The sequence below is a fragment of the Tamandua tetradactyla genome, chromosome 17 (genome assembly GCF_023851605.1).
Source record: "Tamandua tetradactyla isolate mTamTet1 chromosome 17, mTamTet1.pri, whole genome shotgun sequence".
Lineage (NCBI taxonomy): Eukaryota > Metazoa > Chordata > Mammalia > Pilosa > Myrmecophagidae > Tamandua > Tamandua tetradactyla.
Window position 1 is genome coordinate 50436836 of NC_135343.1, and position 72089 is coordinate 50508924.

The window sequence follows — 72089 nt, forward strand, 5'->3', positions numbered from 1 at the left end:
CTCTAAACTAATATAAATCATACTTTAATTTATCATCAATTCTGTTGATTTTATCTTTCCTTCTCACCACAAAGCCAGAACGTCAATAATTTAATTGAAATAATTAGCTGCAGGTATGCTACTGCTGGAGAAACAAATGTCGTGTAATCCAGAATAAACAAACCAGTATACCATTCGCAATGGTATTTATCAGATTAGATTTCCAGGTAAGGTAAAATGAGGTGCCTTGCTTCAAATAAAAAATATGGTTTTGTCTCCTCTTGTCCTATTTTTAATCAGCATTGCTTTCTGTGATGAGTCAGTTAATGTTGAACCTATTATAACTTTTATTTTTATCAGGTCCTTAGAATAAAACAAAAGCCTCAAGCAGCAAAGATTCTATTTTCATGCAAATATTCTTAGTAATAAAAGATGAGCAGATAAAAATTAAAGGAGAATATCTGTAAGGGGCTGCCTCCAAATTAAATAGCGTTTCAACAATTGTCATCACCTCTGAATTCTTTTTTGCATTTTTTTCTGAATTATTGGAAACAAGGGATTTACTGAAAATTATGTGGGTGTTTTCTTTCAGCTGCTCATCCTTGTGGGGTTTTATTTCATATTTGAAGTCAAAGTAATATATTAAAATTGCAAACCAAGTTGGTTTTTAATTAGAGTGTTGGCAATTAACTGACTCATTTATATCTCATTTCCTATTTTAGCTGGTTTTAAGTTACATATGTCTTCAAATTACCTTTCTAGGGTAAAATTGAATCATTTCCAACTCCCTTGTACTATTATCTTTCATGTAATTATGTTAGTACAGTGAAATAATTTTCATTATAGTCAAAAAGAAATCTTAGTCACATCACAGAAGGAGAACTAAATATTTAGTTGTGACGATTACTAAATAAATCATCACCATAGACTGATTTTCTGTGCTTGGTTGGCATAAATTAATATACGTATTTCTTGCCTTAGTTTTTGGAGTAGTAGAACATCTTTGTGATTGCTTGAACCTACTATAATAAGTAAAGTGGGTAAGATAACTTAAGTATTTAAATGAGAAAGATGAGTGTACAATTATACTCCTAAGAATAGTTTTCTCTTCCATTCCTGTCACTAAAGCAGGCTTTAGTGCATCATCACAGAAGTGGACCGACCTGGAACTATGACAGGTGCCTGAATCCTTGGCACTGGTCTCTGACAGATTCACTTCTCTCCATAGAAAATAGACAATTCCATCTTTGTAGAGGAAACATCAGAATGGATTTGGGACAGCCTGACAATGCTAGAAGCAAGAACAATTTCAAAGTTTTTCTGGATAGTGCTGAAGCACAAAGAAATCAGCTAGGGAGCAGTCCCATGGCCATGTTCTGACAATTTTAGCAACATATTGAAGGTGTGAACAACTTTTATCTTTGACAGGCCCCAACTATAGTCCAAAAAGAAGAGTTGCATTGAAGTCTATAAAATCATCAGTCGCATCGCTGGGGCATCCCCTATCTAAATGTCTACCATGTCAAACACAAAGGAGCTTTTGTTTGTTTTTACCCTGCTGGTCACATTTCCAGTGATCATTTGGCTCCCTGGACACATATCAATGTGTCTTATAGAAAGACCAATGGAGAGATATGTTGCTGGCTTTTTCTTCCATTGCATTTTGACTGTGAAGTAATATTTTACATAAGCTGAATATTAAGTGAAATTTTAATCAAGGTGCATGCATTGAGCACACACCGCTTAAATCTTACACATGACCAACGCAGTCAAAGGCCCACATCATCACATGGGATAGCACAGAGATGTCCCTCAACATTATCATTTTCATGGCACGTCATAGTTTACAAAGAAGATTCACATACATGATAGCATTTGGCTTTGCCACACTCTGGCAAAGAGGGTAGAAATTATATTCTAATTATCACTATTTATAGCTGAGTAAAATAAGAATGAAAAGGTTTAAACACTTAATCTTGGGAATTTAAGAGCAAGGAGCATTAAACGTGTGAGTATTAGAGCAGGGATTTGAATTCAGACGCTGATGCCAAAAGTCTGTGCTGTTTCCACTAAACAAATGCAAAACACTAATTGATTTTTCAACAAATACATTTTCTGGAGTCCGGGTGAGATCTGGATTTTTTTCAAAATCCCAGGACTCCTTAATCCAAAAGAAATTGGCAGTGTGTTCACTAGACAGCAGCCTGGTACCAAATTACTCAGCGACTTTGACCTAATCTATCTCTCTCTGGACTCCTCTCCTAGCCTATCACCTGAGTAGAATGGACTACAGGATTCTGAATGCTTAATCTAGCTCTAAAACAAATTCTAGCCCTCTGGAGAGCTTATGCACCCGCCCAGTGGTTCTCAAGGCCATTTATGCACTGAGGCCATGTTGAACAGGGTGGCGACTGGAAGAACAGATTATAAAATATGTTTTCCAATACAGAGAGCATTTTATTCAAAGACCATGTACTATTGAATTTTATCTGACTTTAATTTATGTAGTAATGATGCTATTGCTAAATAGCTTTTGGAACAATATATCTTTACACAAAAAAAAAGTGATGAAAATTTATTTCTAGCCCCCCATTAGAAATATTAATAGTGCATGAATCCCAAAGTGCACAAACTTCTCTCCTGTGCCACACTAGCTCTCAGACGTCTGAATGAGGTAATGAGTTTAAAAGTGACTAGACTCTTTTCACAAAAAAGAAAAAAAAAAGTTGATTCTGATGATAAAAAAATATATTTATGACTTCTAGCCACCTATATTCTGGAGCAAGTAGAACAAAAAATCTGAGAGTTTGCCCCGTGACAAACTCTGGTATCTGTCCTTTCACCATTTGTTGCAGAGCGCTTTGAAAACTATTGCTTTTTTCTTTCTTTGTTTTGTATATATTTGTATTATAAAAGAAAAAAGTTTAAAAAAATAAATGATAGCAAATAAAAACAAAACAAACAAGCAAAAAAAAGTGATTAGACTCTGGAAAAGTGGCATGGAGACAACAAGTACTCTTATAGTCCAGAATAATTTTCATATGAACAATAACAGGTAGTTGCTCAAAAAGGAGTTAATGGAGAAGCTTCCTTCTCATGAGAGTGTCCCACTTCCCACACATACCAAGAGTCAAAGCATATCTTCTTTATTAACTCCTAAAACATATTTTCCCTGGTTGTTTTCTTAGTCAACATACATTCCCTCAAAGATCTTCGTGATTAAGTTTTTAACTCTAAGAAAATAATCTCCAATTCTTTCTTTCCAATTCTGACTTATCTGTAGAAGGTTAGAGCATAAGTAGGACTGTTTTCTGGACAGTTGGCCTGTGTCCAGGCATCCTAAACTCATTGGGTCCCAACTGGAATCATCATGCTGCCCCCACCCCCAGCCCCACGCAAACAAATGATTTTACTTATATTCGCTGTTACAGGTTATGGTACTTCTATGAGTAGAGTTGCCCAGCTCAGAAGTCTGGGTTTTTTGCATGTTTGCTTTTACTCCTTTGTACTCTGAACTCCACACATGACAAATGTCCCAATTTCTGTTTGGAGTCGCTAGCTTTAAACTCTGTTATACATCATCTGCTTCTCCCATTCTACCCTTCCCCACTGTGCAGACTTTTGTCTCTTTCTTCTTAAGTATTTCAGTTCCTCCTATGTAATCTTCTGACTTCTATTATCATGTTTTTAAAAATGTATCTTCTACATTCTGCCATAACATTTCATCCCAAAGAAACAATTTGGATCATGCCATTCTGTCTCTTAAAATACAGTTAATTCCAAGTGTACCCACCTCTCCCTCACAGCCTAGAGTATGTGCAAAGCATATAAGAGCCTCCAAGAACTTCCCCTTATCTACCTTTCAAAATTCAACTTTAACTTCCTATCTGGCAATGATTACTTCAGACATGATGAATTGCTTAAGCTTATCTGTTTTGTTTTAATTTTCTTCTTGACACTCTTCATACAATTCCCTTTGTTATTTATACAGCATTCAATGAGTTGAAAATATTAGTAGTGTTTTACCGGAGCTAAAGTAAAAGAAAGTATTCCACGCAAATGTTGGCTGATTTACCACCTCCAAGACAACAAATTTTAAAATTGCCAAATAAATTAAAAATTGAACTTCAGATCACAATGTTTTTTATTTATTTACTTATTTATTTTTGTATGCAGTATAGCAGGGTCACATTTCATTCTTTTTCCTGTGAATATCCCTTTATTGCAGCACCATTTGTTGAATGTTTGTTTGGTTGGATTTTTTGTTTGTTTGTTTGGGAAGGGCATGGGCCAGGAATTGAAGCTGGGTCTCCTGCAAGGCAGGTGAGAATTCTATTCTACCACTGAACTGCACTTGCACTCCATAGTGTTTATTTTTTAGTATAGTTTGTTGCTTACCTGGAAAATGTAACTGGACATCTTGTTTTTGGGGGGGGAACCCTAGAATGTTCTAAATTCCCAGGTATGTTTCTGGTAACTCTTCTGCAATTGAGACAAGAAATGCAATAGAAAGAGAAAAGAAATTCAGCTATGTAATAGAAAAGAAGACAATAAAATTCAAGATGCAAAAAGAAGAGCGTAATCATGATGAGAAATTGGGGTGAGTGCAGCAAGCAGCAGACAGAGTGGCAAAAGTAAAGCATTAAGGCTGTGAGAAAGAAGCCTAAGATAGACCTAGCCTTGAAATCTGTGTTAAGAGAAAAGCAAACAGTTACCTTCAGCTCAGTATTGTCACTACTATTAACACAGACAGTGGGCACCTCTTTTATGAAACTATGGGGGCAGCTGGAACAACTAAATGAGTCACTTCTGACATCTCAGTAAATCCTCCTTCCTCTCTCTTACGTACAAGTCTTTTAGTTTTTAAAGCTGCCAGAAAGCAATATACCAGTAAGGAAATGGCTTTTAAAAAGAGAATTTTTTAAGTTGCAAGTTTATAGTTCTAAGGTCATAAAATGTCCAAATTAAAGTACCAAGAAGAGGTTGCCTTCAATCAAGAAAAGGTGACACCATCTGGAACACCTTTGCCAGCTAAGAAGCCATGTGGCTGGCATCTGCTGGGGTCTCTGGCTTCTGGACAACTTTCTTATCTGGAAAGGCACATGGGGACATCTGCTAGCTTTTTCTCCTCATTTCATAAAACTTCCTGGGGTGTTTTCCTTCTGTTTCTCCAAAGATCTATGGCTGTGTGGACTCTGCTGGCACAGAAGCTTTTTCCAAAATGTTTTTCTCCTAAAGGATTCCAGTAAGCAATCCCACCTTGAATGGGTGGAGACACATCTCCACAGAAACCGTCTAAAAAAGCTGCCACCCACAACTGGGTGGGTCATGTCTGCATGGAAACAATAAAAAAAAGGCCTTATTCAGAAATACCGAATGACAATTAATGAGCCTGGCTTTTTTGAGGTACATGACAGTATCAAATGGGCACAGCACATTAGTCCCTAGCTAGTATCTAGACCCAATATTGGTCATGAGGAATTTAAGGAGCTCTAGGGTAGCACGGCGGAAGTTGTCACTTAAACCTCAGTCATGGTTCATAATTGGTTATATTCAGACTCATGCAGTGGTGCCAGTCTCATGTTCTATCAGCCTGACTCTGCTCTCAGCACAGTTGAGGGGGAAATTCCGAAAATTCCCCAACTTCCCTCTCACTCCCTACTGCTACCCTCAGGGATCATTTTCTGACCCAAGTGTTTCCCTAATATACACCAGGGAGCGCCTGTCAAGCAAACAGACAGACCTGGGGTATGGAATCCTGAGAATCATAGTAAGGAAGCAATCCTCACACTACAGGACACGGGATCCAATGTGGAAAGTATATTCACCAGTGGATCCTGAAGGGAGAGAGCCACATTGTACGTTCTTCAAAAGGTCCCAGACAAGATTGTGCCTCTGATGCCTTTAGAAATGATGTCTACAATGTGCTTTATTTTGACATTTTCTCCCTCTTTTATTCTCTTCTGTCCCTCAATACTGCTTTGACTGCATAATTGCCCAGGTCTTGGCCTCTTGGTTTTGGGATAACCTAAACTAAACATCCTGGCCCTGACTTTGTAGGCTAATTGTGAAAGCCTAATGTTGGTCCTATAGCTAAGGCCACACTTAATATAACTTTATAAAATAGAATTCCCTATCTTACTCCTTATAAGTAACCCCCTATGAATTAGCAAATTATTTATACTTCAGTTTCTCTAGGGCCTCTTTTGCTCTTACTATCCATCTTCCAAAGGACTAGGTTTCTTCCTCCGAACTCCAGGCATTTGGCTGCAGTCCTGCTGGCCACTGCCTGTGGATCTATGTTGTTTTTTTGAAATTTGGCATGGTCCTGAATTCCTTGTTTCTGTGTCAATTTGAGGCATATCTACCACTTCAGATTAGGTCCTTTGTCTCTAATGTATGTTTATGTCAAATTATGGTTGGAAGATCACTAGACAAGTAAGCTCTGATGCCAACTTGAAGTTTCTCTAAGTACCCTTAGCAGAGTCTGTCTCTTGGGCATTATCTACAACCGTGAGACTGTCTAGTTACAAGTTCTAGCCTCTCCTTGTTTATTCTATTCGAGTGGAGTGATCGTGAAAACACAACCACATAAGGTTGGATCTCAAGGAATAACAAGGCAAGTAAGGATATGGACAGAGGTGAATGATTCCTTCAACAGTTATAGAACTGCTGCCTCAAACTTCCATCATTTTGGAAGAGGAAGTTATTTGAGGTTGTTTAGGCAAGAAATGAAAGAATAAATGTTCTGTTGTATTGGGCAGACCCTTTTATTGGGCATAGCTTCTACTTACTTGTAAAACTACTCGCTTCTGGACCAGCATCACACCTTCAATGGACAGACTATTTCAAGAACTTCAAGACATTTCTTGCTGTTGAATTGAGGTGATATACATTCAGGAGGCCTGTAATTTCTTATATAAGGAGTAATTTCTGAAGTTGGTCTAGAAATGTAATTAGACAATATCAAAGTAGACTTTCTTTTCTCTATCAAAAAAGGCCAAACAGATACAATTTTGAAGCATGGAAATATACCCAGTATGCTATACAAACCACAGACAATACAGCCACCAATCATCGCAGCTACCTATACCACCCCGTACCTGCCTATGGAGAATAATACCTTTTCCTTGTCCTCTACCTTCCAAATCCCTTGGAAACAACTTTCCCAGGGTTAGTGTAGCCCAGAACCATAAGTTGAATGGGCTTCTGGGAAATGATTACTAAAGTCTTCTCCTGACATTTAGAAGAAAATGTAAATAGAAGCAGGAGTGATGCTGAGTTGAAAATCAAAAATCCTGCATACATGGATTTTTGGATATAGCCAGTAATTTTCTTTTAAATCCTACAAAGATCGTTCTCAAATCTTTACTATGCAGAAACACCAACTGTCCATTACTAATTTGTTCCCATTGTGATTTTTTCTTCTCTTCTGGGAGTTTGGCTTTAAATGTTGCATATAACTTCCCTTCTACAAGAGCATAAATTTCATTGGTGTGTCTCTGATGGGGCTCTCTGATGCTATAGGATCTTCCTGTGGGGAGTGAGGGAGGTAGAAGCCCTATTACCTGTCTACAAAATATCACTGATCTTCCGTTATTGGTCAGAAAGGACACTTCCACTTTCTCTTTTAGTTGTCTCTCTGCTCCTGGTTTTTCTAATTTTCCTGTAGGCTATAGACTACATGATACATTTAAAAGACATGATCATATAATATGCATCGTAATGATACTTGAATAAAATAAAAGCTCTTCAGACTTATTTGGGATACAGATCACTACCTGTATGAGAAATACTCTTATCCAAAATGATTCATTCTCTGATGAATCTAGACAATAGAAGATGTGCCTGTCGTATTAACAACTTCTTTGCAGAAGGAATAATTGAGTATTCACAGGATATGTGGTATGGATTTATACGGTGTCTGTGTCTGAGAAATGAGGATGAAGTGCTAAACATCACCAAGGTCACTGTCCACAACTCAGAGCCTTATGAATCCCATAATGACACCACAACTCTTCTTATTTCTTATTTTTAAAATAAAAGTGAACTATATTGGCTTACATCCACATACAATTTATTGAACACGTAACTGTGCTAGGCACTGGGCTATAATCCTCACATTCTGCCAGTTGCACATTTGATTATCTCATTTTATGCATGAGGGATCTAAGTGTATGGGAAGTCAGGGAAATTGCCCAGCATCCCCATTTTGCAAGTTGCTACCAAAACCCAAATGTGGATCTGACTCAGTTTATGTACATGTTTTCTTCTACACAAATTTTTGTCTCTAAAGGAAATCCTCTCCCATATCTAACTCCTCTCTACTTCCAAGGTTGGACTACAGCCAGTTCAAACGCATATTGGGCTTGCATTTATGATGGCTTCTTGATGTTTGCCTACAAAGCTGATATGATAAAGACAGACCAAGCGCTCACATCTTCTTGAGCACCACATTACCATAGGGAGGCTATGAATAGGTGCTTTAGTCTACTTGTGCTCTGAGCTTTATGGAGGACTTTTTTTGCATGTTGATTTTAAATTTAGCTTTTCTCATTAACAAAGACAACCTTTAGAGCTCTGTTGCCCTAAACAGTAGCCACTAGCCACAGGTGGCCATTAAGCACTGGAAGTATGGCTATTCCGAAATCAGATGTCATGTGAGTGTAAAATATACATCAGATTCCAAAAACTTTGTGCAAAAAAAAACTAAAGTACATCTTTAATAATTCCCTATTGAAATATTTTGGATGCATTGTGCTAAAATAAACAATAAAATTAATTTCACTATTGAAAAGTCCTGCTCTACAGGTCAAGAGCAAGTCACCATCTTAGGACAAAAGGCACAGCCAGTTTTTATTTTAGGCATTAGTCTCACTATTAGATTATAAAATGAATCTTTTTATTTCAAAGTTAACTAAACAGGAACTTGCTTAGGGTTGTGGAGTCCACTAATAAAATAATAAAATAATTCCTGACCCTGGGGACTCTTTCATAAGTATCCCACATGAGCAGCAGAAAATCTAAGCAACAGATGCCATATCTCATGGGGGGGAGGTAAAGTCCCATGTACGTTGTGAGCAGCCTCTGGTACTTTCCTGTCAATTTTAAGTATCACTTTTGACCTACTGAGCTATGTATCCTATAGAGAGAAAATGGGAAATTAATATTATAAAAAATAGCCTTCTTTTTTATGGCCACGGGACTTTTCCTAGGAAAACTCAAACTGCTAATTGGGCAATAAATTTTCACAAGTCTTCCCCAGATCAGGGAATTCACTTCTAGATTCCAAGTGGGTGTCCATCAAAACAGACAGGGTCCCAGTATATTGGATAATTTGGCCGTTGGCACAAATTCTTCTTTCCAATTCATCTTATATTGCACATGGGACTGAACAACTGACAAGAGACTGCATATTTATAAATGTCATGAATTTTGAGAATTCAGAATATTGTTTTAACTCTAATTGGTTAGTTAATGGAAAGATAAAGAAGGAATAAGACTACTTTTCTCATGACAGAGTAAAGAAGAGAAGCTGGGAGTATTCTTTTCTTGGATTGATTTCCCCAAAGCTAAGGGAGAAATAACAAAAACTTCTAGGAATTTGAGAACTCTTCGGGTAAGAGGAAGAAAAAACTTTCAATGAGAAGATAAGAAAGTTTCAGAACTGGGGAAACAATTGACCATTTGGCTTTGAACATGAGACACTCAGAAAGAGAAAGGATTGAATCAAAATCCTTTGTTCTGATGCTGTGATTTAAACAAAACTATGAAAAATAGAAAGAAAAGGAATGGAAAATAATTCAGTTGAGCAAAGTGAATATCTACCTACGGTAGTAAAGGAATGGGATCAATTTGAACTAGTTTACAAGGGATTGAAGGACATTAAAGCTGAATGGAACTGGGCTCCAGAGAAATGAAGAGCAGAAGGAGAATTTTCATGGCCTCAGGAATTCTAAGGGTGGAAAAATATAGAGTTTAGGAAAGAAGCAGATGGCAAAGGAGGCAGTGCTTCCTAAATGAATCTTCAAAGATGCACTGTCATTCCCGTCTGGCTATTTTCACTGAGAGTGATTTTCTAATGGGAGCAAATAGGAGAAAAATGAAACAATCCTCCCTGAAGCAGGATTCTTAAACTGAAGGAATTCCAGAGTAGGAAACAGAAACAGTAGGCTCCAAGATAGAAACAGCAGCACAGAGCTCAGAAAGCCTTGGGATATTTCTGGAGATTGAACAATAACAAAACAAGGACAGACACCAGGAACTACGGGATATTTAATACCATGACATTTATTTGGAGCATCATCTGTGATTAGCCTGAGGAATGCTGTGCACCTACAGCTTGGATATTGTCCCTCTAGCAAAAGTACGTTATTCTTCCTTGAAGTTCAAAACATGGGGGCCAGTTGAGAGTAAAGACGCAGCCATTATAAATATTTGGTCCACACAGTGAAAGGAAGGAGGTGATCTCCATAAAGATGTAAAGGGTAGAAGATAAATCCATTTTACTTTCTAAATTTCACAGACACAAAAAGGCAGATGTCTCTTTCACATGCTTCCTTAGACAGCAGAGAAAGTCTAAGTAGTGCATGCTTCCTCTTAGGATTTTGGAAGCATCCTGTCAAATTAGTCTTTTGATAGAAGGCATTTTCCAACTGAGTGTTATATTCACAGACTCTGGCCTCTCTGGCTAAGTCAGTATAGATTGACTTACCCCTGGTCAAGCCAAAAATAGAAAATCTTCGTTTTACTTCTCTTCTGTGTTCTCACTATACGCTCTTTTTCCCAAATAAGACTAAATTTCTGCTCTAGTCCGGTAATGTTAGTGGGCCTCTAGGCTCAATAGGATCGGTTTCTGGGAGCACAAATTTGTTCGGAAAATGCTGTTTAATAGCTGGGTACTTGTAATGCTTCCTGTTATTCGAATGGAACTTTCACAGACTGAGGCACATGTGAAATTGGCTTGATTCCTTGATTCTTAAAGATCTCCTTCAGTTGCTGAACAGGATGTCCTCCAGAACAGGTCCCCTCCCCTCTGCAATATGAGTGGGATTAACTCTAATTAGAAAATGACAAGGGGCATGGGATGCTTTGTCAATATTTTGTTCCTAAATTTATCTCAGGGAAGAAAGGAGGAAGATTAAGGTTATTTTGCAATTAACTGATCTGTGGGAACTGAATGGACTTGTTGAAGAAGGAGTTGACACATTAGAATTTTATAGGGTGCAGGTAAATTAGAAGTATTTTATGTTTTCAGCACTTTATCGTCTAGGTTTATGCTATCATACAGTGTACTTTGAATAACCCTGTCTACACAGGTTCATTCAACAGGACAACTGGTCACAATTTGAGAAAGAAGGAATTTTCTGTAGAGTAGAATGTGTGCTTTGGGGGTAAATAATAATTTATCTTGATAGATTTCAGAGGGTTTAGAGGCAATAAAAAGGATATTTATGAAAGGCCTTAAAGAATTGTATTTCCTGAATTCTCAGAGCAGTTGAAAGTGGACCCACAAAGAGTTAACATAATTTTTTTTCTTTTCTTTTTTTTTTTTTTTTTGCTTGGTGGGCAGGCACCAGGAATCAAACCTGGGTCTCTAGCATGGCGGGCAAGAATTCTCCACTGAGCCACCATCACACTACCCCTACATAACTGTTTAAAATATGCTTTTCTGGTTTCTCCTTGCTGATGAAAACCACACCACTAGTTAGCTAAAATATATACTTGCACTGCTCTTGTTCTAAGGTGAACTCAGTGGTTTTCTATCTCATCCATCACTCTTAAAGGTAGATTTGGATCTAGGATGAGGATGTATATTTGGTCAAAATGTTAGAGTGACTTCTCGACATTCATGCACTTTTTTTTGCCTGTCTCCCGGTTCTTCTAGGCAGGTAGTTTGGCTATAATGGGTCCATAGCTGTTTCTTATCTAAGAGGCAAGGTCTGTGATGGACAGTTTCGATTGGCTCTTCCCTGTAAAGTTGCTAGATTTAACAAGGAAAAATTCAACATACAAGACTTCTGCCTCCAGGAAGGTAGAGTTGACCTATTTTCCCCAACTCCTTCTCTTAAAATAAAACCACAAATCCTGAAGATCATATATTAAAAGCAAAAACAAAACATATGAAGACTCTAAAAGATGGAGAAAAAGGATCTCAGAACCAATGAATGAAATGACAGTTAATTCCCTGAATTTTCTTTTTTGCTTTATATATCTCTGGATATAGTTGAAGAATCTGGCAACCAGGAAATGCTAAGGGGTCATAGTAGTTAGATTCAGGTGTCAATTGGTTAGGTGAAGGTGCCTAGTTCTATTGCTATGGGCATGAACCAATGGCATGTGAACCTCATCTGTTGTTAATTACATCTACAGTCAGCTAGGAGGCGTGCCTGCTGCAATGAATGATTTTGATTTAATTGGCTAATGCTTAAATTAGAAACTCAACATAGCACAGCCAGCTCAAGCAGCTCAGCCTACCTCATCTCAGCACTTGCAGCTCAGCCCAGGCCTTTGTCAATGCAGAAAGAAATCACCCGGGGAAAGTTGTTGGAACTCAGACACCTGGAGAGAAGGCCAGCAGAGATCACACTGTGCCTTCTAATGTAAGCAAGAACCTCAGTTGAAAGTGAGCTGCCTTTTCTCTGAAGAACTAACAAAATAAATCCCCTTTTATTAAAAGCCAATCTATCTCTGGTGTGTTACATTCCAGCAGCTAGAAAACTAGAACAGGGGTGCAGAGAAAAGAAAAATATCCTAAACAAAAGCCTATTATCTCTAGCCAAAGGACCAGGAGAAGTTTGGCAAGAGAGAAAACATTCAGATAATAACCCCTTCTACTCCAGCCAAGTACCATAGAAAAAACTTTCTCCTCCATGCTCCTTCATAGCAGTGAAGTCTGGGTGGTGAACATGGATTTCCATTCCCACAAGGCTGTATCAAAATGCCTAATACTCAGGATGGACAGTGTCAGAAAAGGCGAAATATGAAGCTAGGACTTTCATTCCTCCCGGTCATTAAGAAGTCTCCCCACCCCAGTGGTGCCAGTGAAGATCAGGTGGGGTCCTAGGCTTCCATCTTTTCCCAATAGGCAGTTCTCCCTTTTCACACCTATGTGGTAGCAGAGGATGCCTAGTGGAAAGTCAAGTTTTTCACCATTGCCCAGGGACAGCAAGGCCACCCACATCAGTATCACATGGGCATCTACAGCGATCACTTGGGAAATTGGAACTCCCAGTCTCAACCGACACTAATGTACATCCATTCACAGTAATGAGGAACCTCTCCATCCAGGGTGTCAAAGAGGCCAAGTAGGGAATGTGGAATTCTACCCCTAGTTGGAAATAGTAGAGTGCTCCTTGTCCACTGTCAGAGATGTGCCAGGAAAAAAACAAAAGCAAAAACAATTAAAATAGAAGGTTTAAATAATATACAGAGTTTCATAACAAAATATAAAAAAAAATCCATGTTTCAATAAAAAATCACTCCTATCAAGACCTTCCAAAAGCTTCAGCTTAATGAAGAGATGCCAAGATTGCAGTGACAGAGAGATAGGAATTATTTAACATATTTTAAAGCAGCCATGATAAAAATGTTTCAATGGCCAATAATGAACAGGTCTGAAACAAATGGAACATAAAAGACTTAGTAATGAAATAGATACATGCAGTGAAGAAAAGGAAGGCATAAAGAAGAAAGAAATGGTAATTTTAGACCTAAAAATACATAAACTGAAATGAAAAACTCAGCACATGGGCTCAAAAGCAGAATGGAGCAGAAGAGGTAAAGTAAAGAATTTGTAAACTGGGAGACAGGACAATAGAAGTTACCTAATCCTAAATAAGAGAGGGGGGAAAAAAGTCTAAAAGAAAAGGAGCAAATTCTCACAGACCTGTGGAATTATAACAAAAGATATAACATTCATGTTTTGAGGAGTCAAAAGGAGAGGGGAAAGCAGGTGGGACTGAAAAAATAATCAAGAGATAATGGCTGGGAAATTCCAAAATTTGACAATTTACATAAATGTAAGGATGAAAGAAACCGAGTACTCCATAAACAGGATAAGTTTGAAGAAATAGATGCCAAGACATAAGTAAACTTTGTAAAAAAAATAATGACAGAGAAAAATGTTAAAAAGCAGCAGAGAAAAATTGCATCTTACTTATTCGGAAAAGAACAATTCAAATTGTAGTGAATTTTTCATCAGAAACTGTGGCCCTCAGAAAGAAGTGGCACAGTATTTTTCAGGAGCTGAAAGAAAAGAAGTATCAACTCAGAATCTTATTCTCAGTGAAAATATCCTTCAGGAATGATGGAGAATTAAAACATTCTCAGATGAAGTAAAACTAAAAGAATTTATAACCAGCTTATCTGTAATAAATGAATTGCTAAAGGAAATTCTCTAAACAGAAAGGAAGCAATGGAAGAATAAACCTGGGGATGTTGAGAAGGAAGAACTTGGTGTATAAAAACATGGGTAAATGCAATAGACTTTCCTTTTCCTCTAGTGTTTCTAAGTTATGGTTGATGCTTGAAGTAAAAATTACAACATTGTTTTATGTAGACAGAAACTATTTAGAGCATATATATTATAAACAGAGAAAGGTAAAGGGAAATGGAAGGTGGTGATTTTTCTATACTTCACTCAAATTGGTAAAATAATATCACCACTAAACCATAAATTATGTAACAAATATAGTAACAACTAAAAGGATGTTAAAAGAATATACTCGAAAACACTGCAGATAAATCAAAATGGGATTTAGAAAATTTTCAAGTAACTCAAAGAAAGGCAGGAAAAAGAAAATAAAGAGGTAAAAACAGAGAACAAACAAAAAAGAAAAATAAAATATTGGACTTAAATCTGAAGATATGTATATATATAATTGCACTAAATTTAAATCATGTAAATACACCAGCTAAAGAGCAAATATTGACAAAGCGGATTTAAAAACATGACGTAACTATATGCTGTGCATAAGAAACTCATTTCAGATATAATAATAAAGGCAGACTGTAAATAGAGGATGCAAAAATATATATTATGCAAGTGATAATTAAAAGAAAGTTGGAGTGATTATAGTGATACCTACAAATTGAACATCAGAACACAGCATGTTGCTAGGGAAAGCAAAATACATTATACACTGGCATAAGAGTTAATCCACCAATAAGACAGCCATCGTAAATATGTATATGCCAGACTACCAACTACAGAATATGTGAAGTGAAAAATGATAGAACTGAAAGGAGAAATAAACAAGTCCACAATTTTAGTTGGAAAATTCAACACAATAGCTCTCTCACAAAAATTTATAGAACAGCTAAACAAAAAAGCTTCACAAATTTAGAACTCAACAACACTATCACAAAACATGATTGAATCAACTTTTATAGGACACTCCGGTTAGCCAAAGCAGTATGCCTGCTTTTCATGCCCTTATAGAACATATACTGAGATAGAGACTTAAAAGCAAGCATTAACATAATTTAAGGAATTGAAACCAATAAAACAAAGGCAAAGGGAAATTTGCCAAACATTTTGGAACTAAGCAAAACACTTCTAAATACAAAATGGGCCAACAATGAAATATGAAGGGAGATTTAAAAATGCATTGAAATGAATGAAAAGGGAAAAAAAACTGTTTCAGTTTGCTAAAGCTGACAAACTGAAATATACCAGAAATGGACAGGCTTTTAACAGTGGAGATTTATGAACTTATAAGTTTACATTTGTAAGGCCATGAAAATGTCCAAATTAAGGCATCAATTGGATGATAGCTTAACCCTGAAGACTGCTACCAGAGATCCTCAGCTCCCCTCTCACATGGCCAGGCACTTGGCAATATCTACTGGTCTCTCCTTATCTCACAATTTTTGTTGCTTCCAGCTTCTGGCCTTCAGTGACTTCCTATATTTCTGTGGCTTTCCTTCTGAGTTTCTGCCCTTTCTGTTTTCTCTCTCAACTTTGCTCAGGCTTTCTTCTCTGAACTTCTCTATGTGTTTTATCCTCTTTTAAAGGACTTCAGTAAGAGAATTAAGATCCACCTAGGCTGTAAATCAACTGAAATAATCCAAAGTCCCCCTCCATAATAGGACACTTTTAATACAGGAATATATTAAAAGAGTATGATCTTCTCTGGGGTGCATATAACTTCAAACCATCACAACAACATCAAAATTTGCATGTTACAATTAAAGCAGTGCTTACAGGGAAATTTATATCACTAAATAGATATATTAGAAAAGAAGAAAAGTTAAAATCAATTATATTAGTTGCTACAGAAAGGACATAGGAAAAGAGGAGCAAAATAGAAGCAAAACAAGCAGAAGGAAGGAAATAAAGATAAAAACAGAAATACCTGAAGTTACAAGCAGTAAACAATAGAGCAAATCAATGAAGCAAGCAACTTGTTCTTTGAAATGATCAATAAAATATACCAATCTCTAGTAAGACTGACAAAGGAAAAAAGAGAGGATACAAATTACCAATATTAGGACTGAATCAGAGAATATCACTGCAGACCCTTTAGACATCACAAAAATAATAAGAGAATACTAAAAGAAACTCTGTAGATATGCACTTTAAAACTTAGATGAAACGAACCAATTCCACAAAACCACAAACTGCTAAAACTCATCCCATATGAAATATGTAATTTGAATAGCTTCATAACTATTAAGAAAATTGAATTTGCAATTTGAAAATTCCACAAAAAGACATCTTCAGGCAAGATGGTGGTACAAGGAGGTGTGGGATTTAGTTCATCCTCTAGTGCAGCTAGTAAATGGCCAAAAATTACCTGGGGCAACTGTTCTGTGGACTTCTGTGACCAAACACACATCATACATCAGCTTGGAATGGGTGGAAGGACTGAGATCACAGCACAGAACTCTAAGTAAATTCTTCCGATGCCCCTCCCTCACTGGCATGGCAGCCTATCTCAGAGTCTCGCCCAGGCGGGAAACAGAAGCCCTCTCTACTAGGAGCAAGGAAAGGGAAGCTCAATGAAGCTCTCCCGAATTTATTAACAAATTCAGACTCCTGAATACAATATCCAAGCACAGATAAAACCAGAAGGCAAACAAATAGACAACGCTTGGAAGGTCTTACTCCAGCATTGGGGAGGCAGGGCTAATGAAAAAAGCAGAGGCTTTTGGAGTTGGGTAAACTCCAAATACTGGAAAAGGGCTGTGTCCCTAGAAAAGGGATGCATAGAGCTGGGTACCTACTCTGGCTCTTGATTGGTGTGCTGGTTTGAAAGGAAGTATGCCCCTTCAAAAAGCCATGTTTTGATCAAAATTCCATTTCATAAAGGTAGAATAATCCTTATTCAATACTGTAAATTTAAACTGTAATCAAATCATCTCCCTGGATGATATGATTTAGTCAAGAGTGGTTGTTAAGCTGGATTAGGTGATGACATGTCTCCACCCATTTGAGTGCATCTTGATTGGTTTATTGGAGTCCTATAAAAGAGGAAACATTTTGAAGAATGAAAGAGATTCAGAGAGAGTAGCACCATGAAGCAGAGAGTCCATGAGCCAGTGACCTTTAGAGATGAAGAAGGAAAATGCCTCCCAGGGAACTTCATGAGACTGGAAGCCAGGAGAAGAAGCTAGCAGATGACGCCGTGTTTGCCATGTGCCCTTCCAGCCAAGAGAGAAGCCCTGACTGTGTTTGCAATGTGCCTTCTCACTTGAGAGAGAAGCTCTGAACTTTATCAACCTTCTTGAACCAAGGTACCTTTCCCTGGATGCCTTAGATTGGACATTTCCATAGACTTGTTTTATTGGGACATTTTCTTGGCCTTAGAACTGTAAACTAGGAACTCATTAAATTCCCCTTTTTAAAAGCCATTCCATTTCTGGTATATTGCATTCCAGCAGCTAGCAAACTAGAACAATTGGCAAAGCTGGGGTTCTGGGGACTGGCTCTGAAAGGAATTTTTTCTTTCCTTTCCTTTTTGTTTACTTTTTAGCATCCTATTGAAGAAAGTAGCAGACATTTTCAGTTTTCATCACTGCTCCAGGCAATAACGGAATTAAGGAATGAATGAGAGTGAAAGAAACTGGTCAGGTGGAGGAAATAGTTCCCTAAAGATTCTATCTTCCCCAAGAAAATGTATGCAGCAGATCCCAGCACAAGCAATGGCTCTCAGCCAGAGAATTTAGACCAAAGGGGCTGGGATATAGGCAGCACTTTCAATGTACAAAGAGCAAAGACCAGCCTGTCTCAAACACACAACAGTCTCATCATACAAAATGTGGAATCCAGCCTGTCTTAAATGCATTCTTGGCAGGAGGGGAAAGGGTGCTGTTAATTTCTAATTTCTACAAATTTTTCTAGCCTGCAATGAAGAGGGAGCTGAAGAGTGGGTCATCAACGCCCCCTAAAAAAAGAAGGCAGGGTAGGCCCAGCACAGGTGGTGACTGTCATTTAGAAAATTCAGACCAAAGGATCTGGAAAACAGAAACAGTTTAAGCCCTCCTTCAGCTTCAGCCTCTGTCTCAACCATGCATCTGGCAGTGACAGATTCTGCAGAGAATTAAAGGCATAGGACCACTTTATGCTGGTGGGGAGTAGTGGGCTGACAAGCATCATTTGCTGGACAGGACAAGAAAAGTGCAAAATTAAGAGGCTTCAAAGGAAAGACTGGCATCCTACTGGGTTTCATTTCCAAGGAAACTTGGTATTCATTATACCATCTTTATGAGTCCTGAGCCTGTCTTGTTCTGGAAAATATGACTGTGGCCAAACCAATCTGGGCATATTCTCCTTCCCCAGTGAGACCTCCAAGTAAGTAAAGAGTTTAAGAGTGTACTTACTAGAGGCAAGTGAAGAGTGCTAAAAACATATAGATGCAAATAAGTAAAACAAAGGAAACAGCAGATCAACTTTGTGTGAAGAGGAAAAGGGAAGAGAAAGATTTATCTGGGGGTGATCAGCTACACTCACACAAAAAAGGCCTTCTCAAAAAGATTCCATTTGAGCAGGGCAATAACCTGAAAAACAAGAGCTGAAATATTCTGACCAGTTAAATAGAAGCAATGCTAGAGGTCTAGAATACATTGAAACAATTGTCAATGAACAGATATATAAGAAAGCCAGCCAACAAAAAACCCTAGGCAAAATAGAGAAAATGACCTCCACAATACACTAATCAAGAAAATTGGATGCCTAAACACCATTGAAAAAAAACACAAGTCATACTAGGAAACATAAAGATATGGTCCAGTCAAAGGAATAAGCTCACACTTCAAATGAGATACAGATGTTGGAACAATTAATTAAAGATGTTCAAACAAATTTTCTAAGTCAATTCAACAAGTTGAAGGACAATGTGGCGAAAGAGATGAAGGATATAAAGAAGATACTGGGTGATCGTACAGAAAAAACTGAAAGCTTGAAAAAACAAACGGCAGAAATTATGGAAATGAAAGGCATATCAGAAGAAATGGAAAACACAGTGGAGATATGCAACAGCAGATTTGAAGGGGCAGAAGAAAGGATTAGTGAACTAGAGGGTAGAATATTTGAGATCATATACACAAAAATCAGATAAGGAAAAGGATGGAAAATATGAGCTAGGTCTCAGGGAACTGAATGACAACATGAAGCATATGGATATATGTGTTATGAGTGTTCCAGAAATAGAAGAGAAGGAACAAGGGGCAGAAAGAAAACACAGTGGAGATATGCAACAGCAGATTTGAAGGGGCAGAAGAAAGGATTAGTGAACTAGAGGGTAGAATATTTGAGATCATATACACAAAAATCAGATAAGGAAAAGGATGGAAAATATGAGCTGGGTCTCAGGGAACTGAATGACAACATGAAGCATATGGATATATGTGTTATGAGTGTTCCAGAAATAGAAGAGAAGGGACAAGGGGCAGAAAGAACAATAAAGGAAATAATCATGGAAAATTTTCCAATTCTTATGAAAGACATAAGATTACAGGTCCAAGAAGTGCAATGTTCCCCAAACAGAAAAGATCCAAATAAACCTATTCCAAGACACTTGCTAATCAGATTATTAAATGTGAGAGACAGAGAGAATTCTGAAAGGAACAAGAGAAAAGCAACCTATTACATACAAGGGAAGCTCAATAAGACTAAATGCAGACCTCTTAGCAGAAATAATGGAAGGGAGAACAGTGGTATAATATATTTAAGATGCTGAAAGAGAAAAACTGCCAACCAAGAATTCTATATCTGGAAAAACTGTCCTTTAGAAATGAGTGAGAATTTAAACATTTAACAGTAAACAAACACTGAGTAAGTTTTTGAACAACAGACTTGCTTTACAAGAAACACTAAAAGGAACACTATAGGTAGATAGAAAAAGCAGGGAGAGAGAGGTTTGGAGAAGGATGTAGAAATGAAGATTGTCAGTAAGGTAATTAAAAGGGTAAAAAGAGAGAGGAATAAATCAGATATGGCACATAAAATCCAAAGGATGAAACAGTTGAATAAAATATTCTCTTTACAGTAATAACATTAAATGTTTATGGATTAAACTCCCCAATCAAAAGACACAGGCTGAGGGGGTGCAAGAGTAGTTCAGTGGTAGAATTCTCACCTATCATGTGGTAGACCCAGATTCAAATCCAGGCCCATGCACTTCCCCCAAAACAAACAAACAAAAAAACAACCAAACAAGCAAAAATTCAACAAATGGTGTTGCAATAAAGGGATACTCACATGGAAAAACAATGAAATGTAGCCCTGGCCATACAGCATATAAAATAAGTAAATAAATAAGGAAAGAAAAGAAGAGAGGGAGGGACGGAGGGAGGGAGGAAGGAAGGAAGGAAGGGAGGGAGGAAGGGAGGGAGGGAAAGAAAGAAAGGAAGGCATAGGCTGACAGAATAAATGAAAAAGAAAAAAAAAAAACAAAACAGGATCCATCTGTATGCTGTTTACCAGAGATTTATTTTAGACCCAAGGACAAAATAGATTGAAAGTGAAAGGTTGGAAGAAAGATATTCCACACAAACAACAGCTAGAAAAAAAAAAAGGAATAGCTCTACTAATATCAGGCAAATTGGACTTCAAATGTTAAAACAATTAAAACAGACATAGAAGGACATTATGCATTAATAAACTAGGCAATTCATCAAGAAGAAATAACAATCATAATGTTTATGCACCAAAAGAGTGTCCCAAAATACATGAGACAAACACCGACAACACTGAAGTGAGAAGTAGACATCTCTACAAGAACAGTTGGATGCTCATCGGTAAATAGAACATGTAGACAGAAGATCAATACAGAAACAGAGATCTTGAATAAGATGATAAATGAACTAAACTTAATAGACATCTACTGAGGACTGCACTTCATAACAGCAAGATAAACATTTTCTCATATGCTCATGGATCATTCTCCAAAATAAACCAAATGTTGGATGACAAGGCAAGTCTCAATAAATTTAAAAAGATCAAAATTATACAAAACACTTTCTCAGATCATAATGGAATGAAGTTGGAAATCAATAGCAGGTGGAAGGATGGAAAATTCACAAATATATGGAGGCTAAACAACACACTCTTAAATAGCCAATGTGTCAAGGAAGAAATTACAAAAGAAATCACAAATATTTGAAACAAATGAAAATGAGAGCATAACATGTCAAAACTTATAGGATGCAGCAAATGTAGTGTTGAGAGGGAAATTTATTGCTCTAAACACATATCTAAAAAAGAAGAAAGAACAAAAATCAAGGAATTAATTGCTCACCTGGATGAACTAGAGAAAGAACATCAAACTAAATCAAAAGCAAAGAGAAAAAAAGATACAACAAAGATTAGAGAAGAAACAAATGAAATTGAGAACATGAAAATAGTAGAAAAACTCAACCAAACCAGAAATTGGTTCTTAGAGAAAATCAATTAAATAGATGAACCCTAAGCTAGGATGACAAAGAAAAAAAAAGAGAGAGAGGATGTAAATATATAAAATCAGAAATGGGAGGGGAGCATAAATATTGACCCCTCACAAATAAAGGAGATAGTGAGACAATATAATGAAAAATTATATACTATCAAACTAGACAACGGAGATGAAATTGACAACTACCTAGGAAAGCAGGAACATCCACCACTGATTAAAGAAGAAATAGAAGACCTCAACAAACCAAAAGCAAATAAAGAGATTGAATCAGGTAAAAAATATCTCCTGAAATAAAAAAGTCCAAGACCAGATGGCTTCATATGTGAATTCTACCAAACATTCAAGAAAGAATTCACACCAATTCTGAACAAACTCAAAAAAAAATTGAGGAGCGAAAGCTTCCTAACTCATTCTATGAAGCCTGCATCATCCTAACCCATTCTGAGAAGCCCACATCACCCTAATACCAAAGCCAGACAAAGATACTAAAAGAAAAGAAAATTATAGCCCAATTTCTCTATTGAAAAATATATGCAAAAATCCTCAACAAAATACTTGCAAATAGAATCTAGCAGCACATTAAAACAATTATACGCCATAATCAAGTGGATTTTATTCCAGGTATGCAAGGCTGGTTCAACACAAGAAAATCAATTAATGTAGTATACCACATCAATGAATCAAAGGAGAAAAACCACATGATCATTTCAACTGAGGTAGAAAAGGAATTTGACAAAATTCCTTTTTAATGAAAAGGAATTTCAGCATCCTTTCTTAATGAAAATAATTCGAAGTATAGGAATAGAAGGAAACTGCCTTAACATAATAAAGGGACTATATGAATCACCCACAGCTAGCATAATACTCAGTGGGGAAAGACAATATTTTTGGATACTCTTCTAAGATCAAAAACAAGAAAAGGATGCCTGCTGTCACCACAGTCATACAAAATTATGCTGGAAGTTCTAGCAAGAGCAATTAGACAAGAAAAAGAAATAAAATGCATTCAAGTTGGAAAGGAAGAAGTTAAACTTTCACTATTTGCAGGTGACATGATCCTATATGTAGAAAATCTTGAAAAAATCTATAGCAAAGCTACTACAGCTAATAAATGTATACAGCAAATTGGTAGAATACAAGATCAACACTTAAAAAGCATTAGTGTTTCTATACCCTAGTAATGATCTATCTGAGGAGGAAATCAAGAAAAAATTCCATTTACAATAGCAGCCAAAAGAGTCAAAGATTTAAGAATAGGCCTATTCCAGAGACCTGGGTTTGCTTCCTGCTGCCTGTTCATGTAAAAAAAAAAAAAAAGAATAAACCTATACACAGCAAACTACAAAATTTTCTTATAAGAAATCAAGGAAGATCTAAATAAATGGAAGGACGTACCTTGTTCATGAATTAGAAGACTAAATTTAGTTAAGATATCAATTCTGCCAAAATTGATCTATAGATTCAATGCAATACTAATTAAAATCCCAACAACTTATTTTACAGAAATAGAAAAATCAATAAGCAAATTTATTTGAAAGGGGAGGTGCCCCAAGTAGCTAAAAATACCTTGAGAAAAAAAATGAAATGGGAAGTCTTGCATTACCTGACTTTCAAGCATATTACAAAGTTATAGTCATCAAAGAAGCATGCTGCTGTCATAAAGATAGACACTGATGAATGTTCAGAAATAGAGTCTCTCATCTACCAGCAATTAATTTTTGCTAAGGCAGTCACATTGACTTAACTGGGATAGAGCAGCCTTTTCAACAAATGGTGCTTGGAGAACTGGATATCCATATGCAAAAGAATGAAAGAGGACACCTATCTTGTACCTTATACAAAAATTAACTCAAAATGGATCAAAGACCTAAATATTAAAGTTAAGATCATAAAACTTTAAGAATAAAATGTAGGGAAATATCTTAAAGATCTTCTGGTAAGAAGCAGTTTCCTAGACCAAGCAATGAAAAAAGAAATAGCCATTTGGGATCTCCTCAAAATTAAACACTTTGTACATCAAAGGACTTTGTCAGGAAAGGTAAAAGCAGCAGTGGGAGGCAATATTTGAAACCATATATTGGATATGGGTTCATATCCAGAATTTATAAAGTGATCCTACAACTCAACAACAAAAAGGCAAACGGTCCAATTAAAAAAAACGGGCAAAAGACATGGATAAACACTTTTCCAAGGAGGAAATACAAATGACTCAAAAGCATTTGAAAAGATGCTCAACTTCACTAGCTTTTAGAGAAATACAAAACCATAATGAGATATCTCATACACTACTATAATGGCTATTATAAAAGAAAATTGAAAACTTACAACTACTGGAGAGGTTGTGGCAAAATAGATAGACTTATTCACTGTTGGTGAGCATGTAGAATGGTGCAGCCACTATGGAAAGCACTTTGGGAATTTCTTAGGAAGATAAGTATAGAATTGCCATATGATCCAGCAATCCCATTAGGAGGTATATACTCAGAAGAACTGAAAGCAGGGGCACAAATGGACATTTGTACACCAATGTTTATAGCGACATTATTCATGATTTTCAAGAGATGGAAACCGTCCAAATGTCCATCAACAGAATAGTGGATAGATAAACTGTAGTATATCACTATGATGGAATATTATGCAGCTGTGAATCAGAATATAGTCATGATGCATGCAATAATGTAGATGAACCTTGAGGACTTTATGCTGTGCAAAATAAGCCAGAAACAAAAGGACAAATATTGTATGGTCTCACTAATATGAGTTAACTATTCTGAACAAACTTTCAGAGTTACACTTGTGAACACAGGTTATCAGGAGATAGAAAGAGGGTAGAGAATGGACATTTGATGTCATTAAAGGAGTATAGAATGTTCAGCAAAGATTGCAAAGATTCAAAAATGGATAGCACAATACTTTCTGATGGTAGCACAATATTGCAAGTATAATAAACAAAACTGAGTATGAGTATGGTTGAAAGTGGAAGGTTAGGGGCATATATGACACTAGAAGGACAGATAGATGATAAATCTGAGTCTCCATAACTTAGCAAAACCTAGAGTGGACAATGATGTTGATTAAATGGACAAATATATGAAAGCTTTTTCATGAGGGAGAACAAATGAATGTCACTATTGCAAGGTGTTAAAAATGAGTAGTATATGGAAAAATACAATCTATGCAAGCTAGGATCTGTAGTTAACAGTAACATTTTCATGTCTTTCATGATTGTAACGAAAGCAATGTATCAAAGCTAAATGTCAATAAAAGGGGGATATAGGGAGGGTAGTGAGATTCGTGTTGCTGTTTCTCCTTTTTCTCCTCTTCTCCTTTCTTTGCAGAAGTATTTTCATATAGATTTTGGTGGTGTTTACATGAATATGTGATTATGCTGGGAGCCATTGATTGTACACTTAGGATGGATTGTACAGCGTGAGAATAAAACTATTTAAAAAATAAACAGAAAGATACAAGTTCTGGAGAAAATGTAGAGAGAGATATATACCAATTTATTTTTTGAAAGGAAGTAAAATGGTGCAGCCCCTCTGGAGGACAGTGTGGTGGTTCTACAGGGGGCTAAGTATTGAGTTGCCGTATGATCTCGCCATCCCGTTATTAAGTATATACTTGGAAGAGCTGAAAGCAGGAACACAAGTAGGTATTTTCACACTGGTGTCTATGGCAGCATATTCACAATTTTCCATGGATGGAGGTAGCCTAAGGGCACATTGACTGATAAATGTAAGGGCAAACTGTGTTGTATACATATGATGAAATATTGAGTGGCTGCAGGAAAACATGAAGTTGTGAAGCATGCAACTAGGTGAATGAACCTTGAGGACATACTATTAAGTGAAGCAAGAGAAACAAAAGGAAAAATATTTTATGGTTTCACTAGTATTAACTATAATGAGAAAAATCTGTGAAGTTATTCAAGAGCATAGATTTTCAGGAAATAGAGAGTAGGCAGAGATTGGGCAATCTATGATTAAGGAGTACAAAATTGTTTAATAAGGCTCATTGAAAGGTTCCTAGATTATAAACTTTTCAGCAGTCAAATCTATTCCTGAGTTTTACCTATTATTTCTAAATTTCTGAGATGCTCTGCTCTTTGTGTATTACCTGGTACTTCCCTGGAACTTTGGGTATCTACATGACACCTGAGACTCAAAGTTAGGATTCTGCAGCTCTAAAAGTCAGCTTTGCCCCTCACAGCAACGGCTAACTAAACTGAAAAACAGATCAGGCTTCAATTAGAGATATTAGTGAAATGGACCTGGTTAGGACTAAGGTTAACCAGAACATAAGGTAAAGGATGATAACCTGTATATCAAACATACAATACTGAATTGGGATTAGAAGAAATGACTGCCTTTACAAAATGGGATTAGGATTAAAACATGGCTATTTTAGGATACATACATCATTTCAAACCAGCACAAAAGGGTATCAGGAGATTGCCTTGTTGTGATAAAATGAGCTGCATTTTTACTCTCTCAATGTTAATATCCTGGTTGTAATATTATAGTATAGTTTTGTAAGCTATTACCATAAGGGAGAATTGGATAAAGGGCACATGGGATCTCTCCATATTGCTTCATAAGACTGCATGTGAATCTGAAATAATCTCAAATAAATTTAATTTAAAAATTCAGGATGCCCAATTAAATGTGAATTTCAGATGAATAGTAAATAGTTTTTAGTATTAACATGCCCATGAAATACTTGGGAAAAACTTATATTAAAAAATATGTTATTTATCTGAAAATTCAAATTTAACTAGACGTCTTGCATTTCATCTATCAATTCTACTTGGGTCCAACCTCAGGATAACAATGTCCCTTTTAACAATGTAACATTAATCTTTTTTTTTTCCTTTTATTGCCTCAGAGTTTGATGGATGGATCACATTCCCAAAATAAGAAGAGATTACTATGACATTCTTTTTTGATTCTGGGTGCATGAGGCATATCTTTTGGTGAGTGGTTATGAAAATTTACTCATATATGGATGTGCATGTATGTTGGAGCAGGGTACAGTTAGGCAAATGTGTGTGCGTCTGCTTTGTATGGGTCAGTAAAGCACTCTAGAGAATCACATCAACCTTTAGGAATGGTATGCCCTATCATATTTGAGAAAAGTTTATCTAGAAGGCCATATTTACAGGGCAATCTTTGGGAAAGGAGTTGCCCAGCCTCTGCGCCTGAATTTTTTCTAGATCTTCATAGTTTAGCCTAAACCATTAGGAAACTATTTTGTGGCTATATCATGCATTTTCAATGATGGTGATATCACCCCCAGAGGGGCAAAAATTGGTTCTTGGGGTTCAAAAAATCTTGTTTTATGTATAAAGCGTAGATATACATATAATACATAAACAGGTATACAGTCTATCGATAGTATTAAAATTTAATGAGGATCCATTAGGGAAAAAGTTTCCTTGAGGAGTATGATAAAAATAAAATCGAGAAACACTGCTCTATAGTGATCAACAGAATTTATTTCCCTGCATATTTTTCTTTGAATCTATTTTGGTAATAAATGGCTGCTTGAGGATTTGTGAATAGATCATACAGACCTAATAAAAATTCATGTAATCCTAGCTAACGAATGATCCAATGTTTGCAAAGCATACAGTGAGTAATGGTGAACATAAGGCCAAGTAATGAATGAGCGAAAGAAAAATAAGGAGAATGAAGGAAACAGAGAGAGACAAAGACAGAGAGAGTAAGTGACAGAAAGAAATAACTTGGCATTCCAAACAGGAAATGCCAATAAGTTACAGAAGTATAAATGAAATCTTGAGCTTTTAATACCACCACTGTCAACCATCAAAAAGACTTTTTAACAATTACACATACAACAACAAGAAACCAAAAATCTTTGTGACTGGCATGCACAAAGGAGACAACAAATTTAAAAGCCTTGGTGGTGAGCTGGGGTTGTGGGAGATGAGAGTGGGAGGGATAAGTGATTTTCTTAAATATTCTGTTTTACCACCATCATCCATTTGCTGAAGTTTCCTCCCCAGAAGGTATTGTTTGTTTGTTTGTTTGTTTTGCTTTGTTTTTGTGGCTCCGCTATCAGCTATCGCAATTCTCTGTTAATGGAGCGCTCCAAACAGATAAGAGGGATCTGAGAAAACGAATCCTGGGGCAAGCTCAGTATGAAGGAATACTCTTTAATGACAAGAATGAGCTAATGATAACAAGTAGATGTGAGCACTTGGTTTATACAAGTAAGGTCTTTGAACTCAGCCGACATCATTCCAGAATGATTTGTTATAGAATCTTGCCACCTTTTGCTCCTTGGCCAGCCCACAAGGAATCCTATATGTAACTCATTAGTTTAGAATAATAGCTTCACAGAATCTAATTACTTTAAATGCTCACACAAAAGAAGGTGAAAAGGAGATGGCCGCAAAACGAATGGGTCTTGAGGCCCTAGAATGCAAACAATTGTCTCTCATGTAAATATAACTGGGCACACCAACTAAGTGACCTGTAACCCAGTACAAATGGTAGCCTATTTCACATAAGGTATTTATATACCAGCCTAATAACCATCAGGACTTTGAGAGAAATAGAGATCAATGCGTGGTGGGACAAATTCAAGGAACCTAATTACATTTTCATAAAACAACCAAGTGATCAATGCCACTAGGAATGCAAAAACACAGGGACAGCCTAATAGATAGAGAGACTAGTTATTAGTCAAATTATTTCAAAATGTAAGGAAGACACTCCTCTCTCAAAATAATCTCTAAAGTCTTAAAATTAGGAAGTTGTAAATTATGCAGCTTTCATAGAAGACAATATGGTATATATGCCAAAACACAGTAAATTAGATAGAGGATATAATTATAATCTACTTTTCAGAATTAGAATGAAAAGTCTCAAGATTAGCAGGAAAGGTTATGTGTTGTTAAGTTGCAGAATATTCAGCTAGAGTTCAGTTTAACAAAAGTTTTTGGCTGTTGGACTCTATAGTAGAGAGAATGAGAAATATGAATGTACTGCCAACGCAATTATAGCTAAGATAATAAAGTATTGTGTACTCATCAACTGCATGCATCTTGCAGTCAAAAAGACTTGGCTTCAAAGTTCAGGACAATTCTTTAAAAGCTTTGGGATCTAAGTCAGGATCTACAAACTTTTACTACAAAGTGCCAGATGGTAAGTATATTAGGCTTTGAGGATCACATATAGTCTCTGACACATAATCTATGTGTCTGTGTGTCTCTTTATAACAATTTAAAAATGTAAAAGTCATAGATTATACAATAGCAGGCTGTGTGGTATATTGGGTTTGAGAGCCCTAGTTTGGCAACCAGTGGCTTAAGGGAAATTACTTGTCATCACTTTGTCTCAGTTTTCTCATCTTTAAAATGGAGATAAAGTCTCCTTTACAAAACTGTACTCATTGTTAAATAAGGTAAGGCCTGCAAGGCAGTGAAAATGTGGAATCTGCTCAATAGATGGTGGTACCTGGAGTCCCGATAGTAGTTATAGTTGGGGGATTTTAGTGTTTACATCATCATTATTATAAAATTGCCATACCTTATATTTGATTTTATGTTGATTATAATATTACCATTATTTTTATCCAGAGTGTTGATATTCCACAGAGAAACACCATTTTCAAGGAAAGAGAAATATTTGAGAAGAGAATGCTTCAGTTATGCTCAGTAGGTTAATAAGCAGACCCATGGACCCACGAAAAAAAAAAAGGCAAGGTCATTTCAGGAAATGTGACAGTGAGAGTAAAGGTATTGAATAGAGTGGATGTAGGGTTGAGGTTGGCATGCAGCACGGTGCTGCCATGCACACGTGCAGGAGGTATGGGGAGGGTGGGTCCCAGAGCACGTACAAGCACAGTTGACCAGTAATGGTCATCAAGAGCAGGGGAGCAGGCCAAGGCTCTGGGGTATAGAAGCGACAAGCCCTGATAGAAGTTACTTTGGCTGGAAAACAGAGAAGGCATCAGATTACCAGGGCCTGGATGGGAGGAGGACTGAAGAGACTAGCATTGTGGAGATGTCTTTAAGAAATAAGGCTTGGTTTTATCTAAATTGTGGTGGAAGGGTACCTAGGATGGGACGTGAGTTTCTGGCTTCGTACTGCTTTGCTGGGAACACACTGATAGGGATTATGATGACAAGAGTTACAGGTTTAGCACTCAGTTTTGGACAAGTTGAGTTTGACACCTACTTCAATGACCCTACAATGACTATGTAGGCATATCCAGCAAGTTTAAAGATCAGGATTGCAGATATGTATTCTACATTATTTCACGTGCATGGATTCCTAAACCATGGAAGTGAATGAATTTGATAAGGAGAATAGGTAGAGTGAAAAGAAAACGAGGCAGAAAATACAATCCTGCAGAACATTTAAGGGGTAGATAAAGTATAACAAAGCAGACTGGGAAGGCAGAATAAGAGGAAAAACAGAAGTAGGACGATTAGGAAGAATTATATCTATGTCTATATCTACACACACGCATATAGCAAAAAAAATAAATAAATAAGAGAGAGGGAGAGCAAATTCTGTCTTAAAGCTTAAACAAAAGACTGATTTTTCAGTTGTGGTTCAAAAGGACCATGCTAGGAAATAAAGGATGGTTCATAAAGAAGGACTCAGGCAGAAACTAGTAGATTAACTTAGTAACAGTCTCTTAAATTATTACGAATTCTTATCAGTATACAGCTGAATATTCCAAAATGTAATTTCGAAAACTGTCAAAATCAATCCAATACAACTCTTGCCACTATACCTGGCATCAAAACATGTCCTACAAAATTAGGCAGGGTTGGTATGGTAGGTGAAAGTTCTCTTCTACATGGTGCTGAGGAAGGTGTTCTTCCTTTTTATCTACTCATTTTTTTCACTTTGTTTAAAAATGATCAGACCCATTAAAACTGATGTTTCTAATAAAACAAACTGAAAGACAAGTATTGCCTTTTTTGGGTGATTACATAATCTTATCAGTCTTTTAGTTGGCATGGAAAAAAGAGACTGTTTACCAGCATTAACACCAAAAAACTTCAAAATCAGAAGGATTGTATTCACCATCAGTAATTGACCCTTTTCAAATAATTCTTCACGGCAGGTCAATACACTGAGCAAATGAAGATGCTGTAGGAACACAAGCAGCTTCTTGTTAAGGATACAGTAGGCTGCTAGCATCATTCCTAAATATCTTGCCGACCAATAATATTCACATATCACAAAACCTTGTGGTTATAGATAATAAATAATGAGGTCAAACTGACGGAGTTTTTTTTTTTTTTTTTGTCTCAATTGTTCTAGAGTACAGCAGTAATAAAGTGCTAGCCAGTATGCCAGCTACTTCAAAATAGTGTCTGTTTACCTACTTTGATGCTTGGTGACTCTTGCTACATTTGGTATAAATGACCCTGACCAAGAGAAAAGCATTATCATTATCATCAACACTTATTAGGAACTTATAACAGCCAAGCAGCCTCCTTGAATCTTCACATATTTACTCAGTTAATCCTTGCAACACTCTAGGTTTTGGATGAAATTGTTGCCATCATTTTGAAGATGAAGATGCTGGAAAGTAAAAGTGATCTGCCCAGTTATTTGCTTAATGTTAAATAGCTAATATATAACAAAGGTGGGCTTTATGCATAAATGACCATGTTCTAGCATCTGGATTTTTAACCACTGCCTTTCACTTCATTATACAGACTTCCTAAAGTAACAGAAACAGGAACAGGGATATCAGAGCAAGGGTACACCAAGGGCAGGAGAGGTTGTTAGACTAGCAAGGGTTGAGTTGGAATACTTTAAGTCTTTGTGCACTAGAAGAAAAGAATGAAATGTCTTCTCCTTCTTGAGAGTACTGATCACAGGAAGATTGAGGCAGTTCATTTAATCCTTGTCTCTGGGTTAGAAGGCAAAATTCAATGGAATTTCAAGAAGATTTCAACCTTGGCCATTTCAAAATTCATGGAATAGCCTTGACGTCCATTGTCACGGTTAATTTTAAGTGTCGATTTGGCTAGACTATACTCTCATTATCTAATTAAACCCTAATCCAAGTGTTCCCTGAAGACTTTCTTAGAAATGGTCAAAGTCCATTTATAATCAGTTGACTTTGAATATTGAGACTGTTTCCCATAAGGTGAGGGGAACTTGACTGTCTAATCAGTTGAAGGCATTAAAAGCCAAAACTGAAGTATCCTGAAAAAAATATTCGGCCTGAAGACTTCAGCAGCAACTCCTGTCTGAGTTTCCAGTCTGCTGGCCTGCCCTATAAATTTTGAACTCATCAGCCCTGCAATGGCATACACCATTTGCTTTAAACAAACATCTTTGCACAGTTTACTTTGAAAAATGGAGACAAAACCCCACTCAAAGAAATTTGGTGTTGACAGAAGGAATGAGGTATATAATGAATAGTTGCAATATAGTGTGAGTGCCACAATGAGGGTAACACACAATGTGTGCCATGGGGAAATGGAGAAGGAAGTCACGACTAGGGACACTAGCACTGAGGTTGGGATATCCCACCAGTGCAATTGCACAAATGTTAAAATCACAAGGTTGCTTTCCTTTACAATATAAGCATCCCAGATGGCAACTTATTAAACTTGACCTGAGTGAACTTTCAAAAGGATTAATTCTGGCATAAGAGATGAGTGAAGGATTTGCTTTTTAAAACTTCTAACTTAGACGCTCTTTAATTTCACACTAATTTCAGTTAAACTACTTTAAATTGAGACATATCTCCGTAGGGCCAGTCTGTAGTAATTGAATATTTGCATATGCAGCTCATATTTTAAGGTTATTTATCTCAGTCATCATGCCTGCAGATGAAGTTCAGGGAAAACAGAGCATATCTTTATTTATTAATCAAATACACTGGTTTATTCTCAAAATACTCACCATAAAGTCATTATTAACTCTATTTTGCATAAGAAGAAATTTTATATCATGGAGTTAAATATTTTCCCCAAAAGATCTGTCAATAATTTACATAAATCTAAATATGAGTAAGTTTGAAGACAAAACCTAGCATTATTTTAAAAACAATGCAAGGGGGAAGGTATTATTACAAAACCTCAAATCAAAAAGCAAGCTTAACTTATCATCTCGATGCTCTCAATAAAGTTAAATGCCAACTTGAGATAAAAATAAAAGTAGGGTAAGAGAACAGAACTTCCTTTGTCTGATTAAAAGATATTTAACAAAACCTGTAGCAAATAGCTTATATAAAAAAAGTATTCAGATCATAAAGAATGAAACAGGAATGCTGCTATCATTGCTTCTATTAAACATTTTACTGGAGATTTAGTAGATATTAATTTATGACTTATTGTGATTAAGATTTTTTAAAGGTTACACGATAAAGAATAAAAAATAATCAATAATGTAAATATATTTACATTATTATATATATTACATTATTAGAATATATTTGTATATATTTACATTATATACAAATTCATGTATGTAATCAATGCGAATGTTACCAAAATTCAAACATTTTTCATGAAACCTGACAAACTACTTCTAAATTTATACTGGTAAGCACAATTTATATAGATTTGTATGGAGGCAAAGTTAGGGAAACAGCCGATCAGATGGCAAGATGTTCTAGATCTTTAGTAATGAAAGACAGTGCAGTATTTAGTACAGGATGGAAAAAAAAATAGACCAGGAGAATAGAAAAGAGTCCCAAGAAATATGCCCATGCATAATTGGCAATATGATATATGAAGGAGACAGTGACACATAGTGTTAAAAAAAAATAGAATATCATCACTCAAAGTATAATTCCTGATGAAATCAAGACATTAAAAAGTAAGGAAATATTTTTATAAACTTGAGTAGGGAAGGAATTTTTAAACCATGTATAAAAATCACAAACCTTAAAAGAAAAGGTGATCTACTTAGATAATTTTCAAAATACAGTTGTCCTAAATGTCAAAGGGTGACTTGAAAAATGGAAAATGTGAGCCACAAACTGGAATAAAAAGTATTAAATCTATATAACTGAAAAATTGATAATACCTATAATATGTACTTTTAAAACCTTCACAAATTAAAAAAAAAATTGAAAGCAAAACTCAAATATCACAGTAGAAAATGAGCAAAAGATATGAATAGACTTTTCACAAAAGAAAACACACAAATGGCCAATGGAGATGAAAACATGCAAAGGTTATTAAAATTTAGGAAATCCATTTCAAAACAACATAGTGATCTCATTTAATGTAAACTAGGTTGGCCAAAGTTTAAAAGACTCCAGGTTTTTGGAAGACTAGTAATGAAAATGTTTATTTCCTGCTGGAGGATATGTACATTTTTATAACTTTGGAAAAGAAGTGCATAGGTTTCCTAGAGCTGCTGTAACAAAGTACCACACATATGGTGGCTTAAAATAACAGAAATTTATTCTCTTACACTTTGTACCAGTTTCAGGCAGAAGTCGAAAATCAGAAGTCAGCAGGGCCATATTCTCTCTGGAATTTCTAGGAGAAGTTCTTTCCTTGCCTCTTCGTAACTTCTGGTCTTTGCCGACAATTCTTGGTGTTCCTTGGCTTATAGAAGATGCATCATTTTGCTCTCTGACTCTGTGGTCCCCAAGCATTATACCTGTGTGACTGTGTGCCTGTATGTCCACATCTCCCTCCCCTGACATGGACACCAGTCAAATCCATAATGATCTTATCTTGACCTGATTACCTCTGAAAAGTTCTTACTTCAAAATCAAATCACAGTCACAGGTATCAGTGGTTAGGACTTGCAAATATTTTGGGGGCAATTTGCGGGGGCGCAGTTCAACCCACAAAATAAGCATTACTAGTAAAATAGAAGCTGTGTATATCCTAGGCCTATAGCCCAAATTGTCTCTCAGGAACACTGAGAAGCACATATATAAGTGAACATTGCAGCCATGCCTGGAAAAGCAAAAAACTAGGAACAATGTATATATCCATCAGCCAGGAGAATAAATAAACAAGCTGTATTTTTCAGCAGCCTAATGAATAAATACCACCACATTTATAAACTTCAATGAACCTTAGAAACATAGCCATGAGTGAAAAAAAGCTAAGTCACAGAAGAATATATATCCTAGACTCTCACATCTATAAGATTCACAAACTTTGATGTAGTCTTAAAAATGACACACACACATACACACACACACACACAGATCTATGTAAAAAAAAAAAAAGGAGGGAGATATAAATATGAAATTCAGAAGCATCTTAAGTTTTCCCTTCTGGAAGAAGGGGGGACTCCTGGTGAGATATGCAATAAGAGAGAGAGATTTAGAGAATATTGATTTCATTGGCAATAATCAATTTCTTAAGTGCATGGTGGGTCTTAGGTGTACATTTTATTACTATTTGTGCTTCATATATGTTATATATATTTTCCTTATTTTCTGCTCTAATAAATGAAGAAGCTCTTTAAATATTTACAAGGAATGATCTCTGAGATATATTAAGTGAAAAAAAAAGACAAAAACTCTATGTGCAAATCTGGATAAATAAAATGATACTATTTTCATGACAGCTGCAAAAATATTGTATAGGAATATTTCTGCATATGTTAAAATAAATTAGCTCTAAGAGTGGTGTACAAAAACTGACTTCTATGTCATTAGAGAGGAACTAGGCAGCAGGAAGTAGGAGGGAGCATTCCAATTTGTGCCTGGGCCATATACATAGACTTTATATGCAAATCTAACTAACAAATAGAAAAATATATAGCTCTTTTTGGCCCTTTTTTGTTCAGATTGTCTTGCTTATTTCTACTAACCAATCTCATGGTGTAGGTAATTTCACTTTTCATCTGAGGAAATAGAATCAGAGGGATTTTTAAAAGCTTGCTGAAAATCACAAAATAGTGGGAGAGCCAGCCCCAGGTTCATGCTTTCCATCAGCTCAATATTTGTTGAGCATCTGCTATGTGCCAGGAACTGGTCAGGTGCTTGGGAAATACCAGTGAAGAAAACAAAGAAATTTGTCCTCATGGAATTTAAATTCCAGCTGAAGGAGATGAAAATAAAAGCTAAACATGATGAAGACATTAATGGAGTACCCCGTTAGAAGGTGGTCAGTATCGTGGATCTGAAAACAGGTGGAGCAGGAGGAGGGGAGGTTAGTTTGCTTGTTAGAGTGGTCAGGCGGGCCTCATTGAGTGGATGAGGATTGAGGAAAAGCTTGAAGGAAGTGAGTGAGCGAGCCAAGACAGTGTCTAGGGAAAGAGCAATCCAAGCAGTAGAACAAAGTTCCAAAGGCAGTAGTTGTGAGTCTGGTGTGCTCCAGATCCAGGCTGACAAAGCCAAGTCAGCGGATGCAAAGACTTGTTGCCGTCATCACTCTGCTGAAATGCTTACCCGCCAGAAAATTTTGTTGTTACTCATCTTGGCATGATTATTCAACACAAGTCGCGTGAATGGAAAAAGAACATGTTTTTCATTTTAGAACTCCTTGCTAATTTGTTACTCAACATTTGTACATCAGTGATGCATGGTCTTAAGACAGGGATAAGGAGGACCCCGCCATCATCCCATATAAGAATCAAAGAAGGCAGTGCGGGAGATGCACGGAACCTCGTAGCCTGTCCCCTCTTTCCCGTCATCCACATCCCGAACATGGGCCAAGCTCATGAGGCGTATATGAGATTCTCTTGTTTCCAAAGACTGAATGCATTTATTCCAGAATAAAGGAAAAAGGAAGCACACAAACTCAGACAACTATTATGCAGGCCTACGTCACTTTCTTTTCTAGAAAAGTTCTGAAACAATGGTGATTGTTCTCCAGAACTGTCTCTATCATGGAGAGTTGCTCAAGGCTAGAACATGTTTTATGGTTCAGACAAACAAACAAAAACCCAAACATGCAAGGCATGTAAAGGGGAAATTAGGCCGTCAGTATTAAAATGTGAATTGATGTTAGAGGGGAAGAAAAATCAGGCCACAGCTTACCAATAGAAAAAAAGAAAATGAAATAAGCTTGCGACTTTTATCCTCACAAAATATGCTGCTGTAAGGACTTAAGTTGTTTTAATCTTTTTTTCTATAGTATGGTGTTCTTGACCTTGACGAAGTCATTTGGTGTCTGTTCATGACTCTGTGAAAACAAGGGCGATGATCTCTTCTCTCTCTGGATTTTTTGTGATAATTTAGTGACTTTAATATCTAATACCAACTGCTATTACATTCATTGCCTTTGATCTCAAAACTCACACACTGACCTAATAATGAACAAAACGAGAGCCATGTCTATAGCCACTTGCAACAAAGGACTCTCCATAGCCTCGTACTACAGTGTAATGAAGAGAAATGACAAGTGGGTAGAAAGCGACAACTACCCAGAGAGAAGCTAGACACGGAATGAAAGGAATAGTCCCGATGTCCTTATAAATGTGCCACTGGCCTAACGGGAGAGGAAGCGTGTTTCCTAGTTAATTTTCCATATTAGTGTAATGAGAAGAATAGACAAACTGCCAGTGGGTTCATTTGGCTAATGTTTCAGCCAGCAGACACGGCACGACTTCCACTAAAAGGGGTTAAAGGTGAACAAAAATACATATAATTCCAAGCTGCCTCTCGTAGCCTTACAAAATAACAGTGTAAGGCCACTAGGGATAGTACTTTGAGGCCAATACCAATCATTTATAGTTCATTCCTCCTGCCAGGTTTTGATTTTTGAAAAAGATTTCATTTTAATAAATCTTTGCTGGCTACGTTATACCTAGAGCATTAAACCTAGCTTTAACTTCCTGTTGCTAAGAATTGCTCTCCAAGCAGTAGAATAAATAATCTGCTTTTGTGACTGCTCATTCTGCCCATTTTCAAAATGGAATAGTGAGCATTCATTATTCAAACAAAATAGCAACTATTCACTTAAAGAACGACTTTCCTCAAAATTGTGACAAGGGACAAATGAACATAATAGAAATATGCAGTAAATACTTGTCTTTGCTTAGAGACTGGAAAAACTGCTGACGCCCAGCACAAATGCCCCATAGCGCAGACACAGAATGGCTGGTGAAAGGATTGTACTTATTAAGTCTAAGCATTACAGATCCACTGGGAATACAATATTGGTTATAAAGTATTTATATAGCACTTTATATTTTTCAAAAATGCACTACAGTCATTAGTTATTTCCAACAATAGCTCTAAGAGGAGTGTGTGTGTGTGTGGGGGGGTGTTATATCAGCTAGTGTTCCACTGAGACTCAGGTATGGAAAACATCTGCCTGAAAATTATCCATGACCGTCATTCATGGCAGAAGGTGGGTTGAGATAAAGATACAGTCACTAACTCCATAGTCAATTCATTGACCAAGCTCCCCGTTTGAGAAAGTGCTTAATGTTCATTACTCAATTTGTTCCTTTTAATGACTGAAATCCCAGGGCTATTTCACGCAACTCTCTTTTTTGTAAACCTCTAAGAATTTAAAGATACTGATTATCCATAATAAATGGATTTACCTTTTGCTGATCATCCACTATGTGAATAATAAGAAGGATATATTGAAAAGAGGACATAATTTGGAATAAAGCCTAGCTCTGCCATTAATGAGGAGATTTGGGCAAGTAATCACCTCTTTTTGTTTGTCTGAAAAATGAAAGATTCTCAAAAAAAGTATTTTTAAGGTCCTTCCTAAGATTAACAGCCACTTATTTCATACCTTCCATATTTACATAATGGTTAAGTTCAAGAATTACACCCTTTCATTCCTCATTGACTTCTGGAAAAATAACAGAGCCTATCTAATACTTATACCTGTATTTCTATGACTGGTATTGGTTGTCTCTGGGGATAGTTAAATTCATATCAAGGGGAGAGAATGAGATAGCAATGCAGGTAACTGGCAAGGAACTGTAAATGAATACATGACAGATTATGCAGGTAGATGAAATCCATCAAATTTATTCTCAGTGAAAGAGTGGGAGAAATATTCCTACAGTAATTACATTTCAAAGCCATTGGTAAATAGATCAAAATTGTTTTCTGCTCACTTCATTTAACATAAACAATTGGAATGTGGTTATACTTAAACATCACATTTCCTTAGATGTCTAACAACTCTGAATGAATTCACCCTAAATTATAATGTTATGGGATGCTGCTGAGCTATGTAGGGTAAAATCAAAATACCTCTGGGTAAGGTATTAGATGACAGGTTGGTCATTAACACTTGAGTTTGAATTGGTTTCTGTGTTTGCTAATCCACTCATAAGGGAATGGGGCATAAATAAACATGTGACAGTCTGGTATATGATATAGTAAAAGTTTTAAAGCTGGCTTCTCTTTTAGGAAGAGCAGTTGTAGAAAATGAGCAAAAGTGAATGTAATGTAGGAAAAAAAATCTGAAAATTACTTAAATCAAAAAGTCCACAGAAATCATTTGTAATGATGGAATTAAAAGTGGTCTTCATTAAAAAACAAAAGTGAATATAATGGTGAGTAAGTGATTCTACAGTCCTATGGCTGATGTCAAGAGAAGAAAAGAGCATAGAAAGACAGAACAACTTTCAGTGTCCTTGTATACTTTTCAGTGATGTTTCTAGTTGACCTTGGCATCATCAAACCTTATGTGGAAAATTGAATCACTGGTCCCAGTTTTTTGCTCTCTCATTTGAAAATTGCACATCACATCTTTGCCATGTCCTCATGGTAAGCTTCCATATCCTTTTTTACTTTGGACTTGGCTATTTCAGTAGCTAGATTCAGGTGTCAACTTGGCCAGGTGACGATGTCCAGTTTTGTTGCTGTGGACATGAGCCAATGGCATGTGAAGCTTGACTGTTGCTGATTACATCTGCAGTCAGTTAGGAGGCGTGCCTGCTGCAATGAATGATATTTGATTTAATTGGCTAGAAGCTTAAATGAGAGAGCTCAACATAGCACAGCCCAAGCAGCTCAGCATACCTCATCTCATCACTAGCAGCTCAGCCCAGGCTTTTGGAGATGCAGAAAGGAATCACCCCAGGGAAAGATGTTGGAACCCAGAGGCCTGGAGACAAGGCCAGGAGAGATCATCCTGTGCCTTCCCGTGTAAGAAAGAACCTCAATTGAAAGTTAGCTGCCTTTCCTCTGAAGAACTACACACTTTTAACTAAATAAATCCCCTTTTGTTAAAAACCAATCCGTCTCTGGTGTGCTATATTCCAGCAACTAGAAAACTAGAACAGCTATGTACTTGCTTTGGACATGATATGAGCAGAGGTTTGAATTCTAATTGTCATGTTTGGCTTACCTCTTAGACCTGATAACTTGTCATGAGAAAAACATACATCAGGTAGCCACTGACCAAAGTTTGATCAGAAGCATGTGGAACCAAGCTGAAGTTTTGAACCTAGCATAGACAACTTGTAGCCTAACACACTGCCATAGACCTGCCCAACTGAACCCAGACTATATTAATAGGGCTGCAGTTGACCTGAAAACTCACAGGAAAATGCTCACAGTGGTAAAGCACTTCTGGGTTATTTGTTGTTGGCATTATTTTATTAGACAATGGTAGTAAACTATGCTTTGATAGTGATTCACTCTTTTAGAAAAAAAAATTTTTTTACTTCCTTCTTGAAAATCAAAATAATACACATTCATTGCATAAAATTTAGAAAATTATTTTTTATATTCTATTTTAATAAATCTATGGACATATTCAAGCTTAGGCCATAGTCATCTTAATGTATATAATAAAACAGATGAAGTGAGCATTGTATTTATAAAAATAAGTCTAGATTAAATAATTATATTTTCATGAATAATTGCATTTGTATTGCAGGAATCTCCAAAGAGATAACAGAGCTGAAGTTAGACTTGTGCAGGTAGAAAAACTCCTTGAGCATGGGATAATTTCAAGCAAGTTGCATACAGAAATTATTTGATTGTTATAGTCTTTAATTGAAGTAAATCATGAGGTTACTTAAGCTAAATTATTCTAAGTGTTGACAGGTTTTGTGTATAACTGTTGAAAATTTCTGATAGATGGAGGAACAGATAGATCTGATAAACTTCTAAGAAATGAGGCTAAACAGTTTTAATAAACACATCTACTAATATTCTTAATAATTATATTTAAAATTGTCATATTCATTGATTTGTTACCACATTTCAATTTTTCCTAGATGTGCTGGGATAATGTATTTTAAATTTATAAATTTAATGTAATCTGAGCAATGGTTTGTAATATATTTGCAGTAAGTTTTTCTACTCTCTAAATTTTGCCAAACTGTATAAAACTAAACCATTTCACATCAGGTGGATGGTGAAAGAGATATGAAGAATAAGCTACCCAAATATAGAACCTAAATCCATGCTTCAAAACATGATGGTCATATGCTTTAGTTTTCTAGGATGCTCAAGAAAATACTATGTAAAGCTTAAACATTGAGAATTTAATGCCTCACAGTTTTGAGGCCAGGAAAAAGTCAAAATCAAGGCATCATGAAGGAAATGCTTTCTTCCCAAAGATTAAGGCATTCCTGGGCTGACTGCCAGAGAGTTTTGGTCTTAGGCTCCCATGACACATGACAATGCACATGGCAGCCTCTACTGGCCTCTCCATTCTCTTCCAGGTTCTGTCAATTTTCAACTTCTGGCTAATCTCTCTGTGTGCTCTCTCTCTCTCTCTCTCTCTCTGTCTTTATTCCATTTATAAACGGCTCTAGTTATAGGAGTAAGACCAATTTTGACTGAGATGGGCCACACCTTAAGTGAAATAATTTCATTAAAAGGTTCTACTCACAATGGGTTCTCACACACAAGAATGGATTAAGTTAAGAACATGTTTTTCTAAGGTCCACACAGCTCCAAACCACCACAAAATAATATTAATATTAATCGTAAAGAGTCCCACTCATTGACCAGTACTCTGTGCCAAGTGCTGTGGTGAGCATTCCATACAGAGTACTTATTTAATTTATTATAGCAATACTTCGACTAGGTCTCATTAATATCTTCCTTTTATTGCAGAGGAAATTGAGACAAAATTCTTCCATTTTTCTTAAACTTGTATGGCCCTATTGAATGGAAAATATTCCAGTACCTTCTATCAACCTCAGGAGAATGAGACCCATTGAAAAATAATCAATTTACCTATGGGATGGCTGCTGGGTTGGCCCAACGTGGAGTAGGGTAGGGATTGGCATGACCCCACCTCCTCCCTCTACCACAGCTGATGTTATGTCAAAGCCTTTTCAGATATCTGCCAACCCATCTAATAACTTCAGGCTTGGCCACATCTTTCCTTGTTCATTAATGATTGATGGTGTTAAATGAAACAGCATTGAAAATCTTGTTAACATCAGGATATATTTAATCTATTGCTTCTCCTTGATCTCCTAAGTCACTCTGACATATAAGGAAATTAGATTAATCTGACATGATTCATTCTTTATAAAGTCTTGTTTATGACTCCCTAGTATGAGTTAGCTTGTGTTCATTTAGCTGTTACCAATTGATTTTTGATGATAAATTTCATCTTCATTTTTTTTTTTTGCATAGAAATTTTGCTGAAATGTGTCAATACTTTGTAATTCCTTTTGTGGGTTGGGTAAAGGACAAAATATACAGAACTGAGTTGATTCACTTTATTAAGAATTATCACAATTTAGTTCCTTGATTCTTTAAGTTTAGAAGTTTAAAGATAATATATATCCTGTCTCTACTAAAACTTTGATTATCAGAGGTTGTTGGTCAGTAGGATCAGAAAATTTGAACAATTTTCAATTCCATATATTAACCCATTTAAGTTGACTCCTTGCTAGAGTCAAATGAGGATTTTTTTTTCCTCTTACTTTTTAAAATTATAGTAGGGCTTTTAAAATAAAGTGGAAAAAAAATAGCATCGCATTTTTTGCCTTTTGAAGGTGTTCCCTGTGTTTGGATATAATAAGAGAAACAAAACTAAGAGCTCGTGCTTGATCAGTGATGTCTCCCCTTCCCAGGTCTCTCCATATACAACCAAGGGCTACTCAGCCCTCTCCTGATAGTGAATTCCCAAGCTGTCTCTGCCAGGTAACACACCCTGAGACTCTGCTCCCTCCCAGCTAGGAGCCCTATACAGGATTTGGGACGGCAAATTCAGGTAAATATTCCTCAATCACGTACCTGAATGACCAACTGCTGAAATCTCACTCCTAGGATGCTATAAAAGGCATAGTTCCAAGTCTACATGCTTTTCCTCTGCTGTCCACCCACTTTGTGGAGCCTCCTGCTCCTTGCCACCCTGCAAGGCATGCTGCAACTGTCTCTGGGACCAGTGAGCACAACAAAATTTCTTTCAAGCCTCTCCTGTGTCTCTCCTCCTTGTTCTACCTGAATGTCCATAGTAAGAGCCTCACAAAGCAGGTAGAACCTTCAATTTTGCTCATTCAGCAAAGCAACTAATTAAGCATTGTCTCTGAGTTTCACATTGTATTTTGCCCTGTAAGCATGGCAAAGAAGCAAGAAGACATATAAGGCATTATCGCCACCTGAAAAAGCTTGCGATATTATTCGTCAAAATAAACCAGATACTTATAGGATAGGTTAATACATAATGCAGCAGAATTAGAATGTCAAAGGAGCACAGGTCTGAAACCACCCCCCGGATGGGAAGCTTAGCTTTACCACTTACAAATCATGTGACCTTGAGGAAGTCCCCACTGACTCCCCCACACCCTTTTTTCTATCCGGCCGACAAGAATAAGGAAGCTCACTTGTCTTAGAAGAGGCAGAACAGGGGCTGAGTCTTTCAAATTATTTCAAAATTTGCTCATTTGCCAATAATATAAATTATCGGAAAAAATAATTTTTTCTGCTTAAACTAAGTCCCTGGCATTTATTACCCTCTTAGTCATTCTATGGCCTGCTTGTCCATTAAAGGACCAGATTTGTGATCACTTGGTAAACAGGGTACACTCCCTTTCCATGCATCCACTTTATAGATATCACCTACATTTCACAGAAGAAGTCTTCTATGTGCAACATTTCATAAGGCTCAAGGATTTGGGGAAAGAAGAAGAACAACAAATGCACCTAAATTATGTTTAGATATACGAAAAACAAATACGTGGAATGGAGAACGATTATGTCTCAGAAACAGTAAGGTTATGGAGAAGAAGCCCAGAGCATGCAAATGTCCTGTGGCCACTTCTACCCCTGCCAGAAACACACCCAGGAACTCATTCATTTCCAAGTGGCTTCTAGATAATCCCTCGTGAATCTCCTCCACAGGCGTAACCTGTCTGTCAACACTCTCAATAAAACTTCTTCCAGTTTGGCAACCCCTACAAAGAGTTAACCTCCATCGTATACTCCCTAAAGCAAAGATGTAGAGATAATTGAATCAAATGAAATAATGTAAGTTGAAAGCGTTTGTCATGCTATCAGTTGAAGATAAATATTACAGTATGGACTATATCTCTCAAAATCCCTTCATTCCTTGTTCATTTTTTCCAACTGTATCCTAATGTAATATATATTTCTTGCATTCTTTCATCTTTTAAGGAAAAAGCCCTTTTGTGCCAGTTAAGTTTTATCGTCTTCCTGCTCTTCTGTCCTAGTTTGGTTTACGTGCTGGAAAGTTTTCTCACCTCAGCTATCAATAGATGTTAATGGTTATACCAGAATCTTTCATACTTAAACTTCATTTCCATGGATCATCTCCTGTGAGCTCCATTAAGGCCTCCGAGATTCACTTTCTACCACAGCATATTGAAAATTTCCTATAGCCTGAAAAGTGCGCAGAATGAGATCCAGCGAAAGCAGTGCTGAGAGCTGCTCGACAACAAAAAGTCCTGCTCCAAGAGTTCAAAGCCCTTTTATACATTCAGCTGACTATTCATAGAGATCCTTTCTTCTACTGAGGTGCTGGAAGCAGCTTCTGAAGAATGTACAGAGCTAGTCTCATTATTTCTAGCAAAAGGAGGTAGGCACATTGAAAACACACAAAAAAGAGGCTTATCGTTATATGTTGCATTTTGTGCCTAATATTAACCATGGAAGAAACATGTTTAAACTGTCTGGGGGCAATGACATAATGTTGATTAAAGAGGTGAGGTAAATAAAAATGCATGTGTTTCTTCAATAGTATCTTTTCACTATCACTATGAAAATAGCTTAGAACTATTAAGTTTTATCTTCCAGCATCAAACAAACCACACTTCTAAAAGTACCACCTGTATGTACAGCTTTTAAGTATGAGAAAGAAAACTGGCACTATTTATCATATTCTATTTTCTAAATCTTAAAAATGTACTTTTTTCTATTTTTACTTGTCTCCTATACCTTTAGTAATTATATTAATTTATTAATTTATTTTGCGTCATACAAATGATTAAAATTCAACTCATTTCATGCTTTATTTTTCTGTATTCCTTAATGATGAATGAAAAATCGAACTTGCTTTGAAACTTGAAAAGTCATCTTAATGGAATCTAAATAAGCCATTATTAAATTTAATCACATCTTAACTACATGGTGTTATCAATATAATATTCAATCAGAATAAATATTGCAAATGATAATAATATAATAGAACAGTGGATTTCGTATTGATAGAAAAAAATTAGTAAAAAATATGAAATAGAGAAAACATGAACTGTAAGTAGGAATTATTAACATGTGTTCAACATCATTCGAGATATTTCTATCAACAGACAAAGTAGACTGATGGGTAGATAGCTAAAACATATTGTAGTATTTTATGATATTTTTTAGTTAAAAGAATTACATTTTATATAACTGTACCAGGAGAAAATGAAACAAAATAAAAAGGAAAATATTATTGAATTTAAGGTCCATAGCTCTTCACCATACAAGACAATACTTCCTTAAAAATAATTCCTCTGCAGAAGTGCCTGAAGTTGTAGAGCTGTGTTCCAGTAGCCATATCTCTTTAAGATGATTGTATAATGATGCAGCTTTGCAAGTGACTGTGTGATTGTGAAAACTTTTGTTCTGATGCTCCTTTTATCTATGGTATGGACAGATGAGTAAAAAATATGGATTAAAAATAAAATAAATAATGGGGGAACAGATGTTAAAATAAATTGGGTAGAGGGAAATACTAGTGGTCAATGAGAGGAAGGGTGAAGGGATATGGTATGAATGAGTTTTCCTTTTTTCTTTTTATTTCTTTTTCTGGAGTTCTGAGAAATGGTCATGGTGGTGAATATACAAATATGTGATGATATTATGAGTCACTGATTGCATGCCAAGTATGGAATGTTCATATTTTAATAATGTTTGCATTGTAATTGATTTTATTAATAAAAATTTAAAAAATAAATAAATTGCATTAAAAAATAATAATCCCTTGCAGATGGTGGTGGTGCTGAAATGCTACAAAGATGGGAGTCATTGTAGTTTGTCTTAACAAAATGTATCAAACTTCGACAGTGGTGGTACCTTGAAACATGAAAGAACAAAAAATGAGAATATTGATGTTACTTTCACTTCCCCTTATGTTTCTTATTTTTTACATATTTACATTTCTGAAACTGTAATTTCTACAGTTATAGGGCTTTATGTTGCCATTTAAAACAACACTGTTTTTTTTTTCTCCATTGCAGCCTTCTATATTTTGAAGGCTGCAATAGAGAAATTGTGAAGCTGTGCCATACAATGCACAGACTTGTGAAGCTGTGCCATACAATGCATGCTCAATTGTACTTCTTTTCTTTTGCCCTTCCCTCCAATAGCATGAAGTGACTTGTTCCATTACAACTCAATTTTCTTGCCTTGTTTTTTTCATTTGCAGCTCACCTTTTTACTCTTCTGATGATTTCTCTGTGAGTCAATACTATACACTGCTGTGAACAGTTGTATCTCTCCAAATGTATTGTGATGAATCATTAGAATTCTTTCTTCTCTTGTCATATATAATATTTGCATGCACAATAAAAGCACAAATCATCGCTATTTATTTGTTACTGAAATAAAATGCATTCCAAAGGGATGGGGAGAGAAAAATCTAAATTAAGATGATTTAAAAGAGAGTTCACTTCCCAGGCAACATACCAGGAGGATTATTTCATTGTAGCATAAACATGACTGATGTCTTTACAGGAATATATGACCTAAGCTATTTTCATCTTTGCAAAGCTCAAATTAATAATGGTAAGCATTTGGAATTTATATTATGCTTGATAAACTAAAACATCATAAAAATAAAACACATAGCTGCACATTTTAGATATAAATAAAAGTAATAAAAGTAATGAAATATAGAAGATTCTAGATGATATATGTTTGCACAGTTGGAATAATTTCATTTTAGAGCAACACTTATGCAGCAGCATTTCATCCACACAAAAGTGGCACCACTTATGCTAATTATTCTCCCTCTCAATTCCAATTCTAGTAATATCAGTAGTAAGAAGACTACTAACATATATTTCTATTATTTTATTTTGTAAGAACACATGACCTTTTAATAATTGCAATTATGATATTAAATGTGATGTCTTTGCAATACACACACAAAGCAAATAAGGGGTAGGAATTAGAATCTTAATGCTCATAGATTATTTTTTTTAAAGGCTGAACATATCTAAAAAGATATATGAAGGTAACTGTAATAATATTACCCTATTATAAATTTAATTATAATGCTCATTCTTAGGCACTTTAAACATTTTTGATGCCTAAACTTTTTTTTTTTTTTTTTTTTTTTTCTGGGCAGGCACTGGGAATCAAACCCAGGTCTCCAGCATGGCAGACGAGAACTCTGCCTGCTTGGGCCACCATGGCCCGCCCAGATGCCTAAACATTTTTGAGTATTAAAATATTGTATTGTATTAGCAATACGAACTTCCTTTTCTGAAACATTTACTTCTGGAGAACTACACTATTTTACACAGTTTTGCAATAATCATGTGGTAGGTTGAATTATGTATCCCAGGAAAAATACGCATTCCTAATCTTGATCTGCATTTCTGTGGGTGTGAACCTGTTGTCAATATAATCTCCTGAAGATGTTATTTTTTATTAAGGTTGGATCTTAAATGGGATTACTGGAGTCTTTTCTAAACAGAAGAAATCCATGAATAGTGAGACAGAGACACCGAGGGGGTGGGGGTTGGGAACTGGAAGTTGGAAGTCAGCAGAACCCAGAAGGGAGAGGACATTGTCATGTGATGGGATAGCCAAGCAGATGAAGGATTGCTGGTAGCCAGAACACTACCAACCCTTAGGGAAATCAACCTTCTAGGCTCTGAAACCATGAGCCTATAAATGCCCATTGTTTAAGCCAACCCATTGTGTGGCATTTTTCATAGCACCTGGAAAACTCAGACTGTTTGATTTATCAAGTGTTTAACATATATTGTGATATATTATCAGTTAGGAATAATTGATAACTGAATATTAATCCATATAAGAGAAGTCTATGAAAAATACTTGTAAAGTTGTATTTGTGTTTGTCTGAAACTGCATATGTCTCAACAAACATGATTTCCTTACTTCTTAACACAGAAGTAAAATAATACTAGTAACACATTTATGGCTTAGATGTCAAACTACGTTAAAATACAGACTGGATCAAAGATAATTTTGTGCTGATTAGAATCCAAATTTTCAACTCTTTCAATTTCCAATATTGCCCAAAATTTGCTTACTTAATTTTACTCCTTGGGCCAAGCCTTTCTCTCCTTCAACTGTGCCTTTGGAGAAAAAGAGCGAGTAAAGAAAATAACTCCACTTTTAACATAATGTCCATGGTTTAAATCCGCATGGAGAGAGAGCCCTGCTCTGAAGAACAAAGGGTGGCAGAGTACTAAGAGAAGCTGCCATCGGTCAAGGACTGGCCGTTCTGTATATCTCATCTCCCTTTATCAAAGATAAACCATAGAGCTGTGTTCCAGTAGCCATGTTTCTTTAAGATGACGGTATAATGATACAGCTTTTGCAAGTGGCTGTGTGACTGTGAAAACCTTGTTCTGATGCTCCTTTTATCTACGGTATGGATAGATGAGTAAAAAATATGGATTAAAAATAAATAAATAATTGGGGCAACAAATGTTAAATAAATTGGGTAGAGGGAAATGCTAGTGGTCAATCAGAGGGAGGGGTAAGGGGTATGGCATGTATGAGTTTTTTCTTTTCTCTTTTTATTTCTTCTTCTGGAGTGATGCAAATGCTCTGAGAAATGATCATGGTGATGAATATATGACTATGTGATGATGTAGTGAGCTGATTGCACACCAAGTATGGATTGTTCATACATTAAGAATGTTCGTGTTGTATGTTGTTTTTATTAGTAAAAATTAAACAAACAAACAAACAATCAAATTAAAGTTGCACCAGATTCAAGAGATATAATAGAGCACACCTAACTGGAGATAGTCTATTACATATGGGATAGAGGGGACATGCAGATTCCTATAAGTGGGGAAATTCCTAAGGCTATGAATGCTATGCCCATGAGAAGATACATGCTTAGAAAAGACAGAGAAGGCCCAGTACTTTTTTCTGGGGGGTTAACTCTGATAAGAGCATGAGCCAACCCAGAGCTGATTTGCAAAAACTTGCTAGGTGTTTCGTTTTTTGGTTTGGTTTGCTTTTGTTGGCAATTGTCACTCAAGTAATCTCTGTCATATCATTAGCTGGACACAAACTTAACAGATAGCTTAGGTACTAAATTTCAGAATTCACAGATTAAAATGTTGCAATGTACACTGTGCAACAAAAAGATTAAAACACCAAAACAAAGAAAGATAAAATGAAGGTCCATCTAAAGGAACAAGATAAAATTTCAGAAACCATTACATAAGAAAGCAAGACTTTGGAAATGACCAAAAAACAGACTTTAAAAAATGATCTTCAATATGCTCAAAGAGATAAAAGAAAACATGGAAAGAACTAAAAGTTATCAGGAGGATGATAATTGAACAAAATGAGAATCTCAATAAACATATAAAATTGTATAAAGGAATCAAATATAAATTCTGGAGTTGTGTATTACAACTATTGAAACACAAATTTCCCTAGAGGATTTTAACAACAGACTGGAGCTGGCAGAAGAAATAATCAGGGAACCTGAATACAAGACAACTTAAATAATTCAGGCTAAAGAACAGAAAGAGAAAAAGAATGAGGCAAAATGAACAGAACCTAGGTGCCTGAGGGACACCATTAGCTGTACCAAAATGTACATTATAGGAGTCCCATGAGAAGAGAAAAAAGGTCCATGAAATATTCAAATATATAATGGCAGAAAACTTTCCAAAATTTAGAAAAGACAAATATACACATTCAAGAATTCTAACATCAACAAGGGTAATCTCAAAAAGAACCATTGCCATATACATTATAATCAAACTATCAAATTATCAAATTATCAAACTATCAAAAAGACACTAAAAGAATTATGAAAGCTGCAAGAGAAAATTAACATGTCATGTACAAGGGAGTGCTAATAAAATTAAGTGTTGATTTCTCACCAGAAGCCATGGAGGCAAGAAGGTAGTGGGCTGGAAAAATTTTAAATGCTGAAAGAAAATAGTTGCCAACTAAGACTTTTATACCCAGTGAGACTGTTTTTCAAAGCTGAAGGAGAGATTAAGATATCCAGAGAATCAAAAGCTGAGGTAAGTCATCACCATTAGTTCTGCCCTATGGGGAAGGCTAAAGGGACTTCTTTCATATTGAAAAAGAAAGACATTAGTAGATGAAAGCAACATAAAAAAGTAAAAAAATCCAGTAGATGTAACCCCCTAGGTAATTATAAACACCAATACTATTGTGCTGTATTTTCTGTATCTAATTCCACGTTTTGCTTCTCACATGTTATAAAACTCGAATACTGTAATGATAATTCTATGGCTTGGACCATACAATGCTTACAGATACAATTTGTAACAAGTACAAACAAAGGTGTGGGAATGGACGGTTATGGGAACATAGTTCGTAATGCTATTGAAGCTAAATTGGTATAAAATCAAATATGATTATTATAGATTTAAGATATTAACTTTAAGCCCAATGGTAATTTCAAAGACAATATGAGAAAAATACAAACAGAAGGAAATGAGAAGACAAAATCATTCTTTAAGAAAAATCAAATACATAAGAAAGTAGGCAACAATGAAAGAATTGAAAGACCAAAAAAGTATGACTTACAAAGACCAAATAGCAAAATGGCAGAAGAAAGTCCTGCATTATCAGAAGTTATTTTGAATGTAAAATGATTAAACTCTCCAGTCAAAAAGCGGAAATTGACAGAATGGATAAGAAAACATTACTCAACTATATATTGTTGCAAGTGAAAGGATAGAAAAAATATTACATGCAAATAATAACCTAAACAGATCTGGGATAGCAATACTAATATAGACATACTTCATGGAGATGTCGTGGATTTGTTTCCAGACAACCACAATAAAGCAAATATCACAGTAAAGAGAATCACAATTTGTTTTGGTTTCTCAGTGCATATAACATTATGTATCCACTATATTGTAATCTAAAGGTACAGTAGCATTATCCAAAAATTATGTACATACCTTAATTAAAATGTGACAGACACAAAGTGAGAACATATTGTTGGAGAAAATGATTACAATAGACTAGCTTGATGCTGCATTGCCAAAAACCTTCAATTTGTAAAATGCAGTATTTGTGAAGCATAATAAAACAAAGTATGCTGTATCAGATAAAATAAACTTTCAGTCAAAATCATTTATAAGGGGAAAAGCCATAATATACTGATAAAGGGGTCAATTCAACAAGAAGATAAAATAATTATAAAAGTATAGGCACCTAAAGGCAGAGCCTCAAAATGTATGAAGCAAGAATTGGCAGAAGTATGGGTGAAACTGATGGTTCTACATTAATAGGAGGAGACTTTGATATACCACTTTTGATAATGGAAAGACTAACTAGACAGAAGATCAATAGGGAAACAGGTGACTTCAAGAATACTGTAAATGAACTAGATCTAATAGACATATACAGAGCATTGTACCCAACAACATCAGAATACCTATTCTTCTCACGTGCATATAGACCCTTCCCTAGGATAGACAAATCACAAAACAAGAATCAGCAAAATTTCAAATGTTAAAATCATACAACGTATCTTTTCCAAGCACAGTGGAATCTAGAAATCAACACCAGAGGTGTAACAAATATGTGAAAATTTAACAATGCACACTTAAACAACCAATAGTAGAAATAACACAGGAAATAAAGTATCTTGAAGCAAATAAAAACAAAAATGCCAGACACCAAATTTTTGGAAATTCAGCAAAGGCAATGATGAAAGGTACATTTACAGCTCTAAATGTTTCTATTAGAAAAGAAAAACAATGGATCTCAAATCGGTGACCAGGCCATGTTGGAGGAAACCAGAAAAAAGAAGAGAAAACCAAACCAAAAATGAGCATAAGCCCAGGCAGGTGACCTTAAAACTGTTCTTGTGCTGAGTGACCTGTTTTGAAAGCAGTCAAGGGGAGCAGGCTCTGTGGCTTCTGTTGATAACCAATTCCAGGGAATTCTTACATCCACATTTACTGCACTCTAAATTTCATAAACAGAGTACACATGTAGAAAACTATTCTTAAGTCCACCTTCAGACAGGTCATTACCATCAGTGCTATGATGCGCTCTAATTTAGTACTTTTCTACGTGTGTGTGTGTGTGTGTGTGTTTACAAAATCAGTGTTCTGCTGTATGTGTGATTTTCTATTCAGACATTTTCCTTTTAACCTATCAACTTCTGCATCATTGCATATTTCTGAAAGCATTAAAAAAGTGCGCATAGCAAAGAAATACTGGAGATTACACAGAGAAAAATGAAATAGGGAAAAAAAGGGTAAATCAACAAAATCCAAAGGTTTTTGAAAACTGATTATTTGAAAAAATAAGTAACACTGACAAACTTTTAGCTATAGTGACAATGAAAAAGAGAGGATGTAAACAACTTAGAAATGAATGGGGGACATTACTACTGGCCCCACAGGAATAAAAATGCTTATAAGAGGATATTATGACAACTGTACACCAACAAACTAGATAATGTAGATGAAATGGACAGATTCTTGAAAAACACAAACTACATACCCTGACTCAAGAAGAAATAGAAGAGTTAAGCAGACCAATAGCAAGTAAAAAAATTAAATCAGTAATCAATAACTGCCAACAAAGAAAAGCTCAGGATCAGATTGCTTCACTGGTGAATTTTATCACACATTCAAAAAAGAATTAACACCAATCCTGATAAATTTCTTCCATAAAACTGAAGAGGAGCAAACACTTTCTAACTAATTCTGAGAAGCCAACATCCCTCTAATACTAAATAAAGAAAAAGATATCAAACAAAAAAGACAACTAAAGACCAATATCTTTCATGAATATAGATGGAAAAATGCTCAACACAATACTAGCAAACCAAATCCAATAGCATATTGAAAGAATTATACACCTTGAACAAATTGAATACATTTCAGGAATGAAAGAGTGGTTCAACATAAGAAAATCTATTAATGTAATACATCATGAATAGAATGAAGGGGAAAATAACATCATAATTGACATTGAAAAAGCATTGATAAAATCCAACATCTCTACTTGATAACAACTTACAGAAAATTGGGAATAGAAGGAGGTATCCTTAACATGAGAAAGAAAATATAAGAAAAACCCACAGCTAACATAATACACTTAGCCATTTCCCCTGAGATCAAGAACAAGACAAAGATGCCTAGTGTCACCATTGAAAGTCAAGATTGTAATGGAAGTTCTAGCCATAACCATTAGGAAAGAAGAAGAAGTAAAATGTATTCATATTGGAAAAGAAGAGGTAAAACTTTTCCTATATGTGAATTGCATAGTCCTATATGCAGAAAATCTTAAAAAATCCACAACCAAGCTGCTAGAGCTACTGAACAAATTCAACAAAAGTGTGATGTTTTGGGTTGGCTTTTACAATGGGAATTGATAAACTTACAGACTTACAGTTCTTAGGCCATGAAAAATGTCCAAATTAAAGCATCAGCAGTATGATATTTTCTCTGAAAACTGGCTACCACTGAGCTCGGGCTCTTCTGTCAAATAGCAAGGCTCATGGAAATACCTATCAGTCCTTTTCTCCTGGATTTCATTGCTTCCAGCTTCTGGCTTCAGTGCTTCCCCTTAGCTTTCTGTGAGATTATCTTTTTCTTCTCTCTGGCATTTATCCTCTGTGCTGGTTTGAAAGGATGTATGTCCCCTAGAAAAGCCACTTTTTAAATCAAAATCCCATTTCATAAAGGCAAAATAATCCCTATTCAATACTGTATGTTTGAAACTATAATTAGATCATCTCCCTGGAGATGTGACTTAATCAAATGAGATTGTTAAACTGGATTAGGTGATGACATGTCTCCGCCCATTTGGGTGAGTCTTAATAAATTTCTGACGTCCTATAAAAGAGGAAATATTTTAGAGAATGAGAGATTCAGGAAGAGCAGAGCAGAACGACATAACCACGAGAAGCAGAGTCCACCAGCCAGCGACCTTTGGAGATGAAGAAGGAAATGTCTTCCAGGTTGCTTCACGAAACAGTAAGCTGGGAGGAGAAGCTAGTAGATGACGCCGTGTTCACCATGTGCCCTTCCAGATGAGAGAGGAACCCTGACCGTGTTCACCATGTGCCTTTTCAAATGAGAGAGAAACTCTGACTGTATTTGCCATGTGCCTTCTCACATGAGAGAGAAACCCTGAACTTCATCGGCCTTCTTCAACCAAGGTGTCTTTCCCTGGATGCCTTTGATTGGACATTTCTATAGACTTATTTTAATTGGGACATTTTTTTTGGCCTTGGAACTGTAAACTAGCATCTGATTAAATGTCCCTTTTTAAAAGTCATTCTGTTTCTGGGACACTGCATTCCGGCAGCTAGCAGACTAGAACAATCCTCTTATAAAAGACTCCAGTAAGAGGATTGAAAGCTACCCTGGGGCACTCTTCAATTGAAATAAACCAATCAAAATATCTATACCCACAGGAATGGATTAGCTAATCTTTTCTGGACAGGATATTTTCTGGGGTACATAAAATTTTAAACTACCACAGGTGAGTTATAAGATCAACCTACAAAAATCTGTGTTCATTCTATACACTATTAATAAATGATCTGAAAGAGGAAGCAAGAGAAATAACTATTTACAGTAGTAACTAAAAAATCAGATACCTAGGAATAAGTTTAACTAAGAATATAAAGGACTTATATGAGTAAAACTACAAAACTTTACTGAAAAATTAAAGAAGACTTAAATAAATGGAAGTCCATTGCATGCTCAAGGATTGGAAGACTAAACATTGTTAAGATGTCAATTCTACCCACAGAGATGTGCAGATTCAATGCAATAGCAATCAAAATTCCAAAAGCCTTCTTTGCAGGAATGGAAAAGTCAGTAATCAAATTCATATGGAAGGAGAAGGAGCCCCAAATAGCCAAAACCATCTTGAAAAGAAAGAATGAAGTAGGAGAACTCATACTTTCCAATTTTAAAACTTCTTACAAACCTGTAGTATTCAAAACTGTATGGTACAGGCAAAGGGACAGTCATATAGATGAACGAAGTTGATGTGAGAGTTCAGAAGTATGCCCTCACAACGTAAGCCAAATGTTTTTATTTATTTATTTTGACAAGGGGACCAAGCTCACTTAATGAAGAAGAAATATTCTCTTCAACAAATGCTTCTGGATATTCATATGGAAAAGCTGGATATTCATAAGGAAAAGAATGAAGGTGGACTCCTATATTACACCATATTTAAAAATTAACTCAAAATGGATCAAGGACTTAAATATTAGAATCAAAACCCACACTCCCAGAAGAAAACATAGACAAGCATCTTTAGGACTTTTAGGCAATGGTTTCTTATGCTGTACACAAAATGTATAACTAACAAAAGGAAAAATAGATAAATGAAACTTTATCAAAATAAAACACTTCTGTGTATCAAAGGATTTTATTAAGGAAATGAAAAGACAACCTAGAGAATGGGAGAAAATATTTGCAAACAATACATCTGATGAGGATTTAAAATTCAGAATATATAAAGAAATCCTACCACTCAACAACATAAAGACAAATAACCCAATTTAAAAGTGGGCAAGAGATTTGAATAGACATTTTTCCAACGAAGATATACATATCATCAATAAGCACATGAAAAAGTGTTTGATATCATTAGCCATTAGGGAAATGTCAGTGAAAATCCAATATTATACCACTTTACACCCACCAGAATGGGTAATATAAAAAAAAAAAAGGAAAAATTTTTGAGGAGGTGAAGAACTAAGAATTTGATTATATTGGTAGGAATGTAAAATGTGACAGCTGCTGTGGAAAACAGTATGACGGTTCCTCAGAAAGTTACGTACACAATTACCATATGACCCAGCATTCTGACTACTAGATATATACCCAAAAGAATTGAAAGTAGGGATTCAAATAGGTATTTGAACACCAGTGATTGTAGTAGCTCTACCAAAATTTGCAAAGATGGGGCCAGCTCAAGAGCCTATCAACAAATAAACGGATAAACAAAATGTGGTATGTACATACAATGGAATAATACTTGGCCATAAAAAGGAGTGAAGTTTTGATGCATGTTACAACATGGATGAAACTTGAATACCCAATGTTGAATGAAATGAGCCAAATGCAAAAGACAAATATTTTATGTAAATTCAGAGAGTAATAAAATACAGATGACAGATGGTAGTGTGGGGAGAATGAAGAGTTACTGCTTAAGTGGTATAGAATTTCTATTTGGGAAAATAGATGATTTTGGTAATGGATGGTAGAAATGGTGGCACAATATTATGAATATAATTAATACCACTTCATGGTGCATCTGAAAGTGTATACAATGAGAAATTTTAGGTTGTGTGTGTGTGTGTGTGTGTGTATATATATATATATATATATATATATATATATATATATAACCAGAATAAAATTAAAAACAACAACAACATAGAATTATAAAACACCAAGAGGGAAAACTGTGTGTGAGGTGGGAGGTGGCATATATGGGAACTCTACTTTCTGCATGATTTTCTGTAAGTCTACAGACTCTAATAAACACAAACAAATATTTGAGAACAGATACTTTAATTAGTTTAGCAAAATCCTGAAATGTCTAGCTCACATTTAAATAAGCCGCATTCCAGCCACCATTGACAAGCAAAGAAACTGATTAATTAATGAAGTATGGAGCACAGATCTAATTTATGTACCTCCAGTGATTTCCCCTCAGCAATAGCAGTAAAAATCATTTTCTATGTCATTTTACTGAGATTCCATCAAATATAGATCTCTAAAATAGAAGAACAAGCATGAAGATGTAGCACCCAGATGAACATTTGTTAGAGCTGCAGACTAGTAAACATGCCTGCTCATAATTAATCTATTTATGTTAATATTAATTTACATTTTGTTTCACTGGCCTCTAAGATTCATGCTCCAAATTTTTGTTCTGCTTTTTATGAGTACCTTCTAAAAGGATGGTTATATCTTACTTTTGCCTGCTTCAGTTGCACAATCACATTACTTTTTGCAGTTGATATTTTGTTTTCCCCAGGGTGAATAATTGAAAAATGATAAAATGCATATGAGACAAGCAGGTGAATTTCTTACAGTGTTCTTATGCAATGTTCTTTCCATATGCTCAAGATTTTGAATTCAACCTGATAGGAATTAAATAAGCTTTATTGCCTGAAGGAATAAAGTTCTCCTGTCAATCACCACCTGCGGTATCCTGCCACCTTTCTGTGGGACCCACAAACACATCCTGTGCTCAGGACCAGGTGTGCCAGCCTGGTGGGATAAAACATAAGCCCCTGGGAGACAAGGAAACTGTAAATTCCTTCCTTCTCCATTGTCCTGAGCATATGGAAACATTCACTGGAGCCAGTCTGATTTAGGTGAGTGTGTACTCTGACATCAGCTCACACCTGGGTGATATCTGTGTTCTTGGTGGGAGAGGAGCAGGGTTCTCCACAATGACATGAACACAAGAAAGGGGTACTAGGGGTAGAACATATCCCTGCATTGGCCATGGATCTAAACCTGCTGCTGTGGGCACCCACTCCCACTAGTGAAGCTGACCTTTCTTTGTGTCTTCTCCATGTGAATGAAACATCTTCCATCATAGTCTGTGCCAGCCATGCTTTTGCTGGCAACCCCAACACTTATGTTGGAGTAGGCTGACATCTCTTTAAGTGTCTCTCACCCCCTTTGCATACCCCCAACTAAAAGAGGGAATGCAGCATGAGTATGAAAGTCAGAATTTCTCTTTGCCTGGAAATCCTGTCGCCCCAAGTGTAGAAGTGTATTTCGGGGTAAACATGAAGGGAAATAGTATTGAACTTGGTGCCACCAACTGGAAATAAATGTGCCTTGATATCCAGTACTTGTTTTACACACAGTGCCCTTATTTTCTCCATAGTCTAAAATATTTCATTCCCACCAAGAGAAAATTTACTCAGATTTATTTGAGTACAAAGGAGAAGTTGAATATTTTCAAGACATTGCTATTTTGGTTTGGCATTGACTCTTCCCATCTATGAAATGGGTAAATAATATCTCCCTTATAAGATGTTCGTGAAAACTACATGAGAAATAAGTGCAAATTGAAAGCGGTCCACAGATGAAACGCACCTAGAATAATCTCTGACAAAGAGAGATTTCTCCAAAATATTAGTTTCATTATTTCGTCCTTTGTCATTTTCAATTTACTTGTTTTCCTCTTCCCTTGGAATGCTGAAAGAAAACTAAGCAAAACTGTGAGATGGCAGTAAAAGTCCTCAACTGTACATCTGAAATATGGAGCAAAGAAAATCCTTACCAGTGTTGAGCTGCCAGGTATGGAGGTGGTCAATTAGGGAAGTAAACTAAATCCAAGGAACAATCCAGCCTGCATTCATGTACTCCAATAGTGTCAGCAAGAGGCGAATAGAGTTGCTAGCTCGCCAGGGTTCCAATTTCCCAGGATTCCACATAAAAGCACCGGGTGAGGGTCAGATGATGTGCAGTGCCGGCAGGGGAATTGTTCCACTTCCCAGGAGGATGACACAAAATGCTGTTGTCTTTTTATGGGTCCTGGGAGCCAAGGGAAAGGAGAGGGAGAAGCGATAGGAGTGAAAAAGCACTGAGGCAGAGTGTAGAAAAAAGCCTCAACCGAGGCTTCTAAAATGGAGGGCTCTGAGTGGAGGTGCTGGGGTTAGGAATGCAGATATGCAGAGTTGCATGGTTGGCCTGGTGGCCTGAGTCCTTGACTGTAACTGCCTCCCAAAAAACTCTAAGTCATGATCTGTCTTGAGTGAGGAGGAAGCTTGTCCCATGAGGAGCATCAAGGAAGCCTTATAATTGCCTACAGTCAGGCCTGAAGGATTTTGGCCTGAGGTTGGATTCCTCAATGACTTTTGTGAATGGAGAATTAGAAAGTAATTCATCCATGTTAGAGAGAAAATTATATGAGAGAAATTGTTGCAATTCTAAATTATAAAGTAGACATAAAAAGTGTCCTCAGGAAAAAATGAGCATGTCCAGTATTGGGGCAAGAGCTAAATACATTATAGTATAGCCACATGCTGATATATTAAATAACAACTATAAATGGTGTTTTCAAGAAATGTTTAATATTGTGCAAGAAATATTCATAGCATAACATTCAGAGTACCCTATTTAACACATACTAGATATTAATTTATGCATGTATATGCAAATGTGTATGTATATATGTATGTGTGTAACCATAAGAAAGCATATCTGATGTGAGTGGCTATTTCTGGACAGTTGGATTATGAAATTAACCTTTGTCATTTTGGAATTTGACACATTCTCAATAATGAGCACAAACCACTTTTAAAAATGATATAAGCATGCAACTAAAAATAACTTAAAAGATAGTATTTATGCAAAGGGAAAAGGAATTTGTAGGAGGCTTGCTAAGGTACATTTGTTAATACCCTCAGGATAGATATGGTGCAAATGAAAAGACCAATGGTCCAGGAGGGGGAAAGGAGAAGTCAATGGACTCTGTCTCTCTGTGAAAACTGTTTGCTTCTTTGTTGCCATTTAGCTTGCCATTTTTTCCTTTCAAAGGGTTTAGCAATGCAAATAATAATTTAGTATACCTAATATTCATTACTTGATACCAAATGAGCACTGATATTTATAAGGACCTGGGAGGAAAGAACATTTTTTTTATGATAAGAGGTGGGGTTGTAACTGCTAGAGATGAATCAGTTCTTTACCCACCTCCTTATTTATTCCTGGCCCCAACAATGTTTTTATTTGTTCAGCTGTCTTCACCCAGGTGGGTAGCCTCCTATTTGTCTGGGTGCACACCTAAAAGGCTTGCTCACACAGTCTGTCTCACTGCAAATGTCACCTCTGCCATTTAAGTTGTGATACATGCTGCTGACAAGCAAGGGGGTTTGGAGACTATCACTGCACTTTTTCTATTTTACATCATCTTGACAACTTAAAACCTCTCCAAACAGCACAATCCTTGCAGAATTCCCAGTTACTTTTTTTTTATTTTGTTCGGATTTATTTTAGAGGATTAAGGCTTTTTAAGCTTGGCCTCACCGCCTCCTAATCACTGGTCTTGATCCTGACATTCAAACTTTATTTTCCTCAAGAAATTAAAAGGCAGAACTATTGCCATTTAACAAAACAAGAGAGCAGATCCTGAAATAACAGAGGAGGACCACTCTGGTTTTTCCTGACAAATTGATGTAGACCTGATGCCATTAATTCTTGTGCATCTTTCCAGAATGATTCTTTGTGTATGGTGCTATTTCCTTCCTGTTCAAAATAATGCAAAGCAGAAGCACGCAAGTCTCAGATTTACTGGAAAGCTCAGTCTAAAGTTAATCAAGAATACACCTCCCCCCACACACACCCACAATCATTTATATAAACAGGAATATGAATTTAAAAAAATCCTGTGTGTAATGAATAAAGACACCCAGGCCCTCATTGACAAAGGCCAGAGAGTTGGATATTTTATTTGGTTTTTTGAAAAAAATTACCTCCAAACTTACTAGCCATTGTTTTCTTGTTTAGATAGATATACAACAATAGAAACCTTAAAATTTCACTCGCTTTAATTCTACATCTCATTTCACTCAGCCTAGGAGAGAAATTGGTGCCCCACCTCCAAGGTATTTTAAAGAAATCAGCCATTTAATGGGTATCAAAGGTAGAATGAAATCCTAGACTACAGAGTTAGGTTCAAGTAGAGTGTATTGCTTCCAGTAAAGGAATAAAGGCCTTATACACAAAAATGAATGAGCAATCTGTGTTCTTTGATTTTTCCCTTTGATTCATCTTGAGCTTCATTTTCTTCTATAGACGTGGTAGGACCTACCTGGAACAATTCTCTGTCATAGTTGAGGCAAACTTGCCTGTGAAAAGTCACTCAGGAGCCAGGCTCGAGACTCATGGAGCTGCCTGACTCTTCTGACTCCCCTCTAAACCAAGAAGGAAGAGTATTTCCTGGACCCTCTGAAATGCAATGAAACAAACTCAGTTGGTGAGAAGATGAGGTAGAACTTGTGGCAAAAGCCATCTATCAATTGATCTATTTCTTATCTTTCTAATTCATTTTAGATGGAGCATGATTGAGGTCAAATCCAGGCTGAGGTGGGCAAGCTATTTACCATTCATCAGTTTTCTTAGTTGTAAACTGAGGCTCCTACTTGGGGTGAGGGGCAAGGGTAGTTCAGTGGTTCAATTCTCGCCTGCCATGACAGAGACCTAGCTTCAATTCCTGGCCCATACACCTCCCCCCACACACACCCACATTCAACGAATGGTGCTGCAATAGTGGGATAGCCACATGGAAAAAGAATGAAATGTGACCCCCACCATACAGCATGCAAAAAATAATAATAAATGCGGCTACTGCTGATGTTTTCCTCAAAGGGCTGTTAGAAGATAAAATGAGTCAACACATGCTAAGTGAGGCCTGACACATATATACGTATGTTTATCTTTTATCATTCCCTGTCTCTCTCTCTCAGCTGGTTAAATAATCTGCACTCTGACCATTTCTTTGTTGAGAGGCATGATAAATAATTTCAAAATGTCAAGGTAATTGTGTCATCCAAGTGACTGCTCTTTTATATTCAACTTGGGTCTAGTCTTCAGCCAATAAATGGTCACCAAGAAATGGTATGGTAGCATGCACATTAAGATGCAGAGCAATTGCTTCTCTTGAAGGTACTCCCACGTATCAGATTCAAGTAGACTAAACACAACAGCAGATTGGATAATTTGAAAACTTTTATGATTTTTCATTTCATTAATGTTCTTCTTAATATTTATAACATTGATATCTTTATGATATTTATTAATAGTGTTATGTTTTGTTATTGTTTATTTCAGATATGCAGAGTTGCTCAGTTCATGGCATACAGCTAGCTTTGTTCTGCATAAGCCTTATCTTCATTTTATTTTATTACTGCTGTCTCCATTTCCCATCCTTTCTATTGTCCTCTGCTATAGTGGCCTGTAACAGTCATCTGTTGTTTGTTTCATCCTGCTCTTGCCCTGGTCTGCTTTTTAATGCAGAGAACTGATCCTCTATGAAATACATTTTCCAGGCTCACTTACCCCCTTCTGTCTAGTTATGTTTGGTCAGTGGGAGGCACGTGTAGTAGAATGGAAGAAAGGAAGGGAGGGGAGAAGCCAGGATGCTTCCCCTTCTGTCTCTCTCTCTCTCTGTTTTCATCAAAGTCTCAGTTGTGAACTCTGCTGCACAGCCCCCTTCTAAGATTTTAAGGTTGTCCCATCAAGGGCTCAGCCAAAGCCAACTCTGGGGACAAGGGACTTAGAAGAGGTGCACACATGGTTCAACATTCTACTGTCATCTTGAAATTCTTAATTTTTGAACAAGAAACATTGTATTTTTGTTTTCACTGAGCCTTGCAAAATATGTAATTGGTCCTGGCTCCAGCACCTTTCCATGTCTCCTCTTCTCACCTTCTAGCTCCCCTATATGGACTGGCTCCTGGGCTCTGTTAGGCCGTGATGTCTTCTCATGTGGGAGCAGTGGGAGCTTCTTGCAGAAATTACACTGTCTCTAGTTTTCAGTCCTTCCAACAGCATGTTACTAACTCTCTGCATTATTTTTCCTGTGCTAAACTATCTGGCATGTGTTCTATTTTCTTGTCTGGACTCTGACTTTGTAGACACCAAAGCTAGTGTATTTAAACTGTATTCTAAGGTAGGCATGCATCTTTGAAAAATGTATTTTGATATTTATGGATTTTTAATAAATATTAATGGTTTTGTGCTTTAGATCTTCATTTGTTACTCACTTTAAAATCATTACTCTTTTTTTTAATCTAGTCATGAGGATGTATATATTCTATTTCATTACTGCCAACTGTTTCATAATATTCCATTGTTTTCAAATACAAATTTTCTATTGCCTTTTCCCATAATCACAGTTTTCTAAATTGCCATCAACTCCCCAGTGCATGTCCTGATGGCAGGAAATTCCTTTAGTCAGCATCCTAAGTGCATATCAAAAGTTCTCTTATTAATTAGCACAATCATGGTGCAGGAAAGCTTTACAAAAAACATGGATGTTCCCTTTTAATCCTAATTTTCTGTGGCTTTGTATCAGAGATAACTACCGACCTTTATCAAATGCTCTTCCTGCGTCTATTGAAATGAGCATGCCATTTTTCTCCTTGAATCCCTTAATAGGATAATTTATATTGATGATTTCTTTTGATGGCTTATCAGATGTTGAAGCAACCTTCCATTCCTAAGATAAAACCTATGCACACATTATGTGTTCCGTGTATTCTCGAGAACTCTTATTAAACGTATCCCTTGCTGAGTCCTGACTTCTGTTAACTCCTGACTTCTGTTAACAAATTTTCAGACAGCAAATTTGTTTATAAAAGGGTTCTGATACTCAAATTTATTTGTTTCCCAAAATTTGGGTAGCAAGGGTTTGAAAACAAGACTTTTATCTGAAATTTTTTTTTCCCTATCCATTTGTTTCTGAAGCTGGGATGATAAGAATCTGAAGAACATGAGTTTGGAGCGTGAAAATTATCTTATTTTATTTAGGGTTCCTACATTCACATATAAATAACAAGGCACATACTTTTCTGATTCTGCAGTGTTAACCTATTAATTTGATAAAATGAGATAAGCAGCTTTCATTTCCTACTTTCTCAAATAATTTATATATTACAATTATATATTTCTTGAAAGAGTTTGATGCATTTATCTAGAGAACTATCTCATCCTGAACTATTTCCATAGGCGGTTAAGTAAGGAAGAGTGTTTTTGATTATATTTCAATTGTGTAATGATTGTTGGTTTTATTCTTTAAATTTTCTTTTCTTATTTTATCAATTTTAGTACTTTATATTTTTCCCCAAAGAATGTGTCCTTCTCTTCTATGTCTTCAAATTCATTGACTTGTATATTCTTTTATCTGCATGTTATGATAATTCATCATGATTATTTTAAGTTTTTTCAAATAAACAGCATCTAATTGTATTTATTGCCTCCATTTTTGTTCTTCAACATGTTTTTCTAAACATTTTCTTTAAATCATGATTTTCTAATCTTACTTTTATTAAGTATTTATTATTTCTATGCTCGTCGTTTCTTTGCAGTTACTTTGTTACTCTTTAGGTAGCTTGCTGGATTCAAAAACAATATATTTATCACAAAACTGTAGGTGTAACCTGCTTATCTTTCATTTATTTCATAATTTTACTAAATATTTCCTCTTCAAGAAAGATATAATACATCTTTAGTTTCAATTTTTTTACCTATAATAATTCTGTTTTCCTATTTCTTAATTGCTAATATTACTGCATTATGACATTATGGTAAATATATGGGAAGATAGAGATAGAGAAGGATATAAAGATAGAGAGAGAGAAAAAAAAGAGAGAAGTAGAGAGAGAGAGGTAGAGAGAGTAGATTACCTGTGGTTTACTTTGTGGCCCTGAGGAGATTCAAATTTTGAGAATGTTCTACCTTGCTTGGAAAGAGATTGTATTCTTTGTTGTGAATAAAAACAACTGGAACTCATTATTTATTTTTTTGTATCATATATTTGGCTTAATTTTTATTTATATGATAGGTGAGTTCCCAATCATTGGGAGAGGTATCTGTGAATTCTAAAGGATTTCTATTTGTTTATTTTATGAGTTTTATTGTGAGGCTTACAAAAGCTCAGGGTCTTTTTGAGTGATCTCTTTTCTATTATTTCTTCAGCCAGTGTAACACCCCACTCACTTTCTCTTAATAAGGTTTATCACCTTAAACTATTTTTTCTAATAATAAATTGTTAACCAGGCTGACTTGTATATGTTTTATATAAACAGAGAGTCTTTCTTTTTTTATTTTTATTTTTATAATTACTGTTAAGTTAGGATTTATTTCTGCCTATGTAATTCAGGTGTTCTGTGTGTCATTTATTTCATGCTCGGTAGTTCTTATATGCTTTTTTTTTTTTCTTAACTGCATTGAAAATTAAATTTTTCTTCCCTCTCATTTGAAAGTTTATTAATTTTATTTTTACTCTTTTGGTAATAAATGTGTTCTTCCCAATCTCACTTTTAAGGATATCAGTATCCTTTTCTTTCTTCCCCTTGTTCTCTGCCTGCTGAACCCTCATCCCCACTAACTTTCTTTTTTGCTCTTTTCTTTTCTTATTTTTTGGGCATTGTTTGTTTAGACCACTATAACTTTTGTCTTCTTATTTATCCAATGCTATCTCCCGTATCTTATTACTTCCTGGATCTAATTCTATTTCTCTTCAGGTACTTCCTCCAAGAATGTTTACAAAGACAATTTTCCTTAGTAAATTATATGAAGCCTCATATGCTTGAGAACAATATTCGCCCTCACGTTTAAAGTATAGTATCACTGGATGAAAAGACATGTCCAAATTCCTCTCTGTCAACACATGCATATTATCCCATCACCTTCTAGTATACAGTGTGACTGCTGAGAAATCTGATTTTAATCTGCTGCTTGTACTTTTATAGGTTATCTGAACTTTTTTTCTCTCTGGAACCTTTTAGATTATTCTCTCCATTGGATGATCTCAAATATAATAATATTTTCAAAGGTTGACTCTTTATCCTTCTGTCTAATACTATATGTGCATTTTCATGTTTTGAATTGAAGACACTGTTTTTTAGTATAGCTTTTAATATTTTTCTTTCCTATTTACTTTTCTCTCCCATAATATATGTATATTATGAATTATGACACTTCCACTTTTATACTCCATATTTCTAGACTAATCCCTTAATATTTTACTATCTTTTAATTCCTTCTGGGTGGCTTCTGTGAAATATTACTTGACTTCATCTCCCATATACAGTCTTTTCTTTATTATGCTTTTAGCTCTTTATTTCATCTGTAATATTATTTGTACCACTATCTCTAACTGGTTCTTCATGCAGTTTACACATCTACCACTCCTCCCTCTCTTATCTGTTAATTTAAATTCATCCAGATAGAAGTGATGACAACTAATTAGCAGGATTATAAGTAACATTGCCATATTGAAGGTGAATATGATTGAAAACAGATATATAGTGCCATGTATCCCAGGGATTAAATTTATGATTATAAATAAGTTCTAATATGAGGTATTTCAGTGATTCAATAATGGACAAGGAGTCAATGGTAGAGCGATATTGGGGGGGGGACTAAAAATACGTGCTATGGCTAATAATTAACAGTCAGTTAGTGCTGATGGTGATAGTTTGCTAGATCCCAATCAACATCACTCTTGTCTCTAAGAGCACCTGGGGCTCAAACTGAGACTCTATAAAGGTTTCATGTACTAGGTTTGCTTTCCTGGAACGTATAATTCCAAGAGGGTTGCTAGATCAGATAAATCCTGAAACCCAGTGGGACTAGCCTTTCCAGGATTATCAAATGATTGCATTGTCCTATCCTTCAGGGTGGAAACCCCTTCTAAGCATGAAAGAGTCAGAACAGGCATTCTCCAAGGATCCCTATAGAGTGGAAGAGGAATGAAAGGAGAAGGAAGAGGTATAACAGAGAAAAATGGGAGGTATCAAGGGAGTATGGTTGCTCGATGCTGAATCACTATATTAATATTCCTTCTAGTCTCCAGTGTTTTGGAACAGCTAGAAAGAAAAATCTGAGATGGTAGAATGGCAGCCCAAGACACACTCTGGGATCTGTTCTGTAGCTGCTTGTTGAAGTGTGCTTGAAAAATTATTGCTTTTTCTTCTTTGCTTTGTATATATGTTACATTTTATAATTGAAAAAAAACAGTAAAAATTGATGTGGCCCGGTAATTTTTTTCTTCTTCTAACAGGATGTTCATTCTTTTATTTCTAACTGAACTATTTTTCCCTGAGTTCTTATTCCCTTTGGATGCCAACTATCTTGGCATTTGTGTACAGCTTGGGAAAGGTCAAAAGCCATGGTCCGACACTATTCTTGTGCAGGTGAGTTTAAAGGGTCTTTTGGGGAAGACTTTCAGTATCAAGAGTCTCTGATGTTCCCATCTGGTCTTGAGTCTATTCCCATTAGGAAACAGCAATGGCTGCTATCTGGGCATGGCTATTTCACAATGCTTTCTCCCTAGGATGACATTATATGGCTGCTCAGTTTGGGCCCTGGGAAAGGAAGGACCACCCAAAGTAGTCTTCTTGTTTTCCCACCCCAGGAATTCAGCACTAGATTACATGGCTTCTGCCTCTTAGTGCTGAGCTGGTTTTCCTGCCAAACTGAGTCCAGAAAAACCAGGATCCACCAGCATAGCATGCCTGGAAGAAAGACACCGAGTACTCAAGAAAGCTATTCTCAGCTCACTTTCTCATTTGGCTCTTGGTCTCACCCAACCATGGATCCCCATTTTCTTCCCGCATGAGGACCCTATTAACTTCCCAATGGTTTGTCACAGCTTCATCTTTTATTATGGGTTTTTTTAATCTCCTTCTCACTAGATAGATCCAAGGAGAGATTCATCAGCTGTTCAAATGAAGCCATACTCTTGTTTTCTATTTTGTTTAAAGATGCAGAAATTGCATCTGTTGCATGCCTTGTTAATATTTGGCAATGTACCATATTCATACTCTAGCTACCTGCATATATATTATTTCAGACCAGAAACCTAGAATTGGAGTGACAAATGAACTTTTTATAGGAAGCCAAGATTTATAGCTACAAGTGACTGGTTCTCTAGTATCGTTCAATGTTTTCTTTTTTCTCCTTTTTTATGTGGTGAGTGTTTTATAATTCGGAAGCTATTCAGGTGAAACTTCAGAGCTGTGGTGAATTGCTGTTGGTAATTTATTGATAATAGCTCCATGCTGTTTCTGGTAGCAGAGGAGTGTATTCTAAGGTATCCAGACCTGCTAAAAATGACTAATATTTGCTTAGCTTTCTGCGAAGTATTATCCTTGGGACTGATAACAAAACTGTAAAACAAGCTTTATTATAATTCTCATTTTATGGATGAGGAAACCAGGGTTGAAGAAGGCTCTTTGGCTTTTTCAAAATCACTCAGCCAAGAATGAGTGTCAGGTAGAGGTATAAAGAATACTGCAAATTCTTTTTACCTCTCAAAATGCAGAAATAAACAGGCAAACATACCAAGTGTGCTGGTAGTAAGCCAAGTCAGCAAAAGGGAGCAAATGCAAGGAATAGATAGACACTTGAGATGTAAAATGAAAGATATGCAAAGGAGAGGTGTGCTCTTGATCTGAAAGAACTATGGTGGTCCTACTTCCAGAATTTAGTACCAGCTATACCTTTTATTAAAATGCAACAGCAAGAACCAGAATATTTAAGACAAAGAATGCACCCTTAACTTAAACTTTTTAGCAGGGGAAGCAATGAATGTGAGGATGGGATGGGAGAGTAGGGGTAGGAGGAGAGAACTCAGGTGGTTTTCCTACATCTTTCTACAGAGGAAAAGGTCTTTGTTGCTATACATATTTTAGAATTTTGTCATAATAATGGCAGTTTCTATCTCTCTTTCTTTGACTGTTTTGTTGTACTTCTTTCCTTCTTCCTCCCCATTTCTCTATCCTAGACTTTTCTATGTATAGAGGTTCTTCTGTTTGCCTCTTATCTTGTTCCTCTTCATACTTTTTTTTATGTCTACCTAATCCATCACCTGGATCAAAATTATTAGGCAATGACCTACCAAGACCCCTGACCCTGCAAACTATTGTCTAAAAGAAAGGAAGCATCACAGAGCATGGGTATCTGAATTAACTTAAAGTTTTTGTCTTTTCTTTTCCAGTATTTAGAAATATCACTACTTTTTACTTTTATTGTTGTCTAGGAGATCCGATATTCACTGATTAAAAATGTTGAAAGTGGGCATCCTTTATCTTCTCCCAAAGTTTAACAAAACCATTATATTGGTTATGGTTGTTTTACTTTCTTATAAATAGCCAACAAAAAGATTTAAGAAGTTTCCTTCTATCCTTAGCTTGGTAAGTTTTTTGAATATTATTTTTGCTTTTAAATCAGAAATAGATGTTTAAAATTATGAAAATTTTTAAATATCTATTAAGATAATTCTCTTTCATGTAAGTTTAATCCGTGAACATAGTGACTCATACCATCTTTTCAATCTTGAAATAAAACTACCTGGTACTATTTGTAAATATCATATTTAAGAGTTTTGCCTCTGGGTTCATAAATTAGACTGGTGAATGGATTTTCCATTTTGCTCATTCCTTGTTCAAATTCAAATTGCTTTAGCTTTGAGGAATAAGTTGAGTATATGTATATGTATATATATATATTTTTTCTTTTACATGGACAGGCACAGGAAATTGAACCCAGGTTTCCGGCAAGGCAGGTGAGAATTCTGCCTGCTGAGCCACCATGGCCCACCCAAGTATACATATTTTTAATTTCAGTTTTTCTTAACTTTGCTTCTAATATAGGCTCTATTTCTTCCTTGAAGTTTTAGCAGAACTTATCTGCAAACTACCTAGAACTGGCATACCTTTAAGGGTATTTTTTGTTCTTGTTGATTGCATTTCAAAAGCTATGGTTATTAGTTTATTTAGGTATTTTAATTCTCCTTGAATCAATTTTGTTAACGTGTATTTCTCAAAAAATATAATTTCATGGAAAGATCAAGTTTAGTGACATAAGAAGACTCCAAACATCCCATACCCCTTACTCCTCCCTCTTATTGACTACTAGCATTACACTTACCCAATTTTAAGACTTACAGTAGTGACACAGTAGATTTGTCAAAGACATATATAGTTCAGTGGACCAGAACTAAATACTCAATAGTAGATTCACACAAACACAAGCAACTATTTTTTTTTTCTTTTTTGCTGCATAGTTATACAATCATTGTCTAAGATCTGGGCTACTGAATTACAGTTCAACAGTTTCAGATTTTTTTTTCCTTTTGGCTATTCTAAAATATTAGACACTAAAAAGAAATAACTATATAATAAGTCAATAGTCACAGTCATTTGTTAAATCCTAATTTCCCCATGTCATTTGATCTTCTGAATCTTCAGGGCTATGTGGGCAATGATCATTTTAACATCTTTGTGCAAGAAAGGGAGTGCTGTCCTTATAGAGTAGAGAAATGAGTTTGGTTGAAGTTCTTGGAGAGACTGGACCCTGATATCATCTACACAGTCTGCATAAGAACAAGTTTTTTAACTACTACACAATGTGACTCATTATCAATACCATTCATATTTGGTGTTTGCCTTGCATTCTAATATGTCATTCCTTTATATAGTATATGTCTAGTTTATGTTTTCCCATTCTTAATTTCAAGCACTTAGTGTCATTTTGTTTTAGGTTCAATGTTTGCAAATACCATACAGTTTGATATTTAAAAGTAATCTGAGTCTTTAACAAAGAGCATAACAATCCCCCATCCATGCCACCCACACACATAAATTTAATTATGAATATTTCAAATTAATACTTTTACTTTATTTCACTATTTACTGTATCTTTGTTGACTCTTTAAATTGTTTTTCATCTCCTAGTTCTCTTTTTAATTTTCAATTATTCATTTCTACTAATTTTCTTCCTGCTTTATTTTTTTCTTTAGTTGCTCTGAAGTTATACCCCCTATCTCAAGTTGTCAAGCTGTAACAATCTATCATATACATTATTCATTTGTTTTTCCATTAAAGTATGAAAAAAAGAAATCAGCTTCCATTTCTTTCTGTAAAACAAAATGAGGAATTTAAAATGCTTTACTGTTACCACTAGATGACTGAGGAATTTTGTACTAAAGAACTATATATATATATATATATATATATATATATATATATATATATATAGTTGAACAATGTATTTTAGCTAAAAGTTCTTAGGGAGATGGAGAAAGGATCATGTTGTACTCCATATGGGGAAACATCTTTAGAATTGCTGTACTTACTATTCTCGATATGTATTCTTGTGGTAATTATGGGTTTTTTTTTTTTTGCTCTCTTACTGGCTATTCTTTGACTACAATAATGCTCAACCATCCATGAGTTCTTTTCAGCTTCAATAAATCAAGGTTTTTCAACCTTGACATTCTTGACATTTTAAACTGGATAGTTCCTCATTGTGGAGGGCCACCCTGTGGATTACAGAAAGTATAGCACTGCTGACCTCCTCCCACTAGATGCCAGTAGTACCCCAAATTGTGACAATTAAAATGTCTCCGTACAGGTGCCTGCCCATGTATTAAATAAATTTAAAAAAACAATAAAGCCTCCACACATTGCCAAAATTCCCTGAAGGGCAAAACTGACTCCCCCATCCCAATTATTATTTAGAGCACTTTAGACCTCTTTATCGCTTTCTCCTCCCTTTTTCACCATTCTCCAATTTGTGTTTCCAGTCGTAAAACAAGGATTTGACTTTTTCAGGCATGTATGTGATCTGGACATGAAAGAATCAAAAGCTCACACAATCTAAGACATACATCAGCTCAGTCTTTGCTATTGGAAAGTCACATACATAGATACATATAGAGAAGATATAAAATGAAGACAAAGCACAAATACACAAAAACCCACTGGAAATATAAACAGTTATGTCAAATTAGAGGTGATCAATTGGAGGAATGAATTTAAACAACTATTCTCTTAAAAATAAGACATTCAAAGAGATAAATGAAAATTTAGAAAGTTCTTAATTTATAATATAAATACATTTAATTATGCCCTACAGCCAGAAGTCATGAAAG

At 35.9% G+C, this 72089-nt stretch overlaps 1 long non-coding RNA gene across 2 annotated transcripts; it reads left to right on the plus strand.

Annotated features, from left to right (window-relative positions):
• The first annotated feature begins 16890 nt into the window (after positions 1–16890).
• Positions 16891–46286, plus strand: LOC143661613 (uncharacterized). Of its 2 annotated transcripts, XR_013164730.1 has the most exons (6): positions 16891–16935; positions 26763–26850; positions 40663–40705; positions 42827–42966; positions 44370–44790; positions 46186–46286. It is a non-coding gene; the product is annotated as an uncharacterized LOC143661613 (long non-coding RNA). The 2 variants fall into 2 exon arrangements; XR_013164729.1 differs by lacking the exon at positions 46186–46286 and having other exon boundaries at positions 44370–44927.
• The last annotated feature ends 25803 nt before the right edge of the window (positions 46287–72089 follow it).